At 46.2% G+C, this 71,290-nt stretch overlaps 1 protein-coding gene across 2 annotated transcripts; it reads left to right on the forward strand.

Annotated features, from left to right (window-relative positions):
- Positions 1-540: 540 nt before the first annotated feature.
- On the forward strand, positions 541-19,090 carry MMP25 (matrix metallopeptidase 25). Of its 2 annotated transcripts, XM_064295448.1 has the most exons (11): positions 541-1,382; positions 1,817-1,949; positions 4,274-4,406; positions 4,515-4,804; positions 10,967-11,143; positions 11,246-11,330; positions 11,496-11,578; positions 12,090-12,242; positions 12,316-12,573; positions 12,751-12,918; positions 14,615-19,090. In XM_064295448.1, exons 1-11 carry the CDS (start codon positions 1,269-1,271, stop codon positions 14,665-14,667), a joined length of 1,647 nt encoding a protein of 548 aa, XP_064151518.1. In that variant the 5' UTR covers positions 541-1,268; the 3' UTR covers positions 14,668-19,090. The 2 variants fall into 2 exon arrangements, with proteins under 2 accessions (XP_064151518.1, XP_064151517.1); XM_064295447.1 differs by lacking the exon at positions 14,615-19,090 and having other exon boundaries at positions 542-1,382; positions 12,751-13,399.
- The last annotated feature ends 52,200 nt before the right edge of the window (positions 19,091-71,290 follow it).

Consider the following 71,290-nt stretch of genomic DNA (forward strand, 5'->3'; position numbering starts at 1 on the left):
ATCAATTTTGGTCTTTTCTCTTTCCTGTCTTTTTAATGATCTTTTGCTCACTCACATCCTCCACTATCCCCCCTCCTGGCTGCTCAGAGATTAAGCTGCTTAACTCGCACTCACTCCGGGCCCCCCACACTCCCAGGAAGGGCCTCTCCACCAGGATTCCTCCTTCCTCCACATCCTTCTCCTGCTGCTGGGCCCCAACAGCGCCTCGGGCCCTAGGTCTCTGTCCGCGGGATCTCCTCCCCTGGTGATCAGCCGGGTCTGATGCCCCTTCATTCCCGCATACCTCACACACCCCTCCCCCCGGACCCCCGCACCTGGCATGGGGCAGGCTCTCGGGTTCTGTGTGCATTTTATTGGACTTTAAATGTCTAGGACTTAGGGAGGAGGCTGCGCGGGGAGGGGACCGCGCTGTTCACAGCGGTCCCTGGGTCTGGGACCTGGAGATGCCGAGACTTGCGTGTACGAGGCGGAGCATAGCGAGCAGCCCACGGGGCCGCAGGGGGCGCCGGCGAGGCCGGCGGGGGGCGGCTGGGGAAGCCAGCGGGGAAGGGAAGCTGGGCCGAGGCTCCGGCTTCCGTGCTCCCTCCCCCAGAGCCTGCTTCCCTGCCTCCTGCGGCCGCGGGGTCTCGGGGAGGCGACGGGGAAACAGCTGAGCCGCCTCCACCGGGCAGGTCCTGGGAAAGCAGAAGGGGGCCCTGCCCTGACAGTCCCGTAGCCGGGATCCGGGAAGAGAAACCCGGGGAGGGGGGTGCAGGAGGAGAAGCCTGGCGGTGGTCTGACTTGCGCTTGGAAGGGCCGCCAGCGGGGTCCTTGGACCGGTGGGGGACGGAGGGCCACCGCGTGGACTCCGAGCCTTGAAGATTTGGCCCCTTGCCCTGCCGCGAGGCTGCGGGTTTTCGCCGTGCGCCCGCCCTGCCCCGCCCCACACTCAGGAGGAGGGCCGCCAGCGCGCACCCAGGCCACTACAGGACCCTGCCCGGGACCCCAAGAGAAACCACAGCCATCCGGAGTCCGGACCTCCGCCGCTTTCCCACGCCCTCGACCCTCCCGGGACCCCCAGCCCCAGCCAGGACCCAGACCCGTCGTGCACACCCAGATCTCTGAACCCTCCACCTACGCCGCCGTTCGCCCTCCCCACCCATCTAGTCACCAAGACCCGTTTTTCCGCCGGTTCCGTTGCCTCGCGCCAGGCCCCCCCCATCCTTCGGTCCCCAGGGCGACTCCGCCAGCCCCCTTCGACCCCGCGGCTGCCCATCCTGCAGCAGGCCATGCTACGGCACCCGCTCCGACCCCAGCTCCGGCTGCTGGCGCTGCTGGTCCGGCTTCTGCCGCTGCTCGCGCGCGGCCCGGAACCTGCTGCACAGGACCTGAGCCTAGGAGTGGTGAGTGAGGGGCTTCCGGCACCCGGGGCCAGAGGGGGTCTGGGGAGGGGAGCTGGGGCTCCGGGATCTGAGGCCCGAGTTCATGGGGGTCCAGGACTCCTCGGTCCGGGGACCGGACTCAAATGTCCAAAGAGCGTGGAAGCGGTCTGGGGACCCGGATTCTTGGATCCAGTCTGGATTCGGAAATCAAAAGAGGAGCTTGGGTGGGGAGCTGGGAGCTAGGACTTCTGAATCCAGACAAAGGCTGGGAAACTCAGGGCTGGAGGGTGAGGACCTTGAGCAGGCGAAGCTGAGGACGCTTGGGGCTGGGCGCTTTGGGCTTCGGGACATAGCGAGGGGCTGGGCTTCTAGGATGATGGTGTGGGGGAGGAGGGGGGAAGGATGAGTCCCACCCTCTCTGCCATCCTACCTCACTCGTCCTGTCTGCCACCTAGGACTGGCTGACCCGCTATGGCTACCTGCCGCCGCCCCATCCTGCCCAGGCCCAGCTTCAGAGCCCTGCGCAGCTGCGGGATGCAATCAAGGTCCTGCAGCGCTTTGCTGGATTGCCTGAGACCGGCCTCATGGGTAGGTCGCTCCACCCAACTGCCCTCTCTGCACTCGGCCTGAGCACCTTAGTGTGGGCGTTAAGAAAACGCTTATGACAGGCCCCAACTGGGGAGATTCCCAGGCTTTCCTGTTTCAATAAATACAGTAAAACCTGTGAAAGCTGGGACAATGTAAGGTGGAAACCTGTCAGATGAGGAAAACTCAAATATTTCTCACTTAAATAAGTGATAGAAAAGTGGTAAGACTGCACTGTCAGAGGCAGAAAACTTGTGACACCTGGAAAAACAAGGCAGTCCTTCTGAATTCCTGCTTTCATAGGTTTCACAGTAATTATTGAGAGGTTGGGCTGGTAGAATGACGGACAGATAAGGTCCCTGTCCTCACATAGCTAACATTCTAGAGGAAGGAAGAAACAAACAAAAACATGCCACCAAGTGGATTCCGACTCATAGAGATCCTGTAGGACAGAGTAGAACTGCCCCATAGGGTTTCCAAGGCTATAACCCTTATATAAACAGACTGTCACATCTTTGTCCCACTGAGCGGCTGGTGGGCTCCAACTTCTCACTTTTCGAGTTAGCAGCCAAGTGCTTTAACCACTGTGCTGCTAGGCAGAAGAGGAAGTCACAAATCAAGAACACAAATATGCAAGACAATTTCAGATAGTAGCAAGTGTTTAAAAGAAACCTTGGTGGCACAATGATTGGCAGTTGGAGCCCACCCAGTGGTTCCTTGGGGGAAAGACCTGGCAATCTGTTTCCAAAGATTATAGCCTAGAAAACCCAATCGAGTAATTCTACTCTGTCACATGTGATTGATATGAATGGCGAATACACTGCACAGCAACCAACAACAACTGCAACAGCCAGTGTTTTCAAGAACATAAAATGCTAATGGTATTGAGTTGGGGCTGGCCAGGGCAGGCCCTCTGAAAGTGTCACATGGGCTGAGGCCAGAAAGGGGAGGAGCCAGGCCTGGGACATGGGGAAGAATGTCCCAGTTAAGTGCAAAGGCCCAGTGGTAGGCACAAGATTGTGTGCCTGGAGTGAGAGGAAGAATGAAGAGCTAGACAAATGCCTGATTTGTAGGGGAGACTTGAAGGTGTTTGGGTTTGATTCCAAGTGTGATAAAAAAAAATAGTGGGAAGGTTTGAAGGAGGGCAGCGACTTGATCTGATTTGCAACTTTCAGCTTCCTGGGATTGTTGATTTGCAACTTTCAGCTTCCTGGGATTGTTGGTAGAAAATGGAGGGTGGGGATCAGGGAGGCCTGGAAGGGGCAGTTACAGGGTCCAGGGGAGCGATGATGGTGGCCTGGAGCAGGGGTGGCGGATGTGGTGAGAAGTGGTTGGATTCTCAGTGTGTTTTGGAGGTAGAGCTGAGAGGCCTGGCCTTGGGCTAAATTGGGAGGGAGGGTGAGGGCCCTTGGCTAGCTACAAGTGAAGGCAGGGTCCTTTCCTGTCCAGTCCATTCATGAGCAGCCTGGAACAGTGTCTGATATCTAATATGTGTCAATAAGTGTTTGTCCCATCCACAAATGAGGTGAGGCTCGAGCTTCCTTTGAAGATGAGAAGGCTGCTGGGGTTGAAGTGATAAATGTTTTGTTATATGTTTCACCACAATTAAAGAGGAAGAAAAAGGCTGCTGAACATGGAACTGGGAAAGGGGGTTTCAGGGGGTTCCATGTGGACCAATAGGGGACAGCTGATTTGCCACGGGAGATCAGAGACTGGGTGGCTTGGGGACTTTGGACTTTATCTGGATGTGAATGGGAACTTGCAAGCTAGGCTGTGAAATAGCAGCAACCTCTCAGGGGCTTCTAGCCTCCAAAAGAAGGATCCTGGGTTACTCACTGCACCCCCAAGACTCTCCAGAGTCCACCTGCACGGGCCCAGGGAAGTGGGACCCCGAGATCCTGGCCTGAGACTCCAGCAGTAATAGCTTGGTTGTATGAGATAGCTCTGGACTATGACTTTGTTGTTGCTGTATATCATGCATCAAGTCAATTCCGACCCATGGCGACCCCATGTGACAGAGTAGAACTGCCCCATAGGGTTTCCTACGCTATAATCTTTACTGGAGCAGATCGTCAGGTCTTTCTCCCATGGAGCCGCTGGGTGAGTTTGAACTGCCAACCTTTTGTTTAGCAGCCAAGTGCTTAACCACTGCTCCACCAGTGCTCCTTAGACTCAGATGCCTGGGTTCAAATACTGCCTGTGGGACCTTCCTGGGCAAGTTTCCTAACCTCTCTGAGCCTCAGTTTCCCTATGTAGAAAGTTAGCTGGCCCCATTATTTGGGTAGGCTGTCCCACTGCTGACCCCGCTCCACCATCCCCTCCCGCAGACGCAGCAACAATGGCCACCATGCACAAACCCCGTTGCTCCTTGCCCGATGTGCTGGGGGTGGCAGGGCTGGTCAGGCGCCGCCGCTATGCTCTGAGTGGCAGCATGTGGAAGAAGAGGATCCTGACATGGAGGTATGTTGCAGTGCCCACCCCCTGCCAGGGCTGCCTGTGGGGCCCCAGCCTGGAATGGCTGCCTTCTCCCAGCCACCCTTATCCAGCAGCCCCCTCCTCTCTTCCCAGGGTGCGTTCCTTCCCCCAGAGCGCCCAGCTGAGCCAGGACCTCGTGCGAACCCTTATGCAGTATGCTCTGGATGCCTGGGGCAAGGAGTCAGGCCTCAGATTCCAGGAGGTGGGGTCTCAGAACCCTGAGCCTGACATTCTTATTGACTTTGCCCGGGCCTACCACCAGGACAGTTACCCCTTTGACGGGCTGGGGGGCACCCTGGCCCATGCCTTCTTCCCCGGGGAGCATCCCATCTCTGGGGACACGCACTTCGACAATGAGGAGGCCTGGACTTTTGGCTCAGAAGGTACAACCTCTCCTCTCTGAGAGGCCCTTTCCCCAGGTCTCTCTGTCCTGAAGAGTCAGGCTTCATTTACACATATTAACATGGCTGGATGACTTTCCCGGGTCTGCCATAGCAAAGTACCACTTTGTGGCTTATAACAACAGAAGTTTCTTTTTATTTTTTAAGTTTTTCTGATTTATTTGTTGTTGTTGTTGAGAATATACGTAGCAAAATGCATATCAATTCAATAGTTCCTACATGTACAATTCAGTGTCATTGATCACATTCTTCGAGTTGTTCAACCATTCTCACCCTCCTTTTCTGACTTGTTTCTCCCCCATTAGCAAAAACTCACTGCCCCCTAAGGTTCCAATCAGCTGAGTTGCTGTTGTCAGTTTGATCCCATATAAATAGATCCTAAAGGAGCACAATACTCAAGGCAGGCATTGTTTGGTTTTAAGAAGACTTCAGGGGATATATTTGGCTTAAGGTTTAAAGATTATCTCAGGGCAATAGTTTCAAGGGTTCATCCAGTCTCCATGGCTCTAGAGAGTCTGGATTCCATGAGAATTTGAAATTCTGTTCTACATTTTCCCTCTTCTGATCAGGATTCTTCTATAGAATCTTTGATCAAAATAGAACAGAAATTTCTTGTCTCACAGTTCTAGAAACTAGAAGCCTGCACTCAGGGTGTCAGCAGGGCTATGCTATCTGCAAAGACTCTAGGAGTTTTTCCTTCCTTGTCTCTCCCAGCTTCTCGTAGCCCCAGGCATTCCTTGGCTTGCAGCTGTAGCATAATGCATCTTCCGTGTGTCTCTCTCTGTGTCTGATCTCCTCTTTTATAAGGACATCACTCATATTGGATTAGGACCCACCTACTCCAGTATGACCTCATGCTAATTTAACTGATAATGTCTTCAAAGACACTCTTTCCAAACAAGGCCACATTCACAGGTAGGGTGGAGGGTAGGGACTTCAACATATCTTTTTTCAGGATACAATTCAATCCATAACAGAGGCCTATCACGTGCCTAAACGTCCCTGGGTGGTGCGAATGGTTTGTGCTTGACTACTAATCTAAAGGTTGATGGTTCAAACCTACCCACCGGTGCTGGAGAAAGAAGTTCCGGTGATCTGCTTCTGTAAAGATGACAGCCAAGAAAACCCTGTACAGCACAGTTCTACTCTCTAACATATGGGGTTGTCATGAGTCGGAATTAGCTGGATGGCAACACGTGTTTTTTTTTAACCCTGTGCCTGGCTCTGAGCTGGGGCCCGAGGACTTAAAAGATACAAAAACACACCTCAGATATCTGTTCAGCAGCTGAGTCAGAAGAGTAAGCCACAGCTACCACACAGAGTGCCAGGAATCACAACAGAGGACGTCTTTGAGCTTTTGGGTATTCAGGCGAGACAAGTAGCTAAGGCTCTCAGGTGAGAGAGGGATTGCTGGAGGCCACTCCATTCACCCAATGAATCTGTACCGAGGGCCAGCGCTTGAGTGCGGGGTGGAGGGAGACAGGTGATAAGGAAGCACCAGTCAGTGAATTGGCCCAGTCAAAGGTAGTGAGGAGTGGGAGGACCTACTGAAGTGAGAAATGGCCTGGAACATTCAGGCCTGGAAAGCAAAAAGATTGTGTTGACCCCTGAAACTATAGCCCTGAGATAATCTTTAAACTTTAAACCAAAAAATATCCCCTGAAGTCTTCTTAAAACCAAACAGCGGTTTAGCTTAGCTAGTAAAGAGTGTCTGCCTTGGGCATTATGGTCTTTTAAGAGCTATCTATATGGGGTCAAATTCACAACAGCAACTAGATAGGAACCTTAGGGAGCAGTGAGTATATGTTAACTGGGAGGACCAACTCAGAAAATGAGGATGAGAATGGTTGCAAAACTCAAAGAATGTAATCAATGTTACTGAATTGTACATGTAGAAATTGTTGGATTGGTGTATGTTTTGCTGTGTATATTCTCCACAACAACAACAAATAAAATAAATTATTGAAAAAAATATGTATGGTGTTGTGAAGGAGATTGTAGAAGAATGCCACTGTTGTTAGTTGTTGAGTTGATTTCGTCTCATGGCGACCCCATGTGTGTCAGAGTAGAACTGTGCACCATAGGGCTTTTAAGGCTGTGACCTTTTGGAAGTAGATTGCCAGGCTTGTCTTTTGAGTCATCTCTGGGTGGATTTGAACCATCAACCTTTCAGCTAGTAGTCAAGCGATTAAGTGTTTGTACCACCCAGGAACTCCTCTAGATGATGGCAGGTCCCATATCACAAAGCGCCTTGGAAACTGTGTGAAGGAGTTTAGACAATGGGGTTCTGAGGTCAAAGGGGGGCCATTACAGGGTTCTGCGTTCTAGAAATATCACTGGCTGCAGTAGCGGCAGAGAGACGGGCAGCTCATGCAGGATTCAGGTAAGAGATGGTGGCTATGGCCCAGGAGGGAGGTGGGAGTGGAGGACAGAGCTGAGGGAAGTTAGTTAGGATGGGCAAAGATTGTGATCTGATTGGATCCTGGGGCCACGGAAGATGGAAGGGTGATGTCCAGGTTTTTGGCTGGGTCCCTGGAGAATGGTGTGCTGCTAATGCAGGTGGACCAAGTAGGAGGAGGAGGAGCAGGTTTGGGAAAGGCAGCGATGAGTTCTGGTTTCCAATGTGGTGGTGCGTAGGCAGTTGAGGATCTGACTGTAAAATTTGGACTCTGTCTTAGGTCAGGTTCCCCAGAAGCAGAGCTTGGGATGGAAACTCCTGTGCAAGTGATTTCTTGGGGGTACGTTTTCAGAGGCAAGGAAGTAAGGGAATCAGGAGCACTGGGCGAGAGCAGCAGAGCAGGGCTGTGGTCTCAGCTGACGGAGTGCTTTGGAGCATAGGAGCGCCAGAGTTAATCTTGTCTGGAGGCAAGGAGCCCTGGTCCCTGGGGGGCACAAATGACTACTAACCTAAAGGGTGGTGGTCGAACCCACCCAGCGACAGAGGAAAGCCCTGGTGATCTGCTTCTGTAGAGATTATAGCCAGTAAAACCCTATAGAGCAGAGTTCTACTCTGTAACCCATGGGGTCTGCATGAGTTGGAGTTGATTCAACAACAATGGGTTTGGTTGGTTTGGTTTGGTTGGAGGCAAATGGGCCAGCCTTGTATCAATCAGTCATTGGCTGTGAGCTGCAGGGGTGGGGCAGCCTGGGCAAGAAGGATAGCACTTTTTTTGTGAAGGGGCAGCTGGGGCACGGGTGCCCAGACCTTGTATAGGCACTTGTACAGGCACATATAGTATCCATGATGGAGAGAATGTGGGCTTTGCAGCTCTACTCCAAGGCAGGGCCCCTCTACTTGCTAAGTGTATAGCAAGATACTTAACCCTAATGGCCTCAGTTTCCTCATTTCAGATTAAATGAGAGCACAAGGCCTGACAGGGGATAGTGCTCTCTTAATTGCAGTGATTATCAGAGCTGGGCCTAGTTGTAGATTTGAGAATCAGCGGTATGCAGTGGGTTCCCATGGTTCCTAGGAGGAGAGTGTATCATGTGAAGAGCAGAAGGTCAAGTACAGAGCCGTGAAGATCCCCACAGTTAAGGGGTGGGCGGAGGTGGCAGAGAAATCAGCAGAGATAAAGAAAGAAAGGCCCGAAAGGTGATCAAAAACAAGAGTGAAGGAGGAAGTGGTCAGCAATGGCTAGTACAGGAACCAAGTCCAGTAAGTGACACAGGCCTGGATTTAGTCATCAGGGGACTTGGCGACCTTAGTGCCTGCAGGCTTGGGGTGGGTAATAATACAGACCACAATGGGGTTAGGCATGAGAGGAGCTGAGGAAGTGAAGACTGAGTTTAGAGGACCCAAGAACCTGGCAGTGGAGGGAAGGGGAAGATAGGAATGTGGGTAGGAGGGGGAAGGGGAAGCAGGTCCAAGCAGTGTCTTAGGATGAGAGACTTTTGAACACTCTGGAATCCTGGATGAGCCAACAGAAAGAGGTGGTAGATGGGTGAGAGATGGATGGATGGATGGATGGATGGGTGGACGGATGGACGGATGGACGGACGGATGGACGGATGGATGGATGGATGGGTGGATGAATAGGTGGGTGAACTAGATGGATGGATGAGTGGGTGGATAGATGGATGAGTGGATGTACTGGATGAGTAGATGGGTGGATGAATGGATGGATGGATGAATAGATGGATTGATGGATGGGTAAGTGGATGGATGCATGGCTGGATTGGTACATGGGTTGATGGATGGATGGGTAGATGGACAGATTAGATGAGTGGATGGGTGGGTGAATAGATGGGAGGGTGGATGGATTGGATGAGTGGTTGGGTGGATGGATGGGTAGATGGGAAGGTGGATGGATTTGCCAGATAGGTGGGAGGGTAACTGGGTAGATGGGTGGGAAGGTGGATGGATGGATGGGTGGGTGGGTGGATGGGGCATTGTCTCAGAGGAGGTGAGTGAGGTAGGGTGTTGGCACAGGGTAGGACAGCAGGCAGGAGATGGGCATGGGGAAATGTGCTATGTGTCCCTCGTGGGCCGGAAGTTGCAGATTACATATAATGGCCTTTATTGATGAAATAGGAAATGCACTTGTCAGCATTTGCCATTGGAAAGTGGGGGGATGGGGTGGGATAGTAGCTTGGGGGCATGTGAGCCTAGGATAGAGGCTGAGGGGAGAGGTCAAAGTTGATGCCTGATGAGGGATCTGGCAAGCGTGAGAGGAGACACCGAGGGCCCCTGCGTCTTCTCACAGAGATCTCGTGGGGCTGGGTCTGCACAGTTGTGTAATTTCCTCCAGCTGCATAGCGTGAGAGAGTGCAAGGATGGTGTACGTCAACCGGAAGCCCAACTGGGCCAGTGCAGCTGAAGGAGAGGGCTGTGCAGAGAGACTGAAGGGAGTGTGGTCTACCTGATTTAGACACCCAACTTCCTCTGATGTCTCAGAAAAAGATGCAGAAAAGTCAGAAAATCCAGTTCACATAGAAAATCAATAGTTAGCACAATGTGACCAAGAACAGCCAGAGTGCATACCTCCGTCCCAGCACTGCCACCCAACTTGGCCCATCTGTGCCTCTGTTTCCTCACCTGTACAATGGGGACACGAGACAGGGGTAAACTGAGGTAAAATGAGGATCAGCGCTGCTTGTATTACAACTTAGCCCAGTCTCTCATTCTTGACTCTCATCTGGCAGCCTTGAGGAGTTGAAGGAAATGTGCTTTGCAATTGGCAGTTCATTTCCTTTAAACCCACTTTCAGCTCTGCTAACCTGTGTACAGAGGTTTCCATTAAGGAGTAACATCTGGGGAAGCCTGTGCATGTCCAAGGAGGGTGGCCTGGCTCAGTCTCTTCTGGCCTGTCATGGGCCAGGCTGGAGCAGAAGCAAGCAGGAGGCGGGCGGGATTGATCCAGGCCTGGGTTCTGGCACCCAGGCTGAGTCTTCCGGGAAGAGGCCACAGTGGTTGAGGATGGGGGAACCGAGGCCAGGAGGCTGTGGTCTGAGAGAGGCAGCTGAGGTGGCAGATGACTGCAGTGGGGGAGGGGTGAGGACAAGGCGGAAGGGAGGAGGGAATGGGAGACTGAAAGGGAGAGGAGGGGTAGGCTAGAAGAAGAAGGGGAGGGGGAAGGACAGCAGTGGGGGTGGGGGAAGGCCTGGGGAGCTGAGGCTGAGATGATCTTCCTTCCCAGGAGAGGGGAGTGAGAAGGTTGGGGAGGGGCAGGGATCTGTCCCTAGGCAGTGCTGAGAGGAGGGGAGTCTCCATGGGCTGGGGCTTCCTCCAGGGGGCTGTGTGTACGCCTGGGGCTCCTGCTTCCCCTCACTGTTCCTACTTCTGCAGAGGCCACCCTTCCGGGGAGGGGGGCAGGGCAGTATCTGTACAAGGTCACCCCTTCCTCTTTCCAGGCATTTCCTCTTGCCTGCTCTATGTCCCCTTCTCCACGACCAGTGGTTGAGTCTCTTCAGTTCTGACCCCAGTGTCCAGCACTGTCGAAGAGGTGATACTTAAAGCCTTTACTGAATGAATGAATGGATACCTAAATGGTGAAATGGCCTAAAGACAAGAATGGGCAGAGGAAGCCTTGGTCACACAAGAAGGTTCTTCTGGCTGTTCCTGACTGCCAGTTGCCCCCACCCCCAGGAGGCTTTCCTGGTGCGAGGGTGGCCCCAGCTGGCTCTCCCTCTCTCCGTCCTCAGATGGCGAGGGAACAGACCTCTTTGCTGTGGCTGTTCATGAGTTTGGCCACTCCCTAGGCCTGGCCCACTCCTCAGCACCCGACTCCATCATGAGACCCTTCTACCAGGGCCCAGTGGGCGACCCCAGCAAGTACCGCTTGTCCCAGGATGACCGAGATGGTCTGCAGCAGCTCTACGGTAAGGTGGAGGTGGGGGGTGCCCCAACCAGTCATGAGGCTGACCCTGGGCCCACAGCATCAGGGCCAGGGGAAACCATGCTCTCTGACTCTCTCCATGCAGGGAAAGGGCCCCAAACCCCACATGAGGAGCCCACGAGGAAGCCCCTGGCTCCTCCTCCCCAGCCTCCGGCACTGCCCCCGGACAGGTGAGCCCCCACCGGCTGTGACATCTGGCAGCTCCCTAACCAATGCGTCCTCCTTTGTGACATGGGGAGAGTCAGAATCCCGGCCTTATGGGACTGCTGTGGAGTGGAGGTGAGGAGACCAGGAGCCCCTGGCCCCTCTCTGCTCACCTGTCCTTGCCTCCACAGCCCCTCATCCCCTTTCCCTGACCGATGTGAGGGCAATTTTGACGCCATTGCCAACATCCGAGGCGAAACCTTCTTCTTCAAAGGTAAGTCACTTCAGAGCTCACCTGGGCCGAGATGATTGACATCTTACTCACTTAGGGTGGCTGTGGGGTTTCCCAGGATGTGGAACTTTCTGTGCTAAAACCAGAAAAGTCACAGGCAAAACAGGACGAGTAGGTCACCCTCATCCACTGAGCTCTGACTTTCAGCTGGGTCCCCACCATCCATGGGAAGGGGAGCCCCAGCGCTGGTCCCAACACTCCTCAGTTACACGTTTCGGGAGAAACCAAACCAGTTGCTGTTGAGTTGTCTATGACTCATGGCAACCCCATGTGTGTCAGAGCAGAACTGAGCTCCACAGTGTTTGCAATGGCTGATTTTTCAGTAGATTGCCAGGCCTTTCTTCCAAGGCATGTCTCGGTGGACTCAAATCTCCAACCCTTCACTCAGGAGACAAGGGCTGACCCTTTGCACCACACACGGACATCTGGGGGAAAACCTCCTGATGCAGACTTCCCTGTGGCTGGCTCTATGCCCACCCCATCTTCCCTCCAGGCCCCTGGTTCTGGCGCCTCCAGCCCTCAGGACAACTGGTATCCCCCCGGCCTGCCCGGCTGCACCGCTTCTGGGAGGGGCTGCCTACCCAGGTGAGGGTCATCCAGGCTGCCTACGCCCGGCACCGAGATGGCCGCATCGTCCTCTTCAGCGGTGAGCGGGGTCCAGGATGAAGGGAGAGCTGGGGGGACTTGGGGAGTCCACCCTGACTGCTGCCTCCTACCAGGCCCCCAATTCTGGGTGTTCAAGGACCGGCAGCTGGAGGGCGCCGCCAGGCCTCTGACGGAGCTAGGGCTGCCTCCAGGCGAGCAGGTGGACGCCGTGTTCTCCTGGCCACTGAACGGGAAGACCTACCTGGTCCGCAGCCAGCAGTACTGGAGGTACGACGAGGCGGCTGGCAGCCCAGACCCAGGCTACCCACGCGCCCTAAGTCTCTGGGAAGGGGCACCTTCCGCTCCAGATGACGTCACCGTCAGCAACACAGGTGAGGAGGGCGCAGGGAAAGGGGTTAGCCCTGGGGATGGGCTGGGGGTTCTTGGGGAGAGGAGACAGAGGCAATCCTGGGGGATTTGGGGGAGCATTGGGAGAGACACAGGGAGGGAGGGGCGGACATGCGGAGCGCCTGGACCACGCCCTTGAAGTGTCTTCTTGGCCCTTACAGGTGACACCTACTTCTTCAAGAGCGCCTACTACTGGCGCTTTGCCAAGGGCAGCGTCGTGGCCGATCCTGATTCTCCCCAACCCATGGGGCCCAAGTGGCTGGACTGCCCCGCCCCCAGCGGTGACCCCCCTAAAGCGCACCCCAAGCCTGGAGCCTGCAATTGCCAGTGTGAGATCAATGAGGCCACGGGGCATCTGTCTATGCCCCTCCTGCTGCCCTTCCTGTCCCTGCTGCTGGGGGGCGCCGCCTCTCTTTGAGGGAGGGAGCAACCTGAGCCTGAGAATCTCCCACTGCTGGACCTGGTGGGGGGTTGCTGGTAGCTTGGTACCCCATTGTCTGTTTCCAAGGTTGGGGTATGGGTCTCCGCGGGCCAGGAGCTGGGTGGATACCCTGGGGGGGGAGCCACCCAGGACTGGGCCGCCGCGCCACCCCTGCACATACGGATACCTCCAGCCCTCCAAGATGCGGCTTCCCCTGCTGCGGCTGCGCCGACTACAGAGTCTCCGCCAGGGGGCGCCCCGACTCTGCGAAAGCTCTGTCGCAGGTGTCTGGTGGCAGCAGGCCGCAAGGGGGCACTGCATACCACGGAGGGTCCCGGCCTCCAGCCCCTCCCTCCCGAGCCATCTGGGGAGAAGGCAGGACCGGGGTGGGGGGGAAAGGAGGGGGGGAAGGAGCGGGGGAAGGGGGGGAAGGAGCGGGGGGGGCGCGGAAGGAGGGGGGTGGAGGGAGGGGGTGGAGGGGGGAGGGAGGGGGTGGAGGGGGGAGGGAGGGGGCGGGGGGCGGAGGGAGCGGGTGGGGGAAGGAGCAGGTGGGGGAAGGAGCGGGTAGGGGGGAATGAGGGGGTGACAAGTATCGGGAGGTGGGCTAGCAGTTGCGAGTCCAGGCAGATCGAAGGGCTGGCCCTTTGCTGGAAAGGAGGACCTCGCCCTGGGCCTTGCTGACACCTGTAGCGCTTTCCTTTTTCCAGAACAGCTACCCTTTCCCATAGCGCAACCGGAGCTCCCCTCCGCCCCCTCATTGGCTGTCAGCTATTTGGGTCAAGAGTGAGGACAGGCACTTCAGGCAAACGCCCAGCCTCATCCCCTCTTCCCACCCACTGCTCCAAGCTTCCAGAAGCTTCTCACCCTGTCCCATCCCAATGATGTCCCCCCAGTGCAGTCGTTCCGCATTGGTGGGACCCTAGTCCAGTGCCCAACATCCTGGGTGACGAAAGCGGCAACACAGACGACCCTCTGAGCACCGGCCACGCTGACTTCCTCAGTGTCAGTGAAATTCCCAGCCCGCTACAGTCTGGATCACATCCAGGCCCAGACTGCCCTTCCATCCCCCTTTCAATAGGGCATCCCCTTATTTCTAAAAACCTCTCACCACCAGTTTGGGTTCTGCAGCATCCCTCAAGAACTACTCAGCTCCTTTCAGCTAAATACTAATTGAAAGTCGCAACCCAACCCCAGTCACTGCCCCCCAGAGCTCTGGGTGGCCCTGGTTCTCTGTGAGGGGTTGGTGGGACCTGGCTGTCCCCACTCTGTGCTCTTCTGGGCACCTCATTTATCCCTCACCTACCTGACGCATCTCACTCAGGCTGAGTTCAGTGTCTGGTACCCAGTAGGGGCAGTCCATATCTGATGATGGAATCCAGAACCTTAGTGCCTCTGGAACTCTGCTTCTGGAATATTCCACTTCAGAATCACCTGCAGAATAAAAAATGCAGATCGCATAACCTCACCACAGACTCCTGGAATCCTCACTCTGGGGGCAGGACCAGGAATCTGCATTCTGCAAGCTGCAAGGAGGGTGGTGGCTGTGATGGGCAAGGGAACCGACTCAAGGCATTTCTTTATCTCTGCCATTCTCTCCCTCCCAGGGGCCAATCCTCTTCATAAATTCTCTACAGAGCCAGCTGATGGCATTGGTTGACCATGGGTGCAGTCCATCAGAGTGGCCACTTCAGCCTCAGCAGCAGCCCCATGCTGCTTCCTGGAGCTGAGGCTGTGGGCGGCAGTCCCAGTGAGCAGAAGTGCCCACAGTCGATGGTGGTGACCAGGTCAAGGACAAAAGCCAGGCATCTTCCACCAGGCCATGGCCTGAAAATTCTAAGCACCTATAAAACCACCTGACCTCTGACAGGCATCTGTCCAAGTATGAGGAGGATAAAACTTGTATTTTACAAGCACATCAGCCTATTGAGGGGGCAGTAAAAATACTCAGAGCAAAAGCCTTCATTTCTCCTGAGCATCATTGGAGCTGGGCTGGGGGTCAAGTTTCGTGGCAGAACTGGACAGGCCTGAATTGCTCTGCAGAAGTTGGAACCCAGGACTTATGGGGAACAGCAGGTGAGGGAGTACAGGAGAATGGATGTGACAAAAAAGCAGAGAGAGGAACTCAAGAGCTGGTTGTGGGGCCATAGAGGAGGGTGTCCAATGTGAAATTTGAGATTGCTTTTATTGCTACGTGTAACCTTCTTCTGCAGCCTTTAAGAATGTATTAAGTCTGCTACACAAAACTGCTGTGTCAAATTAGTTATTTTATTTTAAATATGGTACAGTCCCATCATCAAAATAAAAAACTTTTGTGCTTCAAAGGAGACCATCAAGAAAGTGAAGACAAACCACATAATAGAAAAATTTTTTTTGCAAATTATGTATCTATAAGAGACTTGTATCCAGAATACATAAAGAGCTCCTACAACTCAATAATAAAAAATAACCCAATTTAAAGACTGGATCTGAATAGACATTTCTCCAAAAAAGATAAATAAATATCTAATAAGCACATGAAAAAATTTGCAACATTATTAGCCAACCATCAAGGAAATGCAAATCAAGACCACAATGAAATACTGCTTAACACCCATAATCAGTTGACTCATGAGGACCCCATGTGTTCAGAGTAGAACTGCACTCCACAGGGTTTTTTAGGCTGAGACCTTTTGGAAGCAGATCTCCAGGCCTTTCTTCTGAGAAGCACCTAGGTGGGTTCAAACTGCCAACTAGACTGAGTCTTTAAAAAGGACAAGAAGAAGCATTGGTGAGGATGTGGAGAACTTGGAACCCTTATACACTGCTGGTGGGAATGTAAATTGGTGCAACAACTTTGGAAAACAATCTGGCAGTTCCTCAAAAGGCTAAACATAGGGTTCCTGTATGACTCAGCAATTTCACTCCTAGGCACATAGCCAAGAGAAATGAAAACATACATCCACACAAAAACTTGTACAGGAAAACAAAATAGAAGAGTAGCTGCTGAGGCTGCCTATGTGCAACCAAACACCTCAGGGGATATGGCTCCTTGGTTTGGAGGTTTAGGGTTGTGGTTTCATGGGTCATGCCAGTTAATTGACCTAATACTGTTTTTAGTGCTTCTGTTCTACCACCTCCTAGTCCTTGGCATAGTGACTAGCAAGTGGGCATCTAAGGTACAACAATTGGTCTCTATTTGCCTGGAGCAACAGAGGAAGAAGGAGAGCCAGGAATAGGAGTAAGAATGGACTATGAGGCTAACTGCCTCCATGACAACTGCCTCCTCTGCCATCAGAGCAGAAGAACTGGATGGTGCCGGACTACCATTACTGAACGTTTAGATCAAAGATTCTACAGAAGAATCCTGATCAAAAAAAAGGGGCGGGGGGTAGTGGGATTCATATCAGGTATGCAAGGATGGTTCAACATTAGAAAAATCAATGAGTGTAATCCACCACATAAACAGAACAAAGCAAAAGAATCCCATGATCATCTCAATCAATGCAGAAAAGGCATTTGTTAAAGTCCAACACCTATTTCTGTTAAAAACTCTCAATAAAATAGGAATAGAAGCGAAAGTCTTCAATGTAATTAAAGGCATCTGTACAAAGCCAGGAAACCCTGGTGGTGTAGTGGTTAAGTGCTATGGCTGTGAACCAAAGGGTCGGCAGTTCAAATCTACCAGGCGCTCCTTGGAAACTCTATGGGGCGGTTCTGCTCTGTCCTTTAGGATCGCTATGAGTTGGAATTGACTCGACGGCACTGGGTTTATACAAAACCAAGGAAACCCTGGTGGCGTGGTGGTTAAGTGCTACGGCTGCTAACCAAGAGGTCGGCAGTTCGAATCCACCAGGTGCTCCTTGGAAACTCTATGGGGCATTTCTACTCTGTCCTATAGGGTCACTATAGTCGGAATCGACTTGACGGCAGTGGGTTTGTTTTTTTTTTCACAAAACCAACAGGGAACATCATTCTCAATGGAGAGAGGCTGAAAGCATTCCCTCTGAGAATGATAACAAAACAAAGATGGCCTTTATCACCGTTCCTATTGAATCCACTTTCATTCTCCAAGATGCGTCTGTTTTTAGCATAGGCCAAATAGGCGAGTTGAATGGAAATGTGGCGGGAATCACCACCCCTGCATCCTTCAAGTCCTTGATGGTGGCAGTAATCTCGGCAATTCCTCCAGGAATGTCGTATTGTCTTTGGTTTACTGTTTTCCCAGGTAGAAGCAGTTCTAATAGGTTCCACTTGGCTTTTCCTACCATAATAGTCGTCACTCCATTTGTTAGGGATCCAGTATCGGAGTTCTGCCAGTTGCTGAGTATATCTGTTCCAATTATGCATTCCTGAACTGGGAAAATCACTACAGGATGGGTTGGAGGACCCATTGCACCTACTACAAGATGGACATGAGCTAAGACTCCACTAATAACCTGACCTCCATATGCCCCCACTGACTGGTGGGCCAAAGTGATTTTTTGGGTCTCCTGGAATTACTGTCAGTTTAGAGCCAGTACCCAATAATCCCTGAAAAGTCTGATTATTTCCTTTCCCCCAATGAACAGTCGCTCTCATAAAAGGCCGTAGGTCCCTTTGGGGATGGCTGGAAGAAAGATTAACAGTATAAATTCCTCAAGGGAAATAAGCTTCCCTTCATCCAAGGGATTGCGGGTCTTTAAACTCGCTAAAGTCTGGGAATTAATCGAAGGGCCATGACTCTCTATTCTGGCTATTCAAGTTAGGCTGCTATTCACTTGACCTAGAATTCTTCTGCTTATACAGATCAAGTAAATATTTAGTAGATTTCCTATCTATTTCACTCCTAGGGACACCATGACTGAGTAGCCAAAGTACATATGAATCAGACTATTCTGATTACTGGTTTGATTCCACTGTCCATTACGGTAACCTTGCCCACCTTGTCTTTGTGGATTGAGTGCTGACATTTGGCCCCTACAACCATGGGGTCTAATCAGCCCCATTGTAATTATGTGTCTTAATTCAGTTAGGGCTGTTCTCACTGTCAAACCTGACTTACATAAAATAGCAATCACAGCAGTCTTCAAGGATGCTGGGCCTCCCTTCAAAAATGTGTTCCTCACAGTTGTGGTAAAAGGTATGCCTTCTGGGCGCTCCTTATGTGGATCTGTGATAAATCCATTCTAACTTGCCAATTTCTCTAAGCATTTGGATACTTTCTCTCATGGATGTAATTGTGTCCCCCCACAATATGTGTTAATTGTGTTAAATGTGTTAATTTGGTTAGGCCATGGTTCCCAATATTGTGTGGTTGTCCTCCATTTTGTGATTGATGTAATTTTCCTATTTGTTGTAAAGCCTAATGTCTGCCTGTGGGTAATGAGGCAAGATCAGATTATGTTAAAGATGATTAGGGTGGGATGTAACACCCTTACTCAGGTCACATCCCTGATGCAATGTAAAGGGAGTTTCCCTGGGGTGTGGCCTGCATCACCTTTTATCTTACAAGAGGTAAAAGGAAAGAGAATGGAGCAGAGAGTTGGAGACTTCGCATCAGTAAGAAAGCAACCCCAGGAACATAGTGCATCCTTTGGACCCATGGTTCCTGCATGGAGAAGCTCCTAGACCAAGGGAAGATTGATGACAAGGACCTCTCTACACAGTCACAGAGAGAGAAAGCCTTCCCTTGGAGCTGGTGCCCTGAATTCAGACTTCTAGCTTACTAGACTCTGAGAGAGTAAACTTCTGTTTGTTAAAGTAATCCACTTGTGGTATTTCTGTTATAGCAGCACTAGGTAACCAAGACACCTTCTTCTATAGCATACTAAGGCAGGTCTGGTACTTCTACTTGATTTAGTGTAGGCCAGCTAGCAATCCATGCTTCAGCAACCCAACCAAATAAACCATTAGATCCTTTCCGAACCTCTGGGCTGAAACATGAATAAAGAATCTGTGCATTAAACCTATTGCTGTTGAGTCAATGCTGACTCACAGTGATCCCATAGGACAGAGTAGAGCTGCCCCATAGGGTTTCCAAGGAGCACCTGGTGGATTCAAACTGCCACCCTTTTGGTTAGTAGCCACAGCTCTTAACCACTACATCACCAGTGTTTCCAACCTGTGTTTAGAGGGCCCATATCAATAAACTCAGACTGGTCCATCTTTATGTTCCCTGCACTATTATCCCACACCTTAATAGCCATTCCCACACATATTTCCCAGCTTTTGGTTTGCACATATTTGAAAAGTCAAGCAGTTCTTTTGAAGAATAGCATACCTCCTCTTGGGTCACACTTTGTACTTCACCTTTTGGGGATTGTTGGGACTTAATCTATTCATAGAAACCAAAATGGGTGGTGGGGATGTGTTTTGAGAACTTTCAGCATTTTCTTTTGAAAACTTTTTTTAAATTGAACTTTAGATGAAGGTTTACAGAACAAACTAGTTTTTCATCAAATAGTACACACATTGTTGTATAACAGTGGTTAACAACCCTGTGACAGGCCAACACTCTCCCTTCTCAACCCTGGGCTCCTTATTATCAGCTTTCCTGTTCCCTCGTGCCTTCCAGTCCCTGCCCCAGGCTGGTGTGCCCCTTTAGTCTTGTTTTGTTCCATGGGCCTGTTCAATCTTTGGCTGAAGTGTGACCGTCAGGAGTGACCTCATTACTGAGCTGAAAGGATGTCTGGGGGCCATACTCTCAGGGTTTCTCCAGTGTCTGTCAGGCCAGCGAGTCTGGTCTTTCTTTTTGAGTTAGAACTTTGCTCTACATTTTTCTCCAGCTCTGTCTGGGACCTTCTGTTGTGATCCCTGTCAGCGCAGTCAGTGGTGGTAGCCAGGCACCATCTAGTTGTACTGGACTCAGTCTGGTGGAGGCCGTGGTAGGTGTGGTCCATCAGTCCTTAGTATTGTCTTGAAAGGCACTGGCCTCCGGCAATGACTCAAGACAAAAGCTCTTCAGGCACAGCTGGGTTAATCTTAGCAGATGATGGTAGAGGGGTAATGGTTTTACTGGGGAGCCTGGCTTAGGAGATAAAGATGGAATAACCTGTTCAGATGGGAGTGACAGGCTCTGTTGGCAGGAGTGATTCAATGGAATTTTGGGGGCTCAGTGTCCCCAGCTTCCTGATTATTTGCCTTATGTCCCCATCCCAAGTGTCAAGATCCCATTTGTTCCCAATCCATGCCCTCACTTTAACTTCAGACACCACTTGAGGTAGGGAATGCAGTTGATGCTGTAATTCGGCCACTCTTACAATAAGACTGTGGGTTTGGTTTTTGGCAATATCAGCTCTGTTACTACAAGAAATAAGGCTTTTGTCTGAGGTGGGTTCCCGAGTGAATCAAAATCAGTAAAGCATATAAATATATACAATGAGAGATTTATATCAAGGAAATGGCTCACGCTGTTGTAAAGGCCCAAAAATCCCAAGTCCCTGGGTCAGGCTGGAGGCATCTCCTGACTCAAGTAGCTGCAGGGGGCTGGCAAACTCAAGACTGGCAGGTCAAACCACAGGGCTCTGACTCATAGGCTGCAGAGACCGAAGAATCCCAAGATCAGCAGGCAAGCAGCAGGTAAGCTGCTAGCTAAAGTCCCAAGAATCAGAGTTCAGACGAACGGGAGCCAGCTGCAGGAGCCAGAGCAAGCAGAAGCCCAGGAGCCTCGCCAGAAAGTCAACATATATTGGATGCAGCCCACTCCCCCAAGAAAACTCCTTTTCGACTGATTGTCTACTCAGACAGCAGATCCCATCATGGAGGTGATCATATCATTATATGACTGCCAACTTACATCATAACTGCCAAACCACTGAGAATCCTGGCCCAGCCAAGTTAACACACAACCTTACAGATCACAGTCCCCCCCACTTGTCAACTTGGCACCAGTACACATCTGCTTAAACTATACATAATCTCTGAATAAAGACAATTATAAAGTCATACTTGCACCTAACAGGATACAACTAACACACACTACCCCTGTTTACATCTCTGATAGGGATCACAATAGAGAGTCCCGTACAGAGTGGGAGAAAAATGTACAACAGAATTCAAGTTTGCAGACGAAAAAAAGCCAGACTTACTGGTCTGACAGAGACTGAAGAAATGCCTAATACTATGGCCCCAGACACCCTGCTAACTCAGAAGTGAAGCCACTCCTAAAGTCCACCTTTCAGAGAAAGATTAGACAGGCCTATAAAATAAACAATAACACACATGAGGAATGTGAGAACAAATGGGCAACACCTGCCCGAAGCAAGACTGCAAGACAGGAATGGACAGGAAAACTGAACAAATGGATACGGGGAAACCCGGGTGTAAAGGGAGAAAGGGAGAGTGCAGACACATTGCAGGGATTGCAACCAATATCACAAAACAATTTGTGTATAAATTTTTGAATGAGAAACCAATTTGCGATGCAAATTTTCACCTAAGCACAATAAAATAAAATAAAAAATAATAAAAAGGACGTGGGGTGGAATTTGAACAGAGTTTCAAATTCAAGCTGTCTCTCCTTGAGACAATCTTTAAACTTTAAATCAAAACTGTCCCCTGAAGGCTTCTCTAAACCAAACAATAGTTTAGCTTAACTAGCAAAAAATCTGTTCCTTGAGCATTGTGCTTTTTTAAAGAACCATCTATTTGGGATCAAATTGACAATTTAAAAGGTTAGATAGAAAGTTTGAGGGGCAGTGAGTTTTGTTAATAGAGGAGGGACAACTCAGAAAAAGAGGGTGAAAACGACCGCTCAACAAGAATGTAATCCATGTCACTGAATTGTGCATGTTGAATTTGCTGAATTGCTTCATATTTTGCTGTGTATATTTTCAACGACAATAAAAATTGGAGATGAAAAGTTGGAAAAAAAATCATTAGAATACAATGAAATATTGGAAGCTTCAAACTATTGACTGAAAAACAAAACAAAAGAAAACCAATCAACTTGTCCAGGAATGTTTATAGCGGCATTATTCACAACAAGCAAAAGGCAGAAACAACCCAAGTGTCCCCATCACTGCCAACCACTCCTGCAGTGTGTAGGTGGTGGTCTTGGGACTGGAGGACCCATTTTCCTGGTCTTGCAGGTCCTGGCACATTCTGAACCAAGAAGCTAGTGGAACCCTATCTGGACTTTTAGCCAGAAGCAGCTCTGTGCAAGGGACCCAGGCAGGCTTAACCTGTACACTGACCTCCACCTAGCTGTCTTCCCTCTCCTCACCTCCTTTCCCAACTCTGGACTTTCCCTTTGCCTCTCCCTTCTCTCAGACAGAGAGGGTTGGAGGAAGCAGCACCTTCCTGGCAGCTCAGAGACTGGAGGGGCCTAGGCCAGGGACCAAGATTGTAAGAGAAGTGTCCTTACCCTTCAGATGCCCCTCAAACCTCTGTCTTTCTGCCACACGCGCACACACACACACACACACACACGCACACACACACTCACTCAGCTCTGCCTCCTGTTTTGAGGAGGCTCCACCCTCACCAGCCCCTCCCTCTGCTGCAGTTAAATCAGCTAGCCTCACTTGGGGAGCAGAAACCTCAGCTGGGTTTCGTGCAGATTGGACAGGGAGGAGACTTAGGAGGTGTTTTTCTAGTGGAGGAGAAGGTGCCTGTCCCAGTAGAGGCCTGGACTCTTTGAGGGACAAGGTCAGGCTTGGTTGTGGGGGACAACCAATCTATAAGTTTTATCTACAGGGAGGGAGCTGAGGGCACTGAGGCCAGAGGGAGTCCCCAGCAGGAGGGGAAGAGGAAGAGTCCTTGCTCACTTTTCCTCACACCTGTCCCTCCTCACCAGGCATTGGCTTCTGGAACTCTAAGCTACCACGCAGTTCCCCCATCTTCTGATCCCTCCTTATGGATCTCCCAGGGGCAAGGCGGGGCGGGGGGGGAGGGGGGAGAGGTACCTGGGGGCCTGGGTTCACAGACAGAGCTGGCTTCTGCACAGGATTGGATGCTGAAAGGGGCCCATGCTCAGAAAGGCACCACGTTTGGTTGATCTAATGCTCTGTTGTTACTATCTTAAAATTCTAAGTAACTTTTGACAAAGGGCCTGCATGTTATTTTGCTCTGGGTCCCAGAAACGATGTAACCAGTCCTGGTTATGGGGTCAGAACGTTGGTCTTGGAGGTAAATTATGGGGGGCAGCTCCTTTTGTGCATGTGTGTGAGGAGGCATGTCATTTGTGTTCATTTCTGGGGGTGTGTGTGTGTGCAAAGGCATGTGCTTTATTTAGGTGTTCCCAGGTGTGTGTGTGGCATGGATAGTCAGGGGAACTGAGTAACAATGAATGCTTATGGGATAAGGGAGTTAGTTTAGAAATCAGATCTATATGGTTATGGGAGAGCTGGGGAATGAATCAACAATCCCAGAAGCCCCCTTAGACCTGGGCAAGCCTGGGAAAGCCTCGGGGTGAGGGTGGGCAATGCTTTGGAGGGCTTTCCTTGAAACTTCTTTTTTTTTTTTTAATTTTTATTGTGCTTTAAGTGAAAGTTTACAAATGAAGTCAGTCTCTCACACAGAAATTTATATACACCTTGCTATATACTCCTAGTTGCTCTCCCCCCAATGAGACAGCATATTCCTTCCCTCTGCTCTCTATTTTCATATCCATTCAGCCAGCCTCTGACCCCCTCTGCCCTCTCATCTCCCCTCCAGACAGGAGCTGCCCACGTAGTCTCATGTGTCTACTTCATCCAAGAAGCTCACTCTTCACCAGTATCATTTTCTATCCCATAGCCCAGTCCAATCCCTGTCTGAAGAGTTGGCTTTGGGAATGGTTCCTGTCTTGGACTAACAGAAGGTCTGGGGACTATGACTTCCGGGATCCTTCCAGTCTGAGTCAGGCCATTAAGTCTGGTCTTTGTATGAGAATTTGAGGTCTACATCCCACTGGTCTCCTGCTCCCTCAGGGGTTCTCTGTTGTGTTCTCTGTCAGGGCAGTCATCTTGTAGCCAGGCACCATCTAGTTCTTCTGGTCTTAGGCTGATGTAGTTTCTGGTTTATGTGGCCCTTTCTGTCTCTTGGGCTCATAATTACCTTGTGTCTTTGGTGTTCTTCATTCTCCTTTGCCCCAGGTGGGTTGAGACCAATGGATGCATCTTAGATGGCCTCTTGCTAGCATTTAAGACAGCAGACGCCACTCTCCAAAGTGGGATGCAGAATGTTTTCTTAATAGATTTTATTATGCCAATTGACCTAGATGTCCCCTGAAACCATGCTCCCCGAACCCCTGCCCCTGCTATGCTGGCCTTCGAAGCGTTCAGTTTATTCAGGAAACTCCTTTGCTTTTGGTTTAGTCCAGTTGTGCTGGCCTCTCCTGTATTGTGTGTTGTCTTTCCCTTCACCTAAAATAGTTCTTATCTACTGTTTAATTAGTGAAAACCCCTCTCCCTCCTTCCCCACTCTCATAACCATCAAAGAATATTTTCTTCTCTATTTAAACTATTTCTCGAGTTCTTATAATAGTGGTCTTATACAATACTTGTCCTTTTGCAACTGACTAATTTCACTCAGCATAATGCCTTCCAGGTTCCTCCATGTTATGAAATGTTTCACAGATTCATCATTGTTCTTTATCAATGCGTAGTATTCCATTGTGTGAATATACCATAATTTATTTATCCATTCCTCTGTTGATGGGCACCTTGGTTGTCCATCTTTTTGCTACTGTAAACAGTGCTGCAGTGAACATGGGTGTGCATATATCTGTTCGTGTAAAGGCTCTTATTTCTCTAGGCTATATTCCAAGGAGTGGGATTGCTGGATTGTACGGTAGTTCCATTTCTAGTTTTTTAAGGAAGGGCCAAGTCAATTTCCAAAGTGGTTGTACCATTTTACATTCCCACCAGTGTCCTTGAAACTTTTTAAACTCCCCTCCAGTGCCTGGGTTTGGCTGGGACACCCCAGGACTCACTCAGGAGCTATGTGTCTCTCCTTGTTGGAGCCCCCTTTGACCATCTATCTACTCCCTGCCTCCTGCACACACATGGGGTCAACCAGATGCCCCAGGGAGCTGTGGGACTTGTGCCAATGTGTCATCCAGGGCCTAATTTCTGCCCTGTTTCCAGGAGGGTGGCCTGGAGAGTAAATTGCTCCCACTGGCCAGTGTGGTACTTGCTTTGCCCTATACCCTGAGCTGACAGTTTAGTGCTTTTGCTTATTTGGGGTGTGTCATGGATTGAATTGTGTCCCCCCCAAATATCTGTCAACTTGGCTAGGTCATGATTCCCAGTAATGTGTGATTGTCCACCATTTTGTCATCTGATAAGATTTTCCTATGTGTTATAAATCCTACCTCTATGACATTAATGAGATGGGATTAGTGGCAGTTACGTAGCTCAATTTATAAGATTAATCTACAGTTCAAGCCAATCTCCTTTGAGATATAAAAGAGAGAAGTGAGTAGAGAGACAGCGGGACCTCATACCACCAAGAAACAGGAGCCAGGAGAATAGCGTGTCCTTTGGATCCGGGGTTCCTGAGATAAAAAGCAACTCAGCTGGGGAAGATTGATGACAAGGACCTTCCTCCAGGGCTGGCAAAGAGAGAAAGCCTTCCCCTGAAGCTAGCACTCTGAACTTGGACTTCTAGCCTACTAGACTGTGACAGAATAAACTTCAGTTTGTTAAAGCCATCCACTTGTGGTATTTCTGTTATAGCAGCGCTAGATAACTAAGACAGGGTGGTCCAAATTGTTTGTGTAGACAAGACCAGGCAGATTCTGGGGGTGGCACTGACCATCCGACTATCCACGAGCCAAGTGCTTCCAGCCCCCTGATTGGGGCCATGACATGGGAGCTCGTGGGGAATACATGAGGTACCTCCTGCCTCTGTGGGTCCATTCTAGTGTAGAGGTAGGGCTGAGTCTCAGATGGCCTGCAGGATTGGCAGTCAGCAACAAAGCTGAATGCAGAGTAGACCCCGTGGGGCACCCCAGCCTCTCCATCACCACCACAGAGAGGAATGGCTATAGGAAGAACTTCTGTCTCCCAGCCCCCAACAAGTTTCTCTTTAGGCCAACCCTCACTGGGACCATAGAGGGTACGGGATCTGGGAACCAGAGTTCCTAGTTTAACCGGCTGATGCAGCACGCCCACCACGATGTGCATATGTCTCTGTGTGTGTGTGTGCTTATAACTCATCTCTGGGAAGAGGGAACATATAAAGGCCTGAGTGTCATTGTTACCTCCACAGAGAAACATTGTTGAGGAGACTCTGAGGACCAGAATGGTAAGAATTTCTTCCTCATGTCTGTCAGCTCTGGGCTGTGAAGTGGGGTCATGGATTCTACTGCGTGATGCTGAGGCACTCAGGGCCACCTGGGGCTCAAAAGAGAGAAGGATCAGGCTGTTGTCCCAACTTCTGCCTCTTTTCACAGCATGAGAATTCAGACAGACAACTTGATACAATCGAAAGCGAACTCTCAGCACATGGACAGGTGAGTCATCGTGTCTTTCGTATCTGGCTCCAGGTCAGATGTCCCCACCCCCATGCGCCCCACAATTTGGGTGGAGTGGGTGGCTTCATGGAGATGGTGCTACCTGAGGATTCTCATCCCTTTCACTGGACACATCTTTGCACATCCACTAACTTCTGAAGACACACCTGTGCAGAGGTGAGTGCACAGGTGAGGGATAGTGAGGCCTGGGGAGGCCAGGGGTGTCCAATCCCACAGCATGTGGATGTAGAGCAGGGGCTGCCAGGTGTCTGGTCCCAGGCACCTGGGTCTGGACCCCGCTGGGGTGGGGAGGAGGGACAAGGAGCTGAGAACGGGCTGGAGCTTGATCATAAGGTTCAACACCAGTCCAGCTGGGGTGAATTTTTTGTTATTGTCGTAGGTTACCTGTCTAGTTCATTCCACTCATGGCCACCCCCCTACTCCCTCCTGCTTTACCATCACCCCAACTCCCCCTGGTTTAGGTATGGGGCTGCATGTAGCACAGGTGCCCTGACAAAAAGGGGGATTTCCCAAGAGCTCAGAGGTAGGCACTCAGGCTAGCACTGCCTCCTGCCCTCAACTGAAGACATCGATTGGAGCTTGAGTGTGCCTAGTGCCAGGCCCAGAAATCACCCTGGAACAGTTAGATTCAGCCATGGTGGGTGGGAGCCTCGGGGCCAGCTCCTTCCTGTCTGCAGAGCAGTTGGTGGGAAATGGGGGGCATTCCCATGAGGGACTTCTGCAAATGGGTCTTCTGTTTTCCCAGAGTCCCACCAGCCTGGGGGGCCTCTCCGGATCAGGGTCTGGGGTCATACCCATGCAGCCCAAAACCTGACCCTGACCCTGACCTTCCCTCTACCCCACAGGACTCGGCTCACTCCCCTGCTGAAATGCAGCTGGAGTCACCTGAAACAGAGATGAAATGCTGGACGACATGCAGCAGGACAAACATGGAATGCTACAGCTCTGGGAAATTAGGCAGGAAATATGCAAAATGCTATGGTGGCATGAAATTTTGCAGGAAATACGTGCGATGCTATGGTGCCATGAAATTTGGCAAGTGTTAGGTTCCAGATCCAGAGGCCTGCTGACCCTTCCAGGGACCATGAGAGTTTGGGGAGCCAGGACCCCAAGGAGAGATTTTGCGCAAGGGTGCAGAGAACGTTCTAGGAGCCCTTACAGTGACTGCTGAAGGAGTGGCAGGAAGTGCTGGCCGGGCAGCTGAAGGTGCCTGCAGGGTCCGGGCCATGAGGTGAAAGCTGTCTGCACCTCTCCTGGCCCTGGGCAGCTAGGGCCAGGCAGGAGCCTGCGGCCACAGGTTGAAGACTCTGATTCCCACAGCGCTGGCCTTTGTCCCCCTGCTAACCCTCGCTGACCAACCCTGGACAGCCCTGCTCAGTCCTTCCCTGTGCTGCCCTGGCCACCCCCCCGCAAAGCCCTCCTGCCTGCCTGGCTTTCCTTCCCCAGGTCTCACTGGTTGCTCTGGTCCCAGCACCCAGCTCACAGCAGGTCTTAAAAGTTGGCTGAAGCCAAGGAGTGGCTGCTGGATCCTTCTGTGACAGGCAGGGAGGAGGGCGGGGTGGAGGGCCAGCTGGGCAGCAGGGCTCAGTTTTTATAGGCAGAGGCTGCTTGTCAGATGGACCTAGGCTGGGCTCTGGGCTCTGCATGAGCAGAGACCCTGCATCTGACCCCTCTTGTCTGTAAACGGGAACACAAGTCACCCTGTGCTTGGGGGTTTGTGGTGAGGCATTAGGGCCATCGGGCCTGTGTCCTGCTTAGCAGGTGCCTGGAGCAGAGTGATACCTGCCACTGAGTTGGCTCTGACTCATAGGCCCTTATTTACAAAGAAAGAAACACTGCCCAGTCCTTTGGCATCTCCAGCACTATATCAGACATGCTCTGTTGTTATACATAAGATTTTCATCGGCTGACTTTCCAAGGTAGATTGCCAGGCCTTTCTTCCTAGTTTATCTTAGTCTGGAAACTCCACTGACACCTGTCCACCATGGGTGACCCTGCTTAGATACTGGTCTTTAAAATACCAGTAGCATAACTTCCCATATCATAGCAACATGTAAACCACCACGGTAGGACAGACTGGTGCACAATATGTTTGAGTCACTGCTTTCAAGCATTTTGGGTATATACCTAAGGGTGGAATTGGTAGGTAATGTCCCTTTTTGACTAGTGTCTCTCTCTGGCCTGACGCACCTGAACCGGGGGCCTGCCCTCTGCCTCCACTGACTCTCGGCCATATCCTTAGCCCATCGCCCAGCACCCTCCAAGTTCTTTCATACCCTTTCCTTGCTTTTCTCCTGTGACCCTGTACAAACCTCCAGTGACCCCTCTTTATGCCTCCACTTGGCTTCTTACGCAGAAAGTACCTTGTGTGCTGACATCACCTGTGGCTTGGGCAGCCCACCACTTGGTTTTCACCACCATCATGAGCCAGGATGACTGTCATGCCCTCCTAGCTAGTCTCCCTGGTCTTGTCTCTTTTAAGTCATTCCTTATCCAGGAGCAAAGCCTAAACGATTTTATCTTAAAAAATGAAATAACTCCCTTCCTTAAATCCTCATTGCATCTTCCCATTGTAAAAGGACCTTTGCCCTGGCCCATAAGGCCCAGATCATTCAGTCTCTGCATATCTTTCCTCTTAGACAAACATTTTCCAGCCACCTACCAACCACCTCCCCTCTCAGGCCTTTGCACATGCTGTTCCCTCTGCCCGGGACACTGTTCCCTATGCCTGGGACACCCTTCCTCAACATCTTACCAGGCTGCCTCCCCCTTTTCATTCAGGCCTTTCTGCCATCAGTATCCAAGCACCTACAGGTCACTGGAGGGAGCTCTGGTGGTGCAATGGTAAAGTGGATGAGTGCTAACTAAAAAGTTGGTGATTTGAACCCACCCCTAGAAAACCCTATGGGGCAGTTCTACTCTGTCACATGGGGTCACTGCGTTGCCTCCTGTCACCCAACAACAACAACAACACAGGTCACTGGCGCATAGTAAAAAAAACCTTTGCCGTGGAGTTTATTCAGACTCGCGACACAGCTAAGGACGCAGGGAAAAGGGCTGGCGCTGGGGATGGGCTGGGGGTTCCTGGAGCTTGGGAGACAGCGGCAAGCCTGAGGAATTTGGGGGAACTCTTGGGAGAGGCATAGGGTACAGCGGAAGGGGCGGGTTTGGGAAGGCACGTACCAGACCCTTTGAAGTGTCTCCTAGGCTCCCAGGTGGCACCTACTTCTTCAAGGGCTCCTACTCCTGGTGCTTTGCCAAGGGCAGCGTCGTGGCCCATCCGGACTCCCTACGACCCATGGGGCCTTGCTCCAGGGGTGGCCCCCCTAAAGCGCACTCCAACTCTGGAGCCAGCATTGTCAGTGCAAGATCAATCAGGCCACGGGGCCCCAGCCTCTGCCCTCCTGCTGTCCCTCCAGTCCCTGCTGGTGGGGGGCGTCGCCTCTCCAAAAGGTGAGGAAGAACCTGAACGGAGAATCTCACACCGCAGGCCTGGTGGAGGGTTTCAAGTCGCTTGGCTCCCAATCGTATGTTTCCAGGGTTGGGGTATGGGTGGCTCCGTCGTCTCGGAGCTGGGCGGATTCCCTATGGAGGGGGCGCTCCCCAGGACTGCGCCCTCTCGCAACCCCTGCACGCGTGGATACCTCCACCCCTTCAAGGTGCGGCTTCCCCTGCTCTGGAGCGCCGCCTTCGGAGCCTCCGCCAGGGGGCGCCCAGGCTCAGCGAACGCGGAGCGGTAGACGTCTCGCGGCGGCCGGCGGCAAGGAGGTACTGCGGTGCACGGGGCGGGGGGGGGGGGGGGGGGCTTGGCCTCCAGCCCCTACCTTCAGAGCTGTCTGGGGAGAAGGCAGGACGGTGTGTGTGTCGGGGGGAGGGGGGCTCGTATGGTGCGGATGTTAGCCCTATGGGGACGGGGGCAGGAGGAAGGGCTGGCCCTTTGCTGAGAGGGGGAACCTTACCCTGGGCCGCGCTGGCCCCAGTAAAAAAAAAAAAAATTTTTTTTTTTCAGTAGCACCTTCTTTTTTCAGGAATAGCTAACTTGTCCCGTTGCGCAGCCTGCGCTCCTTCTGCCCCCGCCTTCCTGGCACCAAAAGCTGGCGGCTGTTTGGGTCAAGAGTGAGGACAGGCACGACAGGGAACCGCCCAACCTCATCCCGTCTCCGCAGCTGCTTCTCTGGACTTCCAGAAGCTTCTCACCCTGTCCCGCCCCCACCACCGCCCAGTGCAATCACCCCACATTGGTGAGACCCTTGAGTCCAGTGCCCCACATCCTAGGTGACGACAGCGGCCACACGGACGACCCTTTGAGCAGAGACCCAGCTAACCTCCTCAGTGTCAGTGAACTTCTGGCCTCCCCCAGCCTCCTGCAGTCTGGACCCTACCCTGACTCAGATTGCCCTGCCATCTCCACCTTCAACAGGGCACCCTGCTATTTCTAAAAACCTCTCTCCACATTGGCTTCTACAACATCCCTCAAGAACTACTCAACTCCCATCAGCTAAATACTGATTGAAAGTTGCAACCCAACCCCAGGTCACTGCCCCCCAGTGCTCTGGGCAGCCCTGGTTCTCAGTGAGGTGTGAGTGGGACCTGGCTGTCCAGACTCTGAGCTCTCCTGGGCACCTCATTTATACTTCACCCATCCTGCACATCTCACTCAAGCTGAGCTCAGTGCCTGCTACCCTGTGGGAGATAGTCTGTATATGATGGAATCCAGGATCTTAGTCAGTGCCTCTGGAACTGCTCTGTGATCCCCATCAGAGGAGTTGGTGGTAGTAGCCTGGTACCATCCAGTTGTGCTGGACTCAGTCTGGTGGAGGCTCTGGTAGTTGTGTTCTACTAGTCCTTTGGAATGATCTTTCCCTTGTGTTCTTGGTTTTCTTCATTCTCCCTTGCTCCAGATGGGGTGGGGCCAGTAGATATATCTTAGATGGTCACTCACAAGTTTTTAAGACCGAAAACATACCCACCAAAGTAGGATGTAGAACATTTTCTTTATAATCTGTTATGCCAATTGAGTTAGATGTCCCCTGAGACCATTGTCCCCAACCCTCAGCCCAGTAACTTGGTCTCTTAGGAAGTTTGGATGTGTCTATGAATCTTCTTTGCTGAAAGTGAAGAGGACTTGAAGCACTCACTGATGAAGATTAAAGAGCACAGCCTTCGCTATGGATTACACCTCAACATAAAGAAAACAAAAATCTTCACAAATGGGCCAATAAGCAACATCATGATACACAGAGAAAAGACTGAAGTTGTCAAGGATTTCGTTTTACTTGGATCCACAATCAACACCCATGGAAGCAGCAGTCAAGAAATCAATGGACACATTGCATTGGGCAGGTCTGCTGCAAAAGACTTTAAAATGTTGAAAAGCAAAGATGTCGCCTTGAAGACTAAGGTGCATCTGACCAAAGCCATGGTGTGTTCAGTCGCCTCATATACATGTGAAAGCTGGGTGATGAATAAGGAAGACCAAAAAATTGACACCTTTGAATATACCGTGGACTGCCAAAAGAATGAACAAATCTGTCTTGGAAGAAGTACAACCAGAATGCTCCTTAGAAGCAAGTATGTCTCACATACTTTGGACATGTTATCAGGAGGGGTCAGTTCCCTGGAGAAGGACATCATGCTTGGTAAAGTAGAAGGTCAGAAAAAAGAGGAAGACCCTCAACAAGATGGATTGATACAGTGGCTGCAACAATGTGCTCATGAATAACAATGATTGTGAAGATGGCGCAGGACCCAACAGGGTTTCATTGTGTTGTACATAGGGTCGCTATGAGTCAGAGCTGACTCAACAATGCCTAACAACAACAACAACAATGAGTTTTGGGCCTTTGTCAAAGATCAGGTGACCGTAGGTGGATGGATTTACATCTGAGTTCTTGATTCTGTTCCATTGGTCAATGTGTCTGTCGTTGTACGAGTACCAGGCTGTTTTGACTACCGTAGCTGTATAGTAGGTACTGAGGTCAGGAAGTGCGAGGCCTCCTACTTTGTTCTTCTTCTTTAATAATGCTTTACTTACCTGGGGTGTTTTCCCTTTCCACATAAAGTTAATGATTAGTTTTTCCATCTCTTTAAAGAAAGCTGTTGGTATTTGGGTCAGGACTGCATTGTATTGGTAGATTGCTTTGGGTAGATTTGACATTCTCACGATGTTGCATCTACCTCTCCATGAGCATGGTATTTTTTTCCATTTATGTAAGTCGCTTTTGTTTTTGTGCAGTAGTGTTTTGTAGTTTTATTTGTATAGGTCTTTTATGTTCCTTGTTAGATTTATTCCTATGTATTTTATTTTTTTAGGGTCTATTACAAATTGTATTGCTTTCCTGATTCCCTTTTCATAGTTCTTTTTATTGATGTATGGGAATCCAACTGATTTTGGGGTGTTTATCTTGTACCCTGCTACTCTGCTGAATCTTTCTATTAGTTCCAGTAGTTTTCTTGTGGAGTTTTTTGGGTTCTGTATGTATAGTATCCTATGAATAGGGATAGTTTTACTTCTTCCTTATCAATTTGGATGCCCTTTATTTCTTTTTCTTGCCTTATTGCTGTAGCTAGGACTTCCAGCACAATGTTAAATAGAAGTGATGATAAGGGTATCCTTGTCCTGTCCTTATTTTCAAGGGGAAGGTTTTCAGCCTCTCCCCATTGAAAATGTTGGCTGTTAATTTTGTATAGATGATCTTTATTATGTTGAGGAATTTCCCTTCTATTCCTATTTCATTGAGAGTTTTTATCAGAACGTGCTTGGACTTTATTGAATGCCTTTTCTGCGTGACTGAGATAATCATGTGATTCTTTTCTTTTGTTGTATTTATGTAGTGGATTACATTGACTGACTTTTTAATGTTGAACCATCCTTGCGTACCTGATACAAATCCCATTTGTTCATGGTGCATTACTTTTTTTGATATGATGCTGAATTCTACTTGGTAGAATTTTGTTGAGAATTTTTGCATCTGTATTTATGAGAGAGGTTGGTCTGTAATTTTCTTTTTTTTGTGGTGTCTTTGCCTGGTTTTGATATCAGGGTTATGCTGGCTTTATAGAATGAATTTGGAATATCCATTCCTTTTTATGTTCTGAAATAGTTTGAGCAGTACTGGTGTGAGCTCTTCTCTGAATGTTTGGTAGAATTCTCCAGTGAAGCCATCTGGGTCAGGGTTTTTTTCTGTTGGGAGCTTTTTATTACCTTTTCAGTATCTTCTTTTGTTATGGGCTGGTTCAGATTTTCTACCTGTTTGTGTTAGTTACGTAGGTAGTGTGTTTCTAGAAATTTGTCCATTTCCTCTAGGTTTTCAAATTTGTTGGAGTACATTTCTTCACGGTACTGTTACGATCCTTTTTTACTTCAGTTGGGTCTCTTGTAATGTCTCCTGTTTCATTTTTTATTTGGGTTATTTGCTTCATCTCCTGTTTTTCTTTTGTCAGTTTGGCTAAGTTGTTGATTTTGTTGATCCTTTGAAAGAACCAACTTTTGGTTTTGTTGTTACTTTCTGTTGTTTTTCTATTCTCTGTTTCATTTATTTCTGCTCTGATCTTCATTATTTCCTTTTTTTCTGGTGATTGTGGGCTTCTTTTGCTGTTATCTTTCTATTTGTTCCAGTTGTAAAGATAACGTTTTGATTTTGTCCCTTTCTTTTTTGATGTGTGCATCTATTGCTATAAATTGACCTCTGAGGACTGCTTTTGCTGTGTCCCAAAGGTTTTGGTACAACGTGTTTTAATTCTCATTTGATTCTAGGAATTCTTTTTATTCCATCTTTGATTTCTTCTATTATCCAGCAGTTTTTAAGCAAGGTGCTATTCAGTTTCCATGTTTTTAATTTTTTTTTCTTGCTCTTTCTGTTATTCTACTTACATGGCAGTGTGATCAGAAAAGATGCTTTGTATTATTTCAATGTTTTGGATTTTGTTGAGGGTTGCTTTGTGGCCTAAGATGTGGTCTATTCTGGAGAACATTCTGTGTACATTGAAAAAGAATGTGTACTTTGCTGCCTTTGGGTGGAGTGTTCTATATATGCCTATGAAGTCAAGTGGGTTGATTGTGGCCTTTAGATTTTGTGTATCTTCAATGAGTTTCTTTCTAGATGTTCAGTCTTTTACTGATAGTGGTGTGTTGAAGTCTCCTACTATTATTGTGGAACTGTCAATTTTTCAGTGCTCTTTGAATTTGTTTTATGTATTTGGAGCCCTGTCATTGGATGCACAGATATCATAGTTATGTCCTCATGGTGGATTGTCCTTTTAATTGTTATATAATGTCCTTTCTTGTCTTTTATGGAGGATTTTGTCTTGAAGTCTATTTTATCTGAGATTAGTATTGCCGTTCCTGCTCTCTTTTGGTTACTGTTTGTATGATATATTTTCTTCTGCCCTTTGATTTTTAATAATGTCTTTGTTTCTAAGGTGTGTCTCTTGTGGACAGCACACTAATGTTTGTTTTTTTTTTTTAATCCATTCTGTCACTCTGTGTCTCTTTTTGGGTGCATTTAAGTCATTTACATTCAGTGTGATTATCGATAGGTGTGAGCTTATTGCTATTATTTTGTAGTGCTTTTTTTTTTTGTGGTATTGATGTTTTCTTTGTTCCTCTTACTCTCCTGTGCTGAATTTCTTTTGTTTGTGGATTTTCTTTCTGTTTCTTTCATTTTTCTAAATTTTGTGTTTACTGAGACTTTGTTTTTCTTCTTTATTTTTTTTTGTGTTGTTGCCGGTTTCTTTGTTCCACTTAATTTTCTGTGCTGAGTCTTTTTTCTTTACATATTTTCTTTTCATCCTTTTCATTGTTGTTGATTTTGTATTTCCTGAGTCTTTATTTTTTTGTTTTTTATTTTGATGTGTAGGATTGTTAGTTTCCTTTGTGGTTACCTTAATATTTACCCCTGTTTTTCTAAGTTTAAACCAATTTTTTATTTCTTTATATCATCTTGACTTCCTCTCCATATGAAAGATCTATGACTACATTTTTAGTCCCTCTTTTTGTTTTAATGTTGTCATCTTTTACATATTGATGTCTCTGTTTCCCTATTTTCAGTGTTTTAGTTTGATTTATTTTTGTGACTTCCCGATCTGGGTTAAAATCTGGTTGCTCTGTCCTGTGTTCTAGTCTTGGGTTGTTATCTGATGTTACTGATTTCTAACTGGAGGACTCCCTTTAGTATTTCTTGTAATTTTTGTTTGGTTTTTGCAAATTCCCAAAACTTCTGTTTGTCTCGAAATGCCCTAATTTTGCCATCATATTGGGTTTTTTTTTTTGTTTGTTTATTGGAGAGACAGTTTTGCTGGATATATAATTCTTGGCTGGCAACTTTTTTTTCCTTCAAGGCTTTATATATGTCATCCCATTGCCTTCTTGCCTCCATGGTTTCTGCTGAGTAGTCTGAGCTTAGTCGTATTGATTCTCTTTGTAGATGACTTCATTTGGTTTTGGCAAGTTTGACTATATCTTGGTGCCTTTCTTTTGGGATCTACATTGTATGGGGTTTGAGGAGCATCTTGGACAGATATCTTTTCATCTTTCATGATATCAGGGAAGTTTTCTGCCAATAAATTTTTAACAATTCTGTATTTTCTGTTATCCCCCGCCCCCCCCCCCCCACCCCGTTCTGGTATTCCAATCACTCACAGGTTATTCCTCTTGATAGAGTTCCACATAATTCTTAGGGTTTCCTCATTTAAAAAAAAATTCTTTTATCTGAATTTTCACTCAAATAAGTTGGTGTCAAGTGTTTTATTTTCAATCTCACTAATTCTGACTTCCATTGCCTCAGTTCTGCTCCTATGACTTTCTACTGAGTTGTCTAATTCTGAAATTTTATTGTTAATCTTCTGGATTTTCGTTTGCTGTCTCTCTATGGATTCTTGCAGCCTGTTAAATTTGTCACTGTGTTCTTCTATAATCTTCTTAAATCCCTCTGTTGCTTTGTCTGTGTATTCCTTGGCTTGTTCTGCATTTTGCCTGATCTCCTTCCTGATCTCTTGAAGAGTTCTGTATATTAATCTTTTGTACTCTTACTTCTGGTAATCCCAGGAAATTATCTTCCTCTGGAAGATTTCTTGATTCTTTGCTGAAGCCATCATGTTCTGCCTCTTCATGTGATTTGATATTGACTGTTGCCTCTGAACCATCAATAAGTTATTATATTTATTTATTTTATGTTTGCTTACTGTGTCCTAGCTTCTTGTTTTGATATGCCCAAATGGGCTGCTTGTGTGAGCTAGTTTGATTATTGGTATCTTTGCAGCTCTCACATACTGTCACCAGGTGGTTAGATCTGTTGCTAGGTATGGAAGCCCAGGAGTCTGTTTACTTTTCTTGTATGGATTCAGCTCAGGTGTCCAGGTAGTCAGTCACCTACAGTCCTAGACAGGCAGGGGTGATTGGTGTAGGCACAGGTATCTAGCTGCAGTAGGGGGTCAGGCGCTGAGCAAGGCAGGGGCTGACAGCTGCCCCTGAGTGTTTGTGAGGAAAATATGTCCCTGGTGCCTAGATTGCGTAGTTGTGGGTGGGTTTTGTATCCAGACTATGGGCACTCAATGTTGTTGGCTGTAAGTACTGGAAGGCACTACTTATCCTTGGGCCCCTGTCACGGGTGGCTAGGTGGCATGGGTGGAGCCACCAGTCGTCAGGCCCCTGATGTGAGTAGGTGAGGACCCTGCTTAATAGGCAGAATAGTGTCAAATATTATGAACCTACCACTCCACCATATAGCTAATACAGTTGAAGTTAGGCTTCAGGTATATACTCTGTTGTACTGTGCTAATGAGGCCCTACACTGTTGAAATGGGCCCACACAAGTCTATCCAGGAGTGAAAGGGATTCAAAGTTTGTGGATCCCTTATGCCTGTGCCTAGGCAAAGGAGCTCTGCCTGCCCTGAGTTCCTGGCTTAGAGGAGCTGGCAGATTATTTTTTCCCTGCTTGTTAATTTGTTCCCTCTCCAAGGCTGGGAGAATGGCTCAGGGCGGGTGACGAGTCCTACTTCTGGCCCAGAGGATGTGACAGTCTCTGAAGCCGGCCTGGGACCTGGTACAGAGCAGGGAGGGGGTAGGTAAATGGGAGAAGAGTTTTTCCCAAAGGGGTGGTTTTTGATTCGTGTGGTGGGTTAGACACATGTACTTTTCTTTTGCCAATTGAGAGTTGCTTTTCGCTGGTTCTGGAGGCTAGAGTAGACTGTCCACTGCTTGGTCTTTCCTGATGTGGCAAACGTGTCCTGAGTGCCATTGCTTGCCTCACTGCACACGCCAGTGATCTGGCCCACAGGGTGCTGGTTCCTGCTGGCTCATGTCTGGCAACTCCTTGCTGCTTCTGAACCATCTCTCCCTCTCCTTGCTGCTCAGTCCGATTCCTCAACTTTGCCTTTGATGTTCAGGGCTCCTAAATTGTCATATATAATCAGTTCACTTGTTTTCTTGGGTCTTTGTTGTAAGAGAGACCACAGGAAGTGTCTGACTACTCTATCATCTTGGCCCCGCCTCTCTTCTTTGCTTCAATGGGTGGGTTTGTTAACTTTCTTTGTGGTTGCCTTGAAATTTACCCTTGCCTTCCTAAGTTTAAATCAGTCTTTTATTACTTGATATCACCTTGACTTCCTCTTCATTTGAAAGTTCTATACCTACACCATTTATTCCCTCTTTTATTGTTCTGACATTGTTGTCACTTAGAGATTGATGTCTGGTTCCCTGTTCTAAATGTTTTAGTTTTGGTTTATCCTTGAGAGTTCATTACCTAGGCTGGTATCTGGCTGCTGGCTCACAAGGCTACAGAAATTGGTGAATCAAGTGAGATGATAGGCCACTAGCCCATGGGGCTGTGGAAGCTGGCAAATCCCAGAATCAGAAGTTCAGATGGCAAGTATCTGGCTTGAGTCCCAAGAGCTGGGGGTTAGACAATGACTCAGGATCCAGGTACAGAGAGAGAGAATCCTGCAAGAGTACTGATGTACATACCTTGGATGCAGGCCACAAAGGATAACTTGAGCAAGGGTAGGACTTGAATCATGCCTTCCTGCAAGGCTATGACTCAAGATCCACCCCATACCAGTCCTGCCTCATTAACATATAAAAGCAAACCAAACCAAACCCATTGCCATTGAGTAGACTGTGACTGATATTGATCCTACAGAGGTTAGGATTTATAATATGTAAAATGGAGGTTAGTTAGCATAATCACATTAGATCACAAAATGGAGGATAACCATACAATGCTAGGAAACAAGGCCTAGCCTAGTGGACACATAACCCAACCATCACAGGTTCCATATACCTTATTTGCATAGTCCCGCTTAATCATTGTATGTGAGTCACAAAGACCATGGCTAGAGGGGCCATATTATGTAATTCATTGCATCACAATGGGTTTCTTTCTTTGGAGAGCAAAGAGCGGTGTATTTGCTACTATTGGCATTAAAAGCAACTGAACAGACATATGAGATGATGAAGACAATACTCTGATTGCTGGTGTGTGTAATCTCATCTGGTGAAGGATTTATGCCTTTAGTATCAGTTGAAACAAATAAACAAAAATGATCACCACAATAAAGTCATTAAATATTTGCTAGGAAAGCTTTTCAGCAACAATGACATTTATGCTGTTCTGAAAAGTTACTAAAATTCTTTACCTACAAGGTAATAAATTTAAGAGCAAATAGATGAGTTCTTGTTAGATGCCATAGAGTGGGTTCCGACTCATAGCGACCCATGTACAACAGACTGAAACACTGCCTGATCCTGTGCCATCCTCACAATGTTGTTATGCTTGAGCCCAATGTCGCAGCCGCTGTGTCAGTCCATCTCGTTGAGGGTCTTCCTCTTTTTTGCCAACTCTCTACCAAGCTTGATGCCCTTTTCCAGGGACTGATCCCTCCTGATAACACATGCAAAGTATGTGAGACATAGTCTCACCATCCTTGCTTCTAAGGAGCATTCTGGTTGTACTTCTTCCAAGACAGATGTGTTCATTCTTCTGGCAGTCCATGGTATATTCAATATTCTTCGCCAACACCACAATTCAAAGGCATCAGTTCTTCTTCAGTGTTCTTTATTCATCATCCCGCTTTTACATGTCTATGAGGCGATTGAAAACACTATGGCTTTGGTCAGGTGCACCTTAGTCTTCAAGGTGACATCTTTGTTTTTCAACACTTTAAAGAGGTCTTTTGCAGCAGATCTGCCCAATGCAATGTGCCTTTTGATTTCTTGACTGCTGCTTTCCTGGGTGTTGATTGTGGATCCAAGTAAAATGAAATCCTTGACAACTTCAATCTCTTCTCTGTTTATCATGATGTTGCCCATTGGTCTAGTTGTGAGGATTTTTGTTTTCTTTATGTTGAGGTGTAGTCCATAGTGAAGGCTGTGGTCTTTGATCTTCATCAGTAAGTGCTTCAAGTCCTCTTAATTTTCAACAAGCAAGGTTGTGTCATATGCATAGCTCAGGTTGTTAATGAGTCTTCCTCCAATCCTGATGTTGGACTCTTTTTCATATAGTCCAGCTTCTTGGATTGTTTGGTCAGTAAACAGATTGAATAAGTATGGTGAAAGGATACAACACTGACGCACACCTTTCCTGACTTTAAACCACACCATATCCCCTTGTTCTGTTCAAACAACTACCTCTTGATCTATGTACAGGTTCCTCATGAGCACAATGAAGTGTTCTGGAATTCCCATTCTTCCCAATGTTATCCATAATTTGTAATGATCCACACAGTCAAATGCCTGTGCATAGGCAATAAAACACAGGTAAACATCTTTGTGGTATTCTCTGCTTTCAGCCAGGATCCATCTGATGTAAGCAATAATATCCTTCATTCCACGTCCTCTTCTGAATCCCGCTTAATTTCTGGCAGTTCTCTGTCTGTGTACTGCTACTGCTGCTTTTGAATGATGTTCAGCAAAATTTTACTTGCATGTTATATTAATGGTATTGTTTGATAATTTCCACATTCGGTTGGATCGCCTTTCCTTGGAACAGGCGTAAATATGAATCTCTTCTAGTCAGTTGGCCAGGTAGCTGTCTTCCAAATTTCTTGGCATAGATGAATGAGCACTTCCAGCGCTGCATCCATTTGTTGGAATATCTCAATTAGTATTCTGTCAATTCCTGGAGCCTTGTTTTTCATGAATGCCTTCAGTGCAGCTTGGACTTCTTCCTTCAGCACCATCAGTTCCTTATCATATCCTACCTCCTAAAATGGTTTAACATTGACCAATTCTTTTTGGTATAGTGACTGTGTATTCCTTCCACTTTCCTCGAATGCTTCCTGTGTCATCCAATATTTTGCCCATAGAATCCTTCAATGTTGCAACTTGAGACTTCAATTTTTTCTTCAGTTCTTTCAGCTTGTGAAATGCCACGCATGTTCTTCCTTTTTGGTTTTCTAACTCCAGGTCTTTGCACATGTCATCATAAGACTTTGTCTTCTTGAGCCACCCTTTGAAATTTTCTCCTCAGCTCTATTATTTCATCATTTCTTCCATTTGCTTTAGCTACTTGACTTTCAAGAGGAAGTTTTAGAGTCTCTTCTGAGATTTTTCTTTCTTTCCTGTCTTTTTAATGACCTCTTGCTTTCTTCATGTATGATGTCCTCGATGTTATTCCACAGTTCTTCTGGTATTTGGTCACTAGTGTTCAACGAATCAAATCTATTCTTGAGATGGTCTCTAAATTCAGGTGGAATGCACTCAGGGTTGTACTTTAGCTCTCGTGGGGTTGTTCAAATTTTCTTCTGCTTCAATTTGTACTTACATATGAACAATTGATGGTCTGTTCTGCAGTCAGCCCTGGCCTTGTTCTGACTGTTGATATTGAGCTCCTCTATCATCTTTCCACAGAGGTAGTTGATTTGATTCCTGTGTATTCCATCTGGCGAGGTCTACTTGTATTGTCACCATTTATGTTGTTGAAAAAAGGTATTGGCTATAAAGAAGTCGTTGGTCTAGCAAAATTCTATCATGTGATCTCTGTCATCGTTTCTATCACCAAGGCCATCATTTTCCAACAACCAGTTCTTCTTCTTTGTTTCCAATTACCAGTAATTATCCATGCATACCGATTGCCATGTTCCATCAATTTTGGACTGCAGAAGTTGGTAAAAATCTTCAATTTCTTTATTTTTGACCTTAGTGGTTGGTGTGTAAATTTGAATAATAGTCATATTAACTAACCTTCCTTGTAGGCATATGGATATTATCCTATTACTGGCAGCATTGTACTTCAGGATAGATCTTGAAATGTTCTTTTTGACAATGAATGCAACGCCATCCGCTTCAAGTTGTCGTTCCTGGCATAGTAGACCATATTACTGTCCCACTCAGCATGGCCAATACGAGTCCATTTCAGCTCATTAATGCCTAGGATATTGATGTTTATGCATTCCATTTCAATTCTGGTGATTTCCCATTTTCCTAGATTCATACTTTGTACACTTCAAGTTCCTGTTATTAATGGATGTTTACAGCTGTTTATTTTCATTTTGAGTCATGCCGCATCATCAAATGAAGGTCCTGAAAGCATCCTGAAAGCTTGTATCCAGTCATGAGAAGTACCCACAGAAATCAGTTCTAATAGATGCAACAATTGGACAATTTAAGAAATAATCATTCAATTACATTAAAGAAATTTAGCTACCAACGTTGGGGTTAGTTGGAATTTGATTTGGATTTTGCCTAATCACAAAGTCATAAAATGTAATGTTTCCTAAGGTCTATGAATTAGCTGTGTTAAATTATTTTTACCTAACTCACAATAAAAAACTATTGCATATAAAAAAAGTTGCTGAACTGCTGTATGTTTTGCTGTATATATTTCCCACAACAATAAAAATCGAAGAGGAGAAGGTGAAAAGAAAAAGTAATTGGAAAACAATGAAATAAGAAAATCTTCCAAGTAATGACTAAAAAAAAAAAAAAAAACCAACAAAAAACAAAGAAAAACTAGAAAAGTTGTACATGAATACTCATAGCGACATTATTCATAGCAGGCAAAAGGTAAAACTGTACATGACATGGCCCAAATGTCCTTCAGGCAGATACACATCCTTGAGAGCCACTCTTGCAGTTTTAGGTTTTGGTCTCGGGTCTAGATGACCCACCTTCATGGTCTTGTAGGTCCTGCCACATCCCAAACCAAGAAGCTGCAGTGGAAACTTCTCTGGACCTTGGAGACAGGATGCAGCTCCGTGCAAGGGACCCAGTCAGCCTCAACCTGTACATTGACCTCTACCTGGCTGCCTTCCCTCTCCTCACCTTCTTTCCCAACTTTAGACTTTCCCTCTGCTCCTCTCCTCTCCCAGACAGAGGGAGTTGGGGGAAGCAGCCCCTTCCTAGCAGCTCAGAGACTGGAGGGGACAAGGCCAGGGACCAAGATTGTAAGAGAAGTGTCCTCACCCTTCAGATGCCCTTCAGGCTTCTCTCTCTCTCTGAGGCACACACACACACACACACACACACACACACTCATCTCTGCCTCCGACTTTGAGGAGACTCCACCCTCATCTACCCCTCCCTCTGCTGCACTGAAATCAGTTGGCCTCACTTCGGGAGCACAAACCTCAGCTGAGTTTTATGCAGATTGGATGGCGAGGAGACACAGAAGGTGTATGCCTGGTGTAGGAGAAGGTGACTGTCCCAGTGGAGGCCTGGACTTCTCCAGGGAAAAAGCCAGGCTTGGTTGTTGGGTACATCACAGCGAGAGAACTGAGGACACTGAGGCCAGAGGGACTCCCACGCCAGAGGGAAAGAGGAAGTCATTGCTCACTTTTCCTCACACCTGTCCCTTCTCACCAGGCATGGGCTTCTGGAACTCAGCCATCATAAAATCCCCCCAGGTGAATGAGAGCAAGTGATAAGGGGATGGTGGGGTGCTGGAATCCCATTTTCCCAGATTTCACCTCCCCCACCAAACCTGCTGATCCTCTGTATAGATTCCCCAGGGCCACGGGGGGTCACTGGAAGGCCAGAGGTCATAGCAGGGCTGGCTTCTGTACATGCCCCCACACTCAGTAGTCCCCAGGCTTGCTTATTCTACTGCAATGCTGTCACTGTCTTGAAATTCTGAGTAACTTTTCACAAGGGGCCATGCATTTCACTTTGCTCTGGGTACCACAAATGATGTAGCCAGTCCTGGTTATAAGGTTAGAAGTTTGGTCTTTGAGGTAAATTAGGGGGCAGTTCCGTGTGTGTGTGTGTGTGTATGTGTGTGTGTGTGTATGTGTGTGTGTGTGTGTCTGTGTGTGTGTAAGGAGGTATGTCGTCTCTGTGTGCATTTGTGTGTGTGTTTTATGTGCAAAGGCATGTGCTTTAGGTGTGTCTGGGTATGTGTGTGTCATGGATAATCAGGGGAGACAAGCAACAATGAGTGTTTATGGGATAAGGGAGTTACTTTTCGGACCAGCTCTACATCTGGGCATTGTTTCCTGAGACCAGCAGCTGCTGAGATAAGGGTGAAGTGATGCAGGTCCATGGCCTGACCTATCCTGGGGTTCCAGGGGCCTGACACAAGGGCAGAGCAGGAAGAAAGGGTGGGATAAGCCATGGTCAGAGGCACTTCCTAGGGAGGAAGAAAAGCACCAGCAAGGGGAGGACTCCCTGCCTGCCCCCGCCCCCCCTCCACAGGCTGGAGCTGCCTGTCTGGGGAGGAGGCTGCCTGTGAGCTTGAGAATGTGGGCAGGGGCTATGGTCCCAGGAGGCCTCAGGCTCAAGGACTGGGGACATTTCTGTTGGCCAGTCTCCCACTTCCTTCTCTGCCAGCTTCTTCATCTCCTGATGGGTCATAGGAATCAACTCTTGAGTCTTAGAAAGACCATCCCCCTCAGGCCAGCTGTGAGCCCAGCAGGAGGAAAAAATGGGGGACAATGATCCTAACTAACGACTGCCCAGGATCCAGGAGGGTGGCCTGGAGAGCAAATTGCTCCACACTGGCTGATGTGGTGCTTCCTTTGCCCTATTTCCATGGGCTGACAGAGTGGTGCTGTTGCTGAATTGGGGTAACTCAAATTATTTATAAAAACAGGGCTTGTCAGGTTCTGGGGGTGGCACTGACCATCCAGGCTATCCAGGAAACAAGTGCTTCCAGCTGCCTGAGTGGGGCCATGGCACAGGGGCTCATGGGGCATCTGTGGAGTACCTCCAGCTTCTGTGGGCCCATTTGAGTTTTGGGGGTGTTCTGAGGCCCTGTGGGCCTGTAGTTTTAGCATTCAGGAACAGCAGCTGGATGCTGTGTGGACCGGGATGAGGACACCTGCTTCTCCATCTCCACCACAGAAAGGAATGGCTACAGGAATAACTTATGCCTTTCAGCCCCCACAAATTCCTCTCTAGGCCAACTATCACTGGGACTACAGAGGGTAGGGTATCTGGGAACCAGAGTTCCCGATTTAACTAGCTGACCCAGCATATCCACCACGATGTGCGTATGTCTGTGTGTGCATGGTGAGGGTCCACCTGTAAGTGTGTGTGTGTGTGTGTGTGTGTGTGTGTGTGTAAGTATGCATATAACTCATCTCTGGGAAAGGGGAACATGTAATAGCCTGAATGTCATTGTGATCTCCCCAGAGAAACATTGTTGTAGAGGCTCCGAGGACCAGAATGGTAAGAATTTGTTTCCCTTGTCTGTCAGCTCTGAGCTGTGAAGGGGGGTGGGGAAGTGGGTTCTACTGAGTGATGTTGAGAACATTCAGGGTCACCTGGGACCCAGGAGGGAGAAGGCTCAGGCTGTTGGTTCCAATTTCTGCCTGTCTTCACAGCATGAGAATTTAGACAGATTCTTTGATACAGCCGAAAGTCAAACTGGTCAGGTGTCCCCACTCCCATCCTCCCGACATTTGGGTGGAGTAGGTGGTTTCATGGCGATAGTGCTACCTGAGGTTTGCTCAGCCCTTACACTGGACACATCCTGACATACCCACTAACTCCTCAAGACACACCCGAGCAGAGGTGAGTGCACAGGTGAGGGATATCGAGGCGCAGGGAGGCTGAGTGGTGTCTAATCCCACAGCATGTGAACACAGACCAGGGGCTGCCAGGTATCTGGTCCCAGGCACCTGGGTCTGGACCCCACTTGGGTGGGGAGGAGGGACAAGGAGCTGAGAATGGGCTGCAGTTTGATTGTAGGTTTAACAGCAGGGAAGCTGGGGTGAATATTTTGTGATAGTTGTAGTTGCCTGTCTAGTCTGTTCCGATTCATGGCCACACTCCCCTCCTCCCTACTTTAGCATCACTCCACGTCCCCCTGGTTTTGGTGTGGGCCACTGTGTAGCACAGCTGCCCTGACGGAAAGGGGGATTGCCTGAGAGCTGCGGAGGTGAGCACTGTCGCTGGCACCGCCTCCTGCCCTCAACTCGAGACATTCATGGAGCCTGAGCGTGCCAGGCGCCAGGCCCAGAATTCACCTGCGAATAGTCAGACACTGCCCTGGGGGGTGTGAGCCTCGGGGTGAGCTCCCTCCTGTCTGCAGAACTGTTGCGGGGGTAACGGAGGGCTTTCCCATAAGGGGCTTCTGCAAATGGGTCTTTCTATTTTCTCAGAGTCCCACAAGCCTGGGGTGGGGGGGGCATCAGTGGGATCAGGGCCTGGGGTCACACCTCGTCAGCCCAGACCTGGACCCAGACCCTGACCCGCCCTCCACCTTCACAGGACTTGCTTCACTCACCTACCAAAATGCAGCAGGAGTTACATGAAATACTGCAGGTATTACGAGAAATACGGCAGTGGTTATGTGAAAGTGAAACCCTGCAGGGGTTAGTTGAAATATGGCAGGAGTTAGATTCTAGACCCCCGGTACTGCTGGCACCTCTGGGAATTACAGCAGTTCTTGGATCCAGGACCTCATGGAGAGCATTCTAGCCTTTGTGCAGAGAATAATCCAGGATGTGCTACAGCCACCGTCAAAGTGGCTGCAGTACGTACTGACCCTTCTGTTGAGGATGCTGCCCATAGTACTGAATGTATTAGCAACATTGAGAAGGCTGTCTGCAGCTCTCCTGGTTCTGGGCATCGGGGGCCAGCCAGGAGCCACAGGTCAAAGCCTCTGATTCCCAAAGTGCTGGCCTTTGCCTCCTTCTAACTCTTGCTGACCCTGCTCAGTCCCTCCCTGTGCTGCCCTTACCACTCGCTTGCAAAGCCCTCCTGCCTGCCTGGCTTTCCTTCCCCAGGTCTCACTTGTTGCTCTGGTCCTGGCACCCAGCTCAAAAAAGTTGGTTGAACAACGGATTATGTAGTAGAATGACAAAAGCACAAACAGCAAAAGACAGAATAAATAAATGGGATCTCATAAAAATTAAAAACTTTTGATCATCGAAAGACTTTACCAAAGAGTAAAAGACAAGCTTCTGACCAGGAGAATATCTCTGGAAACCCTATATCTGAAAAACTAATAAGCAAAATATATTAAAAAATTTGACAGCTTAACAAAAATTACAGTAACTTAATCATAAAATGGGCAAAGGACTTGAATAGACCTTTCTCCAAAGACGACATTCAAATGGCCACCAAACACATGAAAAGATGCTCAGCATCATTAGCCATCAGAGGTGCAAATCAAAACTGTAATGAGATACCACCTCACTCCCACTAGGATGGCTAAGATTAAAAACAGAAAATAACAAATATTGGTGAGGATGTGAGGAAATTGGAACCCTCATCCATTGCTGGTGGGAATGCAAAATAGCACAGCTTTTGTGGAAAACTGTGTGGCAGTTCCTCAAAAAATTAAAAACAGAACTACCGTATGACCCAGCAATTCCACTCCTAGGTATATACCCAAAAGACCTGAAAGCAGAGACTCAAACACAGACTTGTATACCAGTGTTCGTTGCAGCACCGTTCACAATAGCCAAAGGTGGAAACAACCTAAATGCCCCTCAAAGGATGAATGGATAAACAAAATGTGATTCATACATTCAGTGGAATACTACTCAGCCAGTAAGAGAGATACGTGTTACAGTATGGTTGGAGCTGGAAGATATTAATTATGCTGAGTGAAATAAGCCAATCACAAAAGGGGAAATGTTGCATGACTTATATAAAAAGACAAGGAAAGGGAAATATATAGAGACCAAAATTTATTAGTGGTTACCAGGGGCTTGTGGGAGGGGGGAAATGGGGGTTAATGGTGATGGAAAGATCGCATTGATTAAGGGTAGGATTGCACAGCTGATTAGTATAAGTGTGTCAGTAAGTTGTGTGATAGATATATTAACAACAACAACAAAAAGATATGATAATAATTAAAAAAAAAATTAAAGCAGGGGGAAAAATGTTGGTTGAAGCCAATGAGTGGCTGCCAGAGCCTTCTGTGACAGGTGGGGAGGAAGACAGGGCAGTGGGTGGATGCAGTAGTGGGGCCCAATCATTACAGGCAGGGGCTGTGAGTCAGAAGGACCTACCCAGGGGTCTGGTCTCTGTAGGAGAGGGGATCCTCTACCTGACCCCTTTTTTCTGTAAATGGGGACACTAATGACCAGGTGTTCTTGGATTAGTAGTGAGGATTCAGGGCCATCTGGCCTGTGTGCTGCGTATCAGGGGCCTGGCACCACAGGTTTAGCTCCGACTCATGCACCCTCATTTACAGCAGAACAAAATGTTTCCTGGTCCTTGGTCACAGGCATTCCCCAGGGAGGAGGGAAAGCAGAGCAAGGGGAGGTTTCCCTGCATGCATGCCCCGCCCCCCCACCAGGCCAGAGCTCCCTATCTGGGGAGTAAGCTGCCTGTGTGCTTGAGGCTGTGGCCAGGAGCTGAGGTCGCAGGAGGCCTCAGGCTCTAGAACTGTGAACATTTCTTGGCCAGGTTCCCATTCCCTTCTCTGCCAGCTTCTTCAGCCCCTGATGGGTCATAGGAATCAACTCTTGAGTCTTAGAAAGACCACCTCCCTTGGGCCAGCTGTGAGTCCAGCAGGATGAAATGGGGGACAAAGACCTTGACTTTGGTTTCCTGGTGGCCCTGCTAATCTGGAGGGGCCCTGCTTGCCTCCAGCCCCAGCAACTCCTGACAGGAGTGACTAGGGAAAGGGTCTTTCTAGGCCCTCTTGGCCCCCTTCCTCCTCTTCCTTCTTGGAGGTTCAATCTGGGAGCCGCCAAGAGAACCACACCATTTATCTTCACTCCCTTGAGAACTTCCTGATTTCTCCTTTATTTTTCAAATTTTATTTTCATAAAAAAACTTTTTAAACAAAGAATTTGCCAATTTCAGCATACAATCAGTGACAATCACTTTCACCATGTTGTGCAACCATCGCTACCCTCCATTTCCACAATTTTCACCGCCCCCCCACACCAAGGAGGAACTCTGTGCTTTTAAGTTCTAACTACCCATCGCCGCCTCCACCCAGCCCTGTGTCCAGTCATAAACTTTGGTCTCTATGCATTTGCCTATTCCAGATACTTCATATAAGTGGGATCATATAACACTTGTCCTTTTGCCTGTGACTTATCTCACTTACCATAATGTTTTCAAGGTTTTTGCATGTTGTAGCAGGTATCAGAACTTCATTTCTCCCAAAGACTGAATATTATTCCATTGTATGGATAGACAACATTGTGTTTATCCATTCATCTGTTGATGGGTTATTTCTACCTTTTGGGTATTTTGTTCATTGAAATGCTGTAATGACCATTGGTGTACAATATCTGTTTGAGTCCCTGCTTTCAAACTTTTGGGTCCATACCTAAGGGTGGAATACCAAAAACCAAAACCAAACCCAATGCCATCGAGTCCTTTCCAATTCAAGGGTGGAATGGATGGGTAATATCCCTTTTTGGCTAGTGGCTCTTTCTGGCCTGAGGCACCCAACTCTGGGGGCTGCCCACTGCCTCAACTAACCCTCGGCCATATCCTAAGCCCAGCACCCAGCATCCACCAAGTTCTTTCATACCCTTTCCTTGTTTTTCTACTGTGACTCTGTGCCAGCCTCCACTGACCCCTCTTTAAGCCATCACTTGGCTACTTAACCAGAATTTACTCTGTGTGCTGACATCACCAGTGGCCTGTGTGGCCTACAAGCCGATTGTCACCATCATCATTAGCTGGGACAACTGTCACGTCCTCCTACGTGGTCTCCCTGGTCTTGCCTCTTTCAAGCCATTCTCCATCCAGGAGCCAAAACCTAAATGATTTTATTTTAAAAAATGAAATAACTCCCTGCCTTACATCCTCACCAAGTCTTCCCGTTGTAAATGAACCCTTGCTCTGGTCCATAAGGCCCAGATCATTCAGTCTCTGCATCTTTCCTCCTGGACAAACATTTCCCAGCCACCTGCCAACAGCCTCAGAGATGAGGCGATTTGGGAAAGCACTGGGAGAGACACAGGGTGCGGGGGGAGGGGAGGACATAGAGAGGGTCTGGGCCACGCCCTTGAAGTGTCTCCTTGGCCCCTCTAGGTGACACCTACACCTTCATGGGCGTACTCCTGGCGCTTTGCCAAAGGCAGCGTCTTGGCGGATCCGGACTCATTCCCTTTGGGCCGAAGAGGCCGGAGTGCCCGGTCACAGTGGTGCCCCGCCCCAAAGTGTCCTCCTAGCCTGCAGCCTTCAAATGTCAGGGCGAGATCAATCAGGCCGCGGGGCACCCGCCATGCCCTTCCTGCTGCCCCTCCTGTCCCTGCTGGTGGGGGGCGTGGCCTCTCCCTGAGCTGGGGGTACAACCTGAGCGGAAAATCTCCCACCGCTGGACCTGGTATGGGGTTGCAAGTCGCTTAGCACCCCATCGTCTGTTTCCAGGGTTGTGGTATGGGGGGCTCCCCGGGCCCGTAGCTGGTCGGACTCCTTGAGGAGGGACGCCCCCAGGACTGCAGCCCCGCGCCGCCCCTGCACACACGGATACCTCCAGCCCTCCGAGGTGAGGCTTCTCTCGCTGTGGCCGCGCCGACTCAAGTGCCACCGCCAGGGGGCGCTCTGGCTCAGAGAACGCGGGGCTGCAGGTGTCTGGCTGCCACCCGAGGGCACTGCGGACTGCACCGAGCCATATGCAGAGAAAGCTGTACAGGGAGTGGGGAGCAGTGGCTCCTATGGTGGGGCAGATTAGCTTTTGGGGTAGGGTGCAGGACGAAGGGCTGGCCTTTGCTGGGAGGGGGACCCCGCTCAGGGCTACGCCTATCGCAGCAGCACCTTCCTTTTCCCGGAACAGCTAGCCTTTCCCGCAGCGCAGGGGGCGCTCCTCTGCCTCGGCCTGCCTCTTTGGCTGGCGTCTCTTTGGGCCAAGAGTGAGGACAGGTACAACAGGGAAGCGCCCAGCCCATCCTCTCTCCCCATCCGCTGCTCTGAGCTCCCAGAAGCTTCTCACCCTGTTCTAGTCAACGATGTCCCAGTGCAGTCGCCCCACATTGGTGAGACCCCTGAGTCCAGTGCCCCACGTCCTAGGTGACAACAGAGGCCATCTGGTCGACCCTCTCAGCACTGGCCTCGCTGACTTCCTCCTTCCCCCTCCCACCCCCCCCCCAAAAAAAAAAAAGAAAAACAAAAACGAAAAACCATTGCTGTGGAGTCAATTCCGAGTCATAGCGACCCTACAGTACAGAGTAGAACTGCCCCATATGGTTTCCAAGGAGCGCCCGGTGGATTTGAAATGCCGGCCTTAGCTCTTAACTGACTTCCTCAGTGTCAGTGAAATTTCCAAACCTATCCAGTCTGGACTACACTCTGATCCAGAGTGCCCCACCCTCCCCCGCCTTCAATAGGGCACCCTCCTATTTCTAAAAACATGTCACCATTGGCATCTGCAGGATAATTGAAAGCTGCAACCCAACCCCAGGTCACTGCCCTCCAGAGCTCTGGGTGGCCCTGGTTCTCCGTGAGGGGTGGGTGGGACCAGGCTGTCCAGACTATCTGCTCTCCTGGGCACCTCATTTACCCCTCACACCCCACATTTCACTCAGGCTAGGCTCGGTGCCTGGTACCCAGCAGGGGACAGTCCATATCTGATGATGGAACCCAGGATCTTAGTGCTTCCGGAACTCTGCTTCTGGAATATTCCACTTCAGAATCACCTGCAGAGCTTAAAAATTCAGATCCCATAACTTCACCACAGACTCCTGGAATCCTCACTCTGGGGCAGAACCAGGAATCTGCACTTCAACAAGCTGCAAAGCAGGTGGTGGCTGTGATGAACAAGGGAACTGACCCAAGGCATTTCTTTATCTCTGCCATTCTCTCCCTCCCAGGGGCCAATCCTCTTCATAAATTCTCTACAGAGTCAGCTGATGGCCTTGGTTGATAGGTGTCCACCCCCATAGGTGGGTGCAGTCCCCCAGAGTGGCCACTTCAGCCTCAGCAGCAGCTCCATGCTGCTTCCTAGAGCTGAGACTGTGGGCGGCAGTCGTAGTGAGCAGAAGTGCCCACAGTGATCATGACCACAAGACCAGGCCATGGACAAAAGGCAGGCATCTTCCACCAGGCCATGGCCTCAACATTCTAAGCACCCAGAGAACCACTTGACCTCTGACAGATTTCTTTCCATGTATGAGGAGGGTGAAACTTGTATTTCACAAGTGCATCATCCTATTGGAGGGGGCAGCAAAAATGAGTAGAGCAAAAGCCCTTCCTTTCTTCTGGGTTTTGATGGGGCTGGGCTGTGGGTCAGGTTTGGTGGCGGAACTGTGCAGTGCTGAATTGCTCCGCTCTGCTGAATTTGGAACTCAGATTTGATGGGGGACAGCAGGGGAGGGAGTACAGGAGAATGGATGGAATGAAAAAGTAGTGAGAGGAACTCAAAAGCTGGCTGGGGGGCCATAGAGGAGGGTGTCCATTGTGGGGATTGTTTTTATTGTTACATGTAATGTTATTCCGCAGACTTTAAGAATTTATTAAATCTGCTACACAAAAATGCTGTGTCAAATTAGTTTGTTTTAAAAGTGGTACAATCCCGTCATCAAAATCAGAAACTTTTGTGCCTCAGATGACACCATCTAGAAATTGAAGATAAACCATACAATGGAAGAAAATGTTTGCAAATTATATACCTGACAGGAGACTTGTATCCAGAACATATAAAGAGCTCTTACAAGTCAATAATAAAAAATAACCCAATTTCAAATTGGCTCTGAATAGTCATTTCTGCAAAGAAGATACATAAATAGCTGACAAGCACATGAAGAAATTAAAATTATTAGCCAACCACTTGGGAAATGCAAATCAAGACCCTAAGGAGAGACTACCTTCCATCCACTAGCCAGTTGCCATGGAGTCTATTCTGACTCATGATGACCCCATGTGTGCAGAGTAGAGCTACACTTGATAGAGTTTTTAAGGGCTGTGACTTTTTGGAAGCAAATCACCAGATATTTCTTCTGAGATGCCTGTATCTGGGTTCAAACTGCCAACTAGGATGATTACTCAAAAAAAAGGGTCATTAACAAGTGTTGGAGCCCTCATACACTGCCAGTGGGAATGCAAACTGGTGCAGTCACTGTGGAAAATAGCCTGTCAGTTTCTCAAAAGGTTAAACACAGAGTTCCTGTATGACCCAGCAATTCCACTCGTAGGTATGCACTCAAGAGAAATGAAAACATACCTCCACACAAAAACATGTACATGAAAAGAAAAAAGAACAGTGGCTCCTGAGGCTACTTTTGTGACCAAACACTTCATGGGACATGACTTCTTGGCCTGGAAGTTTAGGGTGGTGGTTTCACAGGTCATCCCAGTTAGTTGACCTAGTATTGTTTTTAGTGCTTCTCTTCTACCACCTCCTAGTTCTTGGCTAAGTGTGTGGGGTCTTAAAAGCTTTCCAATGGGCATCAAAGCTACATTTGGTTTCTATTCACCTGGAATAACAGAGGAAGAAGTAGAGTAAGGAATAGGAGAAGGGAATGGAGTATGTGGCTAACTGCCTCCGTGAACAACGGCCTCCTCTGCCTTGAAATCGAAAGAACTGAATGGTGCTCGACTACCGTTACTGAACTTTTGATCGGTAGGAGGGGGAGGGGATAGGCACAGAGTTTCAAATTCAAACTGTTGCCTTGAGATAATCTTTTAAAACTTAAATAAAATTAAAAAAAACTCCTGAAGACTTCTTTAAACCTTTTTATGTAAAATTGTAAATTCTACACGTACAATTCTTTAAATTGTACGTATAAATTGTATATATAAAACTTGCTGAATTGGATTAGGGTGGGTACATAGTGGCGAGGAGTGTGAGAACCTGATAAGAGGGTGGATAGAGAGTGACCTTAATCAGCTGCTCAAGAAGGGAACCTACTCGCATCCAACCAGGGCCTCAATAATGTTTTGAAACATCACTTTAAGAAGAAGAAGTTGCATCCTCAAACAAGGTATTCATTTTGTGAGCCCCAGTTATATTTCATAACTGCTCAACCTTCTGAGCAACACACAATAAGACTTTATTTGCATCGTGTCTTTCCCACTTTAAAGACTGATTCAAATAAAAATGTATAAAATATAAATTAGTGATAAAATGTGGAAATAAATGACATAATGCTTGAAACATCTCTGTATAATTTAGCACTTGTGAAACTTTATTTATTTATTGTGCTTTAAGTGAAAGTTTACAAAGCAAATTAGTTTCTCATTAAACATTTAATACACATATTGTTTTGTACCATTGGTTGCCATCCCCACCACAGGTCAACACTTTTCCCTTTTTGACCTTGGGTTTTCCATTTCCATTCTCCAGCTTTCCTGTCTCCTCCTGCCTTCTACTGCCTTCTAGTCCTTGCCCCTGGGCTGGTGTGCCCAATTAGTCTCATATACATGGTTGAGCTACATTTTTTTTTTTTTTTATGGGCCTGTCTAATCTTTGGCTGAAGGGTGAATCTCAGGAGTAACTTCAGTACTGAGCTAAAGGGTGTCTGGGGTCATACTCTTGGGGTTTCTTCAGTCTCTGTCAGACCAGTAAGTCTGGTCTTTTTTTTGTGAGTTTAAATTTTGTTCTACATTTTTCTCCAGCTCTGTTCGGGACCCGCTATTGTGATTACTGTCAGAGCAATAAGTGGTGGTAGCTGGGTGCCATCTAGTTGTGCTGGACTCACTCTAGGGGAGGCTGTGGTAGTGGTGTTCCATTAGTGGTAAAGGGGATCCTTGTCTTGTTCCTGTTCTCAGGGAGCATGATGTTGGCTGTTGATTTTGTATAGATGACCTTTATTACTTTGAGGAATTTCCCTTTTCTTCCTATTTTGTTGAGAGTTTTTATGAGGAATAGGTGTTGGACTTTACCAAATGCCTTTTCTGGATTGTTTGAGATGATCATGTGATTCTTTTGTTTTATTTATGTGGTGGATTACACTGACTGATTTTCTAATGTTGAACCATCCTTGCATACATGGTATGAATCCCACTTTGTCGTAGTGTGTGTGTGTGTGTTTTTTTATAAGATGCTGAACTCTATTGGCCAGAATTTTGTTGAGAATTTGTGCATCTGTATTCATGAAAGACATTGGACTGTAATTTTCTTTTTCTTTTTTTGTGGTGTCTGTCTGGTTTTAGTATCAGGGTTATGTTGGCTTCATAGAATGAATTTGGAATTATCCCTTCCTTTCCTATGTCTGAAATAGTTTGAGTAGTACTCATGTGAGCTCGTCTCTGAATGTTTGGTAGAATTCTCTAGTGAAGCCATTTGGGCCAGGATTTTTTTTTTTTCTGTTGGGAGTTTTTTTTTTTTAATCACCTTTTCAATCTCCTCTCTTGTGATGGGTCGGTTCAGATTTTCTACCTCAGTTTGTGTTAGTTTAGGTAGGTAGTGTGTTTCTAGAAATTTGTTTCCTCTGGGTTTTTAAATTTTTGGGGGTACATTTTTTCATAGTACTCTGTCATGATCCTTTTTATTTCAGTTGGGGCTGTTATAATGCCCCCCATTTAATTTCTTATTTGGGTCATTTGCATCTTCTCTTGTTTTTCTTTTGTCAATTTGGCCAATGGTTTGTCGATTTTTTTGATCTTTTCAAAGAACCAACTTTTGGTTTTATTGATACATTCTATTATTTTTCTATTCTCTATTTCATTTATTTCTGCTCTGATCTTTATTATTTCCTTTCTTCTGGTGCCTGTGGGCTTCTTTTGCTGTTTTCTTTCTATTTGTTCCACTTTAACGGTAACATTTTTATTTTATCCCTTTCTTTTTTGATGTGTGCATCTATTGTGATAAACTGGCCTCTTGCACTGCCTTTGCTGTGTCCCAAAGGTTTTTGTAGGATGTGTTTTCATTCTTGTTTGATTCTACGAATTTTTTGATTCCATCTTTGATTTCTTCTATTACCCAGTGGTTTTTATGCAAAGTGTTATTCTGTTTTAATTTTTTTTCCTTGCTCTTCCTGTTATTAATTTTTACTATTATGGCATTGTGATCAGAAAAGATGCTTTGTATTATATCAATGTTTTGGATTTTGTTGAGGGTTGCTTTGTGGCCTAAGATGTGGTCTATTCTGGAGAAGGTTCCAAGTACATTGAATAAGAAAGTACATTTTACTGCTGTTGGGTGGTGTGTTCTATATATGTCTATGAGTTCAAGTTGGTTTATTGCAGTTTTAGATCTTGTGTATCTTCCCTGAGTTTCTTTCTAGATGTTCTGTCCTTTACCATGAGTGGGGCATTGAGGTCTCCTACTACTATTATGGAACTGTCAGAGTCTGTTTTATGTGTATTGAAGCCCTGTCACTGGGTGTGAGGATATTTATTATGGTTATGTCCTCATGGTGGATTGTCTCTTTAATCATTATATAATATCCTTCCTTTTCTTTTATGGTGGATTTTTTTCTTAAAGTCTGTTTTATCTGAGACTAGTATTGTCATTTCTGCTCTTTTTTGGTTGTTGTTTGATTTTTTTCCCATCCTTTGATTTTTAATGTATTTATATCTTTGTTTCTAAGATGTGTCTGTTGTAGACAGCATATTGAAGGGTCCTGTTTTTTATCCATTCTGTCACTCTCTGTCTCTTTATTGTTGCATTTAAGCCATTTATGTTCAGTGTGATTATAGATAGGTGTGACTTTATTGCTGTCATTTTGTAGTGCTTTTTTTTTTTTTGTGGTGGTGATGTTTTCTTTGTTCCTCTTACTTTCCTGTATGAATTCCTTCTGTTTGTGGATTTTTTTTTCATGTCTTTTGTTCTTGTAGATTTTGTCTTTACTGAGACTTTATGTTTTTCTTTTTTTTGATGAGTAGCTTTGTTAACTTTCTTTGCGGTTGCCTTGAAATTTATTCATCTTCCTACGTTTAAATCAGTCTTTTATTACTTGACATTGCCTTGACTTCCTCTTAATTTGAAAGTTCTATACCTATGCCATTTATTTCCTCATTTATTGTTCTGACATTGTTGTCATTTACAGATTGACGTCTCTGGTTCCCTGTTGTACATCTTTTAGTTTTGCTTTATCCTTGAGAGTTCATTATCTATGTTGGTATCTAGCTGATACTGTCCTGTGTCCTATATTCAGATTGTGGTCTGATGTTGTTTGTTCTCTAATCAAAGGACTCCCTTTAATAATTCTTGTAAGTTTGGTTTGGTTTTTACATATTCTCTTAATTTCTATTTATCTGGAGATGTCCTAATTTCACCATCATATCTGGGCGAGAGTTTCGCAGGCTATGTTATTCTTTGTTGGTAACTTTTTTCCTTTCAAGGCTTTATTTATGTTATCATATTGCCTTCTTTCTTGCATGGTTTCTGCTGAGTAATCAACACTTAGTTGTATTGCTTCCCCTTTGTATGTGACTTTTCTCTATCTGCTTTCAGGATTCTTTGTCTTCGGTTTTGGCGAGTGTGATTATGATGTCTTGGTGACTTTCTTTTGGGGTCTGTCCTATATATATATAGTAACTTCTTGGATGGTCAGCTTTTCATGTTTTATGATATTAGGAAAGTCTTCTGTCAGCAAGTCTTCAGTGATCTTCTCTGTGTTTTCCATTTTCTCTCCCTGTTCCGAAACTCCAGTCACACACAAATTTTTGCTCTTGACTGTATCCCACATAGTTTTCAGGTTTTCTTCATTCTTTTCTCTGATTTTGTCCTCAAAGTGGTATCCATGGATTTGTCTTCGATTTTTCTGATCCTGTCTTCCATTGTTTCATATTTGCTCCTAAAACGTTCTATTGCACTGTCCATTTCAAATCTTGTTGTTTACCTTTTGGATTTCTACTTGCTGTTTGTGTATGATTTCTAATTGTTTATTTATGTATTTATTTATGTCTGGGCAGACAGCCTGGGCCTGTTTTGTTGCTTGCTTGTCCGCGAGCATGGTATGTCTCATCGCCTTGTCCAGGTGGACAGGGCCAGTCATTCAACTAAGGTGTAGCAGGAAAGGTCCAGCACGGGGGGTGGGTCATTTGTGGCATGAACTGGGGCCAACTGGGTAGTGCCAAGGAGCTGCATGCAGCACAATCTGGGGGTCCATGTTGATGCCACGTGGGGATAAGGCACTTGGCATGCAGTGCAGATAGGCAAGAGGGAAAGGAGAGGGTTCGACCTGCAGATCAGGTGCTCTGCCTCCTGTTGAGAGCTCTGTGAAGTTGTCTTCCCATACTCCCTGGCCTGGGTCCTTGGTGGCTGTGGTCCAAGATGGTGAATCCGTGCTGAAGTAGCTGGCAGGGGACCTCTGCTCCATAGCTCTCCTCGTTCTGTTTTCTCTGTTAGTTTCTTCTTCTATTTGAAGCTTGATTGAGTTCTTTATCCCTTCATTTATGCTTAAGGTTCCAGGATTGATGTTTGTATCTGTTCTACTTAGTTTTTCAGCTCTTTGCTGTAGAAGGATAGCATGGCACTTCTGTGTATAGTGCCATGTTGGCTCTGCCCTGTTTCTAACATTTTTGTAGATTTTGTGTTTACTGAGACTTTATGTTTTTATTTTTAGCTTGGATGATGAGTAGGTTTGTTAACTTTCTTTGTGGTTGCCTAGAAATTTACCCCTATCTTCCTAAGTTTGAACCAGTATTTTATTACTTGATATTGCCTTGACTTCCTCTCCATTTGAAAATTCTATACCTACATCGTTTATTCCCCCTTTTATTTTTCTGACTTTGTTGTCATTTACAGATTGACATATCTGTTTCCCTGTTGTAAGTCTTTTAGTTGAAACTTTTTTTTTTTTATTTACATATGTTTATTGGTTTCATTTAGGGTCACTGTGAGTTGGATAGACTTGACAGAAAAGGATTTTATTAGTTTCATCCCAACTTCTATTTATCACACAGTTCAGTTAATTTGTATCAATGAAGTACACAAACAGAATTTTGAGATTAATACTCTTATGAGGAAATGAATAATTCCTTTTATAAGGATCAGTACAAAGCTGGTTCTTATGAGGCAGAGGTTAAACATGTCACAAATATTCAACTTTTCCAAACTGCTGTACCACTCCATCACCTCTAACATCCACCATTCCCCTCCATTAGCACTCTCCCACCCATCTTTGAGTTCTGTAATTCACTGCAACGTCTCACAGCACTCATGAACTTTATCAAGGAAATGGCTCATTTTGTTGTGGAGGCTGGCAAGCCTCAAATATGTGGGTCAGGCATAGGCTTCTCCTGACTCATGTGTCCACAGGAGCCAGTGAACCCAAACTGGCAGGCCAGATGACAAGAGTGCTGGCTCACAAGGCTGAAGAAGCTGATGAATTAGGTCAGACAATAGGCGGCCAGCCTACGGGGCTGTGGAAGCTGGTGAATCCCAGAATCAGCAGATCAGATGCCAAGCAGCTAGCTCAAGTACCAAGAACCAGACCTCAGGGAAGGGGGTAACTTGAGTAAGGGTGGGACTTGACTCATGCCTTCCTGCAAGGCTATGAATCAAGATACACCCCACACCAACTCTGCTTCGTTAATACATAAAACCTAACCTAATCCAACCCATTGTCACCAAGTTGATTCTGACACATAGTGACCCTATAGAAGTTAGAATTTATAATACACAAAATGGAGGATAATTAGGATAATTACATTAGATCACAAAGTAGAAGACAACCATATAATACTCGGAATCATTGCCCAACCAAGCTGACACATAACCCCAACCATCACAGGTTCCATATCCTTATTTACATAGTTCCACAGAATCATCGTATGTAAGTCACAAAGACCATAGCTAGAGTGGCCATATTAAGTAATTCATTGCACTATAATGAATTTTTTTTCTTGGAGAGCAAAGAGAGGTATCTTTGCTACTCTCAGCATTAAAAGCAACTGAACAGTCATCTAAGATGGAGAAGACAATTGCTGATACCCTGATTACTACTGTGTATAATCTTATCTGGTAAAGGATTTATGTTCTTTAGTATCAGTAGAAACAAGTAAACAAAAATGATTACCACAATAAAGTCATCAAGTATGTGTGAGGTAAGCTTTTCAGCAATGATAAATGACATTTATGTTGTTCTGAAAAGTCATTAAAATTCTTTACCTACAAGGAAATACACTTAATAGCAAATATATGAGAACTACCCTTAAAAATCAGCTTTAATAGTTGCAACAATTAGAAAATTTAAGAAATGATCATAAAAGTATTTTAAAGAAATTTAGCTTAACAGTGTTGGGGTTAATTGGAATTGACTTGGATTTTACCTAATGATAAGGTCATGAAATGCAACATTTCCTAAGGTCTAGGAATTAGCTGTGTTAAATGTATTTTTACCCGTATTTACCATAAAACTATTTTATATGAAAAATTGCTGAACTAGTGTATATTTTGCTGTGTATATTTTCAACAACAATAAAAATCGATGATGAGAAGATGGAAAGAAAAAGTTGTTAGAATATAATGAAATAATAAAAGCTTCCAAGTGCTGACTAAAAAAACAAGACAAAGAAAAATCAAAACAGGTGGAGTTAGGCTTGCCGACCCATGGAACAAGAGAGCTGAGTGACTTCCATCCAAAGTTTACTGGCAGAGTGGGATGCTTCCACATGCTTATCAGTGGAGCTTAAGAGCTTTGGAAACTTTCCTCCACAGGGCTGACTTGGATTGCAAGGCCTGAGAGGCTGAGAGGCCAAGGAACCAGGAAGCAGAAACTGAAGAGACAAGGAACACAGGAAGCAGAGCTGCCTCGTCTCATAGCATATGTCCACGAGTTCTGGGGTCTCAAAGGGTGGAGTTGCCACTCAGATCGACTGGGAGAATATGGCCACCCAAAGCTGCAGGAGCAGAGTTGCTGTTCCAGTGGGCCTGGAAGGTGGAGCTGAAGCCCATGATCAGTGGCTTTCCACCCAGAATCTGGAGAGTGTGGCCAACACCCAGAGTCTGGAGGGCAGGGCCATTGCCTAAATGGTCTCAGAGAACAGAGGATAATTTTCAATCCTTGAGAGCCAATGTAATGTGTTCCCCTGACTTGCTTGGTGCCTGTTATCCTTTCTTTCCCTCCGATTTCTTCCATTTGTAATGGAAATATTTACCTTGAGCCTGTTTCATCATTGTACTTTAGAAGCTGGTTAACTGGCATTCTAGATTTCACAGATGAAGTGGAATTTTTGAATTTTGGACTTGGAGTTGAATTAAGACTTTTGCTATGATATGATGGGACAAATGTGTTTTACATGTGGCAAGCACATGAATTTTTTAAAAATAATTTTTATTGTGCTTTAAGTAAAAGTTTACAAATCAAGTCAGTCTCTCACACAAAAACCCATATACACCTTGCTACACACTCCCAACTACCCACCCCCTAATGACACAGCCTGTTCTTTCCTTCCACTCTCTCTTCTCATGTCCATTTTGCCAGGTTCTAACTCCCTCCACCCTCTCATCTCCCCTCCAGGCAGGAGATGTCAACATAGTCTCAAGTGTCCACCTGATCCAAGAACTCCTCACCAGCGTCCCTCTCCAAACCTTTGTCCAGTCCGATCCATGTCTGAAGAGTTGGCTTTGGGAAAGGTCCCTGTCCTGGGCCAACAGAAGATCTGGGGGCCATGACCACTGGGGTACTTCTAGCCTCAGTCAGACCATTAAGTCTGGTCTTATGAGAATTTGGGGTCTGCATCCCACTGCTCTCCTGCTTCCTCAGGGGTTCTGTGTCGTGTTCCCTGTTAGGGCAGTCATCGGCTGTAGCCGGGCACCATCTAGCTCTTCTGGTCTCAGGATGGTGTAGTCGCTGGTTCATGTGGCCCTATCTCTTGGGCTCATAATCGCCTTGTGTCCTTGGTGTTCTTCATTCTCCTTTGATCCAGATGGGTTGAGACCAATTGATGCATCCTAGATGGCTGCTTGCTAGCATTTAAGACCCCATATGCCACTCTTCAAAGTGGGATGCAGAATGTTTTGTTAATAGATTTTATTATGCCAGTTGACTTAGATGTCCCCTGAAACTGTGGTCCCCAGACCCCTGCCCCTGCTACGCTGGCCTTCAAAGCATTCAGTTTATTCAGGAAACTTCTTTGCTTTTGCTTTAGTCCAATTGTGCTGACCTCCCCTGTATTGTGTGCTGTCTTTCCCTTCACTTAAAGCAGTTCTTATCTACTATCTAATTAGTGAATACTCCTCTCCCACCCTACCTCCCTCCTCCCTCTCATAACCACAAAAGAATGTTTCCTTCTCAGTTTAAACTATTTCTCAAGTTCTTATAATAGTGGTCTTATACAATATTTGTCCTTCTGCCCAATTTCAGTCAGCATAATGCCTTCCAGGCTCCTCCATGTTATGGAATGTTTCACAGATTCATCACTGTTCTTTATCGATGCATAGTATTCCATTGTGTGAATATACCATAATTTATTTATCCATTCATCCTTTGATGGGCACCTTGGTTGCTTCTATCTCTTTGCTATTGTAAACAGTGCTGGAATAAACATGGGTGTGCATATATCTGTTCGTGTAAAGGCTCTTATTTCTTTAGGATATATTCCAAGGAGTGGGATTGCTGGATCGTATGGTAGTTCTATTTCTACCTTTTTAAGGAAGTGCCAAATTGATTTCCAAGGTGGTTGTACCATTTAACATTCCCACCAGCAGTGTAGAAGTGTTCCAATCTCTCCACAGCCTCTCCAACATTGATTATTTTGTGTTTTTTTGGATTAATGCCAGCCTTGTTGGAGTGAGATGAAATCTCATTGTAGTTTTGATCTGCATTTCTCTAATGGCTAATGATTGTGAACATTTCCTCATATATCTGTTAGCTACCTGAATGTCTTCTTTAGTGAAGTATCTATTCATATCTTTTGCCCATTCTTTAATTGGGTTGTCTTTTTGCAGTATCATGTAGATTTTAGAGATTAGGCACTGATCAGAAATGTCATAGCTAAAAGCGTTTTCCCAGTCTGTAGGTAGTGTTTTTATTCTTTTGGTGAAGTCTTCGGATGAGCATAAGTGTTTGATTTTTAGGGGCTCCCAGTTATCTAATTTTTCTTCTACTTTTTTATAATATTTTGTATACTGTTTATGCCATATATTAGGGCTCCTAACATTGTCCCTATATTTTCTTCCATGATCTTTATCGTTTTAGACTTTAGATTTAGGTCTTCGATCCATTTTGAGTTAGTTTTTGTGCATGGAGTGAGGTATGAGTCTTGTTTCATGTTTTTGCAGGTGGATATCCAGTTATGCCAGCACCGTTTGTTAAAAAGACTGTCTTTTCCCCATTTAACTGTTTTGGGGCCTTTGCCAAATATCAGCTGCTCATATGTGGATGGATTTATGTCTGGATTCTCAATTCTGTTCCATTGGTCCATGTATCTGTTGTACCAGTACCAGGCTGTGGTGGTATAATAGGTTCTTAAATCAGGTAAAGTAAGGCCTCCCACTTTGTCCTTCTTTTTCAGTAATGCCTTATTTATCCGGGGCCTCTTTCCCTTCCATATGAAGTTGGTGATTTTTTTCTCCATCTCGTTAAAGAATGCCTTTGGGATTTGGATCACAATTGCATTAAATGTATAGATCGCTTTCGGTAGAATAGACATTTTTATAATGTTAAGTCTTCCTATCCACGAGCAAGGTATGTTCTTCCACTTATATAAGTCTCTTTTGGTTTCTTGCAGAAGTGTACTGTAGTTTTCTTTGTATAAGTCTTTTACATCTCTGGTAAGATTTATTCCTAAGTATTTTATCTCCTTGGGGCTATTGTAACTGGCATTGATTTGGTGATTTCCTCTCCGATGTTCTTTTTGTCGGTGAAGAGGAATCCAACTAATTTTTTTTTTTAATAATTTTTATTGTGCTTTAAGTGAAAGTTTACAAATCATGTCAGTCGCTCACCCAAAAACTCATATACATCTTGCTACACACTCCCAATCACTCTCCCCCTAATGAGACAGCCTACTCTCTCTTTTCATGTCCTTTTCGCCAGCTTCTAACCCCCTCTACCCTCTCATCTCCCCTCCAGGCAGGAGATGCCAACATAATCTCAAGTGTCCACCTGATCCAAGAAGCTCACTCCTTACCAGCATCCCCCTCCAACCCATTGTCCAGTCCGATGCATGTCTGAAGAGTTGGCTTCAGGAATGGTTCCTGTCCTGGGCCAACAGAAGGCCTGGGGGCCATGATCACCAGGGTTCTTCCAGTCTCAGTCAGACCATTAAGTCTGGTCTTATGAGAATTTGGGGTCTGCATCCCACTGCTCTCCTGCTCCCTCCGGGGTTCTCTGTTGTGTTTCCTGTCAGGGCCTTCATCGGTTGTAGCTGGGCACCATCTAGTTCTTCTGGTCTCAGGATGGTGTAGTCGCTGGTTCATGTGGCCCTTTCTGTCTCTTGGGCTCATAATCACCTTGTGTCCTTGGTGTTCTTCATTCTCCTTTGATCCAGGTGGGTTGAGACCAATTGATGCATCTTAGTTGGCTGCTTGCTAGCATTTAAGACCCCAGACACCACTTTTCAAAGTGGGATGCAGAATGTTTTGTTAATAGATTTTATTATGCCAATTGACTTAGTTGTCCCTTTGAAACCATGGTCCCCAGACCCCTGCCCCTGCTACGCTGGCCTTCAAAGCATTCAGTTTATTCAGGAAACTTTTTTGCTTTTAGTTTAGTCCAATTGTGCTGACCTCCCCTGTACTGTGTGCTGTCTTTCCCTTCACCTAAAGCAGTTCTTATCTACTATCTAATTAGTAAATACTCCTCTCCCACCCTCGCTCCCTCCCCCTTCTCGTAACCACAAACGAATGTTTTCTTCTCAGTTTAAACTATTTCTCAAGTTCTTAAAATAGTGGTCTAATACAATATTTGTCCTTCTGCCCAATTTCAGTCAGCATAATGCCTTCCAGGCTCCTCCGTGTTATGGAATGTTTCACAGATTCATCACTGTTCTTTATCGATGCATAGTATTCCATTGTGTGAATATACCATAATTTATTTATCCATTCATCCTTTGATGGGCACCTTGGTTGCTTCTATCTCTTTGCTATTGTAAACAGTGCTGGAATAAACATGGGTGTGCATATATCTGTTCGTGTAAAGGCTCTTATTTCTTTAGGATATATTCCAAGGAGTGGGATTGCTGGATCGTATGGTAGTTCTATTTCTACCTTTTTAAGGAAGTGCCAAATTGATTTCCAAGGTGGTTGTACCATTTAACATTCCCACCAGCAGTGTAGAAGTGTTCCAATCTCTCCACAGCCTCTCCAACATTGATTATTTTGTGTTTTTTGGATTAATGCCAGCCTTGTTGGAGTGAGATGAAATCCCATTGTAGTTTTGATCTGCATTTCTCTAATGGCTAATGATTGTGAACATTTCCTCATATATCTGTTAGCTACCTGAATGTCTTCTTTAGTGAAGTATCTATTCATATCTTTTGCCCATTCTTTAATTGGGTTGTCTTTTTGCAGTATCATGTAGATTTTAGAGATTAGGCGCTGATCAGAGATGTCATAGCTAAAAGCGTTTTCCCAGTCTGTAGGTGGTGTTTTTACTCTTTTGGTGAAGTCTTTGGATGAGCATAAGTGTTTGATTTTTAGGGGCTCCCAGTTATCTAGTTTTTCTTCTACGTTCTTTATAATGTTTTGTATACTGTTTATGACATGTATTGGGCTCCGAACATTGTCCCTATTTTTTCTTCCATGATTTACCGTTTTAGATTTTATATTTAGGTCTTTGATCCATTTTGAGTTAGTTTTTTGTGCATGGAGTGAGGTATGGGTCTTGTTTCATTTTTTTTGCAGATGGATATCCAGTTATGCCAGCACCATTGGTTAAAAAGACTGTCTTTTGCCCATTTAACTGTTTTGGGGTCTTTGCCAAATATCAGCTGCTCATATGTGGATGGATTTATGTCTGGATTCTCAATTCTGTTCCATTGGTCCATGTATCTGTTGTACTGGTACCAGGCTGTTTTGACCACTGTGGCGATATAATAGGTTCTTAAATCAGGTAAAGTAAGGCCTCCCACTTTGTTCTTCTTTTTCGGTAATGCCTTATGTATCCGGGGCCTCTTTCCCTTTCATATGAAATTGGTGATTTGTTTCTCCATCTCAATAAAGAATGTCGTTGGGATTTGGATCAGAATTGCTTTAAATGTATAGATCACTTTTGGCAGAACAGACATTTTTATAATGTTAAGTCTTCCTATCCAGGAGCAAAGTATGTTCTTCCACTTATGTAAGTCTCTTTTGGTTTTTTGCAGAAGTGTACTGTAGCTTTCTTTGTATAAGTCTTTTACATCTCAGGTTAGATTTATTCCCAAGTATTTCATCTTCTTGGGGGCTACTGTAAATGGCATTGATTTGGTGATTTCCTCTTCGATGTTCTTTTTGTTGGTGTAGAGAAATACAACTGATCTTTGTATGTTTATCTTGTATCCAGATACTCTACTGAACTCTTCTATCAGTTTCAGTAGTTTTCTGGAGGATTCCTTAGGGTTTTCTGTGTATAAGATTATGTCATCTGCAAACAGAGATACTTTGACTTCTTCCTTGTGAATCTGGATGTCCTTTATTTCTTTATCTAGCCTAATTGCTCTGGCTAGGACTTCCAGCACAATGTTGAATAAGAATGGTGATAAAGGGCATCCTTAGCTGGTTCCTGATCTCAGTGGGAACGTTTTCAGGCTCTCTCCATTTAGGGTGATGTTGGCTGTTGGCTTTGTATAAATGCCCTTCATTATGTTGAGGGATTTTCCTTCTATTCCAACTTTGCTGAGAGTTTTTATCATGAATGAGTGTTGAACTTTGTCAAATGCCTTTTCTGCATCAATTGATAAAATCATGTGATTCTTGTTTTTTATTTATGTGGTGGATTACATTAGTTGTTTTTCTAATGTTGAACCATTCCTGCATAACTGGTATGAATCCCACTTGGTCATGGTGAATTATTTTTTTGATAAGTTGTTCAATTCCATTGGCTAGAATTTTGTTGAGGATTTTCGCATCTACATTCATGAGGGATATAGGTCTATAATTTTCTTTTCTTGTGGTGTCTTTACCTGGTTTTGGTATCGGGGATATGGTGGCCTCATAGAATGAGTTTGGTAGTATTCCTTCCTTTTCTATGCTCTGAAATACCTTTAGTAGTAGTGGTGTTAACTCTTCTCTCAAAGTTTGGTAGAACTGTGCAGTGAAGCCATCCGGACCAGGGCTTTTTTTTTGTTGGGAGTTTTTTGATTTCCTTTTCAATCTCTTCTTTTGTTATGGGTCTATTTAGTTGTTCTACCCCTGTTTTTGTTAGTTTAGGTAGGTAGTGTGTTTCTAGGAATTCATCCATTTCTTCTAGGTTTTCAAATTTGTTTGAGTATAGTTTTTCATAGTCATCTGATATGATTCTTTTAATTTCAGTTGGGTCTGTTGTAATATCACCCATCTCATTTCTTATTAGGGTTATTTGCTTCCTCTCCTGTTTTTCCTTTGTCATTTTGGTTTATCAATTTTGTTGATTTTTTCCAAAAACAAGCTTTTGGTCTTATTAATTCTCTCAATTGTTTTTCTGTTTTCTATTTCATTTAGTTCAGCTGTAATTTTTATTATTTGTTTTCTTCTGGTGCCTGTGGGTTTCTTTTGTTGGTCTCTATTTGTTCAAGTTGTAGGCATAATTCTTTGATTTTGGCCCTTTCTTCTTTTTGGATGTGTGCATTTATTGATATAAATTGGCCTCTGAGCACCGCTTTTGCTGTGTCCAAAAGGTTCTGATAGGAAGTGTTTTCATTCTCATTGGATTCTATGAATTTCTTTACTCCATCCTTAATGTCTTCTATAATCCAGTCTTTTTTGAGCAGGGTATTGTTCAGTTTCCAAGTGTTTGATTTCTTCTCCCTGCTTTTCCTATTATCGATTTCCACTTTTATGGCCTTATGGTCAGAGAAGATGCTTTGTAATATTTCAATGTTTTGGAATCTGCTAGGGCTTGCTTTATGACCTAATATGTGGTCTATTCTAGAGAATGTTCCACGTGCACTAGAAAAGAAAGTTTACTTGGCTGCTGTTGGGTGGAGTGTTATGTATATGTCTACGAGGTCAAGTTGTTTGATTGTGGCATTTAGATCTTCCATGTCTTTATTGAGCTTCTTTCTGGATGTCCTGTCTTCCACCGAAAGTGGTGTGTTAAAGTCTCCTACTATTATTGTGGAGCTGTCTATTTCACTTTTCAATGCTGATAGAGTTTGTTCTATGTATCTTGCAGCCCTGTCATTGTGTGCATAAATATTTAATATGGTTTTATCTTCTTCATGTATTGTCCCTTTAATCATTATATAGTGTCCTTCCTTATCGTTTCTGATGGGTTTAACTTTAAAGTCTATTTTGTCAGAAATTAATGTTGCCACTCCTGCTCTTTTTTTATTGTTGTTTGCTTGATATATTTTTTTCTATCCTTTGAGTTTTAGTTTGTTTGTGTCTCTACGTCTAAGATGTGTCTCTTAGAGGCAGCATGTAGATGCATCTTGTTTTAATCCATTCTGCCACTCTCTGTCTCTATATTGGTGCATTTAGTCCATTTACATTCAGGGTAATTATGGATAGGTATGAATTGAGTGCTATGATTTTGATGTCTTTTTTTTGTTTGTTGAAAGTTTATTTTTCCCACGTGATTTTATGTACTGAGTAGATTTTCTTCATATATTGTCCATTCCTCATATTTGTTGTTGTTGATTTTGTTTCTGCCAAGTCTGTATTTTTCCCTTGCATTTTATTTTGATGAGCAGGATAGTTTGTCTCCTTTGTGGTTACCTTATTATTTACCCCTATTTTTCTAAATTTAAAACTAACTTTTATTTCTTCGTATCATGGTATCTTCCTCTCCATATGGAAGGTGTATGATTACATTTCTTAGTCCCTCTTTATTATTTTAATGTTGTGTTCTTTTACATAATAACATCGGTGTTATCCTGTTTTGGGCTTTTTTTGTTTCTTTGTTTTTATAATCTTGCTTTGCTTTTTTTTGGATTTCTCTGTCTGTGTTGACTTCTGGTTGCTCTGCCCAGTGTTCTAGTCTTGGGTTGATACCTGATATTATTGATTTTCTAACCAAAGAACTCCCTTTAGTATTTCTTGTAGTTTTGGTATGGTTTTTATGAATTCCCTCAACTTGTGTTTATCTGGAAATGTCTTAATTTCACCTTCATATTTAAGAGACAGTTTTGATGGATATATGATTCTTGGTAGGCAATTTTTTTCCTTCAATTTTTTAAAATATGTCATCCCATTGCCTTCTTGCCTGCATGGTTTCTGCCGAGTAGTCCGAGTTTATTCTTATTGGCTCTCCCTTGTAGGTGACTTTTTGCTTATCCCTCACTGCTCTTATAATTGTCTCTTTATCTTTGGTTTTGGCAAGCTTGATTATAATATGTCTTGGTAACTTTCTTTTAAGATCTACCTTATGTGGAGTTCAATGAGCACCTTGGATAGATATCTTCTCATCTTTCACAATATCAGAGAAGTTTTCTGCCAACAAATCTTCAACAATTTTCTCTGTATTTTCTGTTATCCCTCTCTGTTCTGGTACTCCAAACACTCGTAGGTTATTTCTTTTGATAGAGTCCCACATGATTCTTAAGGTTTCTTCATTTTTAAAAATTCTTTTATCTGATTTTTCTTTAAATATATTAGTGCCAAGTGATTTATGTTCAAGTTCAGAAATTCTAGCTTCTACTTGCTCAATTCTGCTCCTCTGACTTTCTACTGAGTTATCTAATTCTGTAATTTTATTATTAATCTTCTGAATTTCTGATTGCTGTCTGTCTATGGATTTTTCTAGCTTATTAAACTTTTCATTACGTTCCTGAATAATCTTTCTAATTTCTTCAACTGCTTCATCTGTGTGTTCCTTGGCTTGTTCTGTGTATTGCCTTATTTCCTTCCTGATGTCTTGAAGGGTTCTGTATATTAAACTTTTGTATTTTGCATCTGGTAATTCCATGAACGTACTTTCATCTAGAAGATCCCTGGATTCTTTGTTTTGGAAGCCTGTTGAGGTAATCATAGCCTGTTTCTTTATGTGACTTGTTATTGACTGTTGTCTCTGAGCCATGTATAAGTTATTGTATTAGTTTATGCTTGCTTATTGTGTCGTAGCTGCTTGCTTTGTTTTGTTTTGGTATACCCCTATGGGTTGCTTGAGTGAGCTAGCTTGATTGTTTTCACCATTGGAGCTCTGGTGTCTTGTCCCCAACTGGCTAGAGCTGTTATCAAGTATATCAGTCTAGGAGTCCATTCGGTTTTTCTTGTATGAATTCAGCTCAGGTTTCCAGGTAGATGAAATCAAATGTGTGGTACAGGCTTTGTCCTACAGTCTGAGAGGGACGGGGTGATTGGGGTATATACCGGTATCTGATTGCAGCAGGGGGTCACGCTCTGCACAAGACGGGGGCTGAGAACCGACCCCCAAGTGTCTCTGAGGAAAACACATCTCTGTTCCCTAGAGCACGCTGGTGGTGGGTTCTGCAGAGGGACCATGGGCACCCAATATTTTTGGTTGTAAGGACTGGGAGGTACCAGTTATCTTTGGTCCCCTGTCGCGGGTGGCTGGGTCACCTGAGTGGAGCTACCAGTCCTTAGGTACCTGATGTGGGTAGGTGAGGACCTTGTTTAATAGGCAAAGCAATGTCAAACGTTAAACACCCACCTCTCCACCACACAGCTGAAATGGTTGGAGTTTGCCAACAAGAGCCTATTTTCCTGAAATAGGCCCACATAGGTCCATGCAGAAGGGAAAGGTGCTCAAGGTTCACAGACGGTTTATGCCTGCACAGGAGCTGCTTCTGTCCTGAGCCCCACCAGTTAATGGAGCTAGCAAATTATCTTTTCCCCCCAGTTGCAAATTTTTTCCTTCTCCAAGGCCGGGAGGATGGCTCTAGGTGCTCACCGGGGTCTATCTCAGGCCCAGGGATTCAGCCGCTGAAGCGGGGGTGCAGTAAAATACACGCAAGTACTTAGCTTTAGCCAAGAGTGCCATTCTCCTCAGGTTCCAGAGATGTGAGTGGGCTGTGTGGCTGGATGCTTCTCCCTGAGGAAACTGTGGCCGGATGCCAGGGCCAGCCTGCTGCCGCTGCTGCTCTGGGAATGGTGCCTGAGTGCTCCCCGCGATTCAGGTCCGGCAACTCCTCTCCATTTCTGAAGGGCCTCTTCCTCCCCCTGCACCTCAGTTCATTGCCTAAGCTTGCCTTTGATGCTCAGGGCTCCCAGCTTGTCACAGATATATTCATTTCACTTTTTTTTTCTGGTCTTTGTTGTAAAGAGGGCTCGCCGGAAGCATCTGTCTATTCTGCCATCTTGGCTCCGCCTCTCAAGCACACGAATTTTTGAGGGCCAAAGGATGGAATGTTAAGAATTGAATTGTGCCCCCAAATCATGGCTAGGCCATGATTCTCAGTACTGTATGGTTGTCCACCATTTTGTCATCTGATGTGATTTTCCTATGTGTTGTAAATCCTGCCTCTATGATGTTAATGAGGCAGGATTAGAGGCAGTTATGTTAATGAGGCAGAACTCAATCTACAAGATTAGGTTATGCCTTAAATCAATCTTTTGAGATATAAAAGAGAGAAGTGATCAAAGAGACAGGGGGACCT

The sequence above is a fragment of the Loxodonta africana genome, chromosome 12, assembly GCF_030014295.1.
Source record: "Loxodonta africana isolate mLoxAfr1 chromosome 12, mLoxAfr1.hap2, whole genome shotgun sequence".
Taxonomy (NCBI): domain Eukaryota; kingdom Metazoa; phylum Chordata; class Mammalia; order Proboscidea; family Elephantidae; genus Loxodonta; species Loxodonta africana.

What these genes read in the sequence shown, in the direction of transcription:
- MMP25 (XM_064295447.1), top strand. Translation starts at nt 1,269, where the DNA reads ATGCTACGGCACCCGCTCCGACCCCAGCTCCGGCTGCTGGCGCTGCTG. An exon ending in AAGAGGATCCTGACATGGAG is followed by an intron (nt 4,407 to 4,514) that starts GTATGTTGCAGT and finishes CTCTCTTCCCAG; the next exon opens with GGTGCGTTCCTTCCCCCAGA. An exon ending in CTGGACTTTTGGCTCAGAAG is followed by an intron (nt 4,805 to 10,966) that starts GTACAACCTCTC and finishes CTCCGTCCTCAG; the next exon opens with ATGGCGAGGGAACAGACCTC.